The 68,069-nt window shown below is 48.7% G+C and overlaps 6 protein-coding genes across 10 annotated transcripts; 2 read left to right on the forward strand and 4 right to left on the reverse strand.

Annotated features, from left to right (window-relative positions):
- Positions 1-437: 437 nt before the first annotated feature.
- On the reverse strand, positions 438-771 carry LOC133103638 (large ribosomal subunit protein eL38). Its single transcript, XM_061209111.1, has one exon. It carries the CDS (start codon positions 705-707, stop codon positions 495-497), a length of 213 nt encoding a protein of 70 aa, XP_061065094.1. The 5' UTR covers positions 708-771; the 3' UTR covers positions 438-494.
- Positions 772-3,472: 2,701 nt separating this feature from the next.
- SGF29 (SAGA complex associated factor 29) lies at positions 3,473-31,169 on the forward strand. The gene is made up of 10 exons (XM_061209233.1): positions 3,473-3,658; positions 18,456-18,550; positions 22,674-22,749; positions 23,403-23,475; positions 28,001-28,065; positions 28,999-29,128; positions 29,200-29,346; positions 29,593-29,628; positions 29,741-29,903; positions 30,964-31,169. The coding sequence occupies exons 2-10, from the start codon at positions 18,476-18,478 to the stop codon at positions 31,078-31,080; spliced, it is 882 nt and encodes a 293-aa protein (XP_061065216.1). The 5' UTR covers positions 3,473-3,658; positions 18,456-18,475; the 3' UTR covers positions 31,081-31,169.
- A 151-nt stretch (positions 31,170-31,320) lies between these two features.
- Positions 31,321-35,130, reverse strand: LOC133103715 (sulfotransferase 1A1). Of its 4 annotated transcripts, none has more exons than XM_061209231.1 (9): positions 34,969-35,130; positions 34,507-34,626; positions 33,554-33,737; positions 33,322-33,447; positions 33,135-33,232; positions 32,500-32,626; positions 32,303-32,397; positions 31,627-31,807; positions 31,321-31,522 (listed from the first exon to the last, which is right to left on the reverse strand). In XM_061209231.1, exons 3-9 carry the CDS (start codon positions 33,699-33,701, stop codon positions 31,332-31,334), a joined length of 966 nt encoding a protein of 321 aa, XP_061065214.1. In that variant the 5' UTR covers positions 33,702-33,737; positions 34,507-34,626; positions 34,969-35,130; the 3' UTR covers positions 31,321-31,331. The 4 variants fall into 4 exon arrangements, with proteins under 4 accessions (XP_061065214.1, XP_061065212.1, XP_061065215.1 ...); XM_061209229.1 differs by having other exon boundaries at positions 34,507-34,649; XM_061209232.1 differs by having other exon boundaries at positions 31,321-31,492; positions 34,507-34,649; positions 34,969-35,088.
- BOLA2B (bolA family member 2B) lies at positions 34,363-39,450 on the forward strand. The gene is made up of 6 exons (XM_061209236.1): positions 34,363-34,569; positions 37,065-37,284; positions 37,529-37,776; positions 38,118-38,822; positions 38,914-39,011; positions 39,307-39,450. Exons 4-6 carry the CDS (start codon positions 38,760-38,762, stop codon positions 39,404-39,406), a joined length of 261 nt encoding a protein of 86 aa, XP_061065219.1. The 5' UTR covers positions 34,363-34,569; positions 37,065-37,284; positions 37,529-37,776; positions 38,118-38,759; the 3' UTR covers positions 39,407-39,450.
- SLX1A (SLX1 homolog A, structure-specific endonuclease subunit) lies at positions 35,651-38,600 on the reverse strand. 2 transcript variants are annotated; one of them, XM_061209234.1, is made up of 6 exons: positions 38,115-38,599; positions 37,523-37,574; positions 37,101-37,430; positions 36,111-36,238; positions 35,862-35,949; positions 35,651-35,780 (listed from the first exon to the last, which is right to left on the reverse strand). In XM_061209234.1, the coding sequence occupies exons 1-6, from the start codon at positions 38,300-38,302 to the stop codon at positions 35,751-35,753; spliced, it is 816 nt and encodes a 271-aa protein (XP_061065217.1). In that variant the 5' UTR covers positions 38,303-38,599; the 3' UTR covers positions 35,651-35,750. The 2 variants fall into 2 exon arrangements, with proteins under 2 accessions (XP_061065217.1, XP_061065218.1); XM_061209235.1 differs by lacking the exon at positions 37,101-37,430 and having other exon boundaries at positions 38,115-38,600.
- Positions 39,451-41,835: 2,385 nt separating the features above from the next.
- Positions 41,836-47,317, reverse strand: CORO1A (coronin 1A). The gene is made up of 11 exons (XM_061207760.1): positions 47,220-47,317; positions 45,432-45,630; positions 44,154-44,276; positions 43,934-44,063; positions 43,663-43,847; positions 43,396-43,515; positions 43,092-43,196; positions 42,833-42,978; positions 42,660-42,717; positions 42,351-42,566; positions 41,836-42,049 (listed from the first exon to the last, which is right to left on the reverse strand). Exons 2-11 carry the CDS (start codon positions 45,627-45,629, stop codon positions 41,945-41,947), a joined length of 1,386 nt encoding a protein of 461 aa, XP_061063743.1. The 5' UTR covers position 45,630; positions 47,220-47,317; the 3' UTR covers positions 41,836-41,944.
- Between the last annotated feature and the right edge of the window lie 20,752 nt (positions 47,318-68,069).

The raw sequence follows: 68,069 nt of genomic DNA on the forward strand, positions 1-68,069 counted from the left end.
GCGCAGGCTTAGTTGCCCCGAGGCATGTGGGATCTTAGTTCTCCGACCAGGGATCGAACCCACGTCCCCTTCATTGGAAGGCGGATTCTTTACAACTGGACCACCAGGGAGGTCCCTGGGTCATATTTTAGATTCCACATGTAAGTGATATTATATGGTATTTGTCTTTCTCTATCTGGCTTACTTCACTTAGTATAATATGGTAATCTGTAGGTCCATCCATGTTGCTGCAGACAGCATTATTTCATTCTTTTTTACAGCTGAGTAGTATTCCATTGTGAAGCATTCCATTGTGATTGATATATAGATATATATATATATATATATATATATATATATATCTCAATATCACATCTTCTTTATCCATTCATCTGTCGATGGGACACTTAGGTTGTTTCCATGTCTTAGCTATTGTGAATAGTGCTGTTATTTTTTTTTTTTTTTTTTTTGAGAATTTAAAAAATTTTAATACAGTTCAAATCAGTGTGCGTGATTCATTTCAGCTCCTTCACTGCCAAACCTGGGGGCAGGGACTGCTTCAGCTTCTCTGCCTTCTCTTTGTCTGTGATGACCAAGGTGTAAAGGTACCTGCTACATCGAACTTTAAACTTCACATTATCCTTATTTTTCTTGATCTTGACCGATTTGGCGTCCTTTCGTCTGGCTGTGAGCAGAAAGTCCTTGATTTCCTCAATTTTGCGAGGCATGGCGACGAGTGCGGAGAGCGCGGCCGGAACCGTGAGCAGCCTGAAGCGAGGAGAACGGAAAAGGAATAGTGCTGTTATGAACATAGGGGTGCATGTATCTTTTCAAATTAGAGTTTTGTCTGGATATATGCCCAGGAGTGGGATTGCTGGATCATATGGCAACTTTGCTTTTAGTTTTTTGAGGAACCTCCATACTGTTCTCCATAGTGGCTGTACCAATTTACATTCCCACCAACAGTGTAGGAGGGTTCCCTTTTCTCCACATCCTCTCCAGCACTTATTGTTTGTGGACTTTTTAATGCTGGCCATTCTGACTGGTGTGGTACCAGTGGTACCTCATTGTAGTTTTGATTTGCCTGAAATGTCTTTTTAGAGGAATAATCACGTCATAGTATAGACTTCCATTTAAGCTAAAATTTTTATATCAATCAGGTCGTGCCATAGAGCTCTTAAATGTGGAAGGGACGATAAGGGGTCCCTTTGTCAGTGGCGGGAGGGGGCAATGGGAGCAGCCTGACACTCTAGTGCAGTCAATAAAGGGGTCATTGTCTGTGAACTGACCTAAATCATCTACTTTTTAAAAAAAATTTATTTTTGGCTGTGTTGAGTCTTTGTTGCTGCGCGCGGGCTTTCTCTAGTTGTGGTGAGTGGGGGCTCTTCTTCGTTGCGGTGCGCAGGCTTCTCATTGCGGTGGCTTCTCTTGTTGTGGAGCACGGGCTCTAGGCACACGGGCTTCAGTAGTTGCAGCAGGTGGGCTCAGTAGTTGCAGTGCGTGGGCTCTAGGGCACGCATACTCAGCAGTTGGGGCACACGGGCTTAGTTGCTCTGTGGCATGTGGGATCTTCCCGGACCAGGGCTCAAACCCGTGTCCCCTGCATTGGCAGGCGGATTCTTAACCACTGCACCACCAGGGAATTCCAAAAGGAAATTTTTGAGTCAGTTTATTTCATCCCTTTCCTCCACTGGGTTCCATGCATACTATGCCACCTTCTGGTCATGATATGTTTTTTTTTGTCTGTGTCAAGGAAAACCACCATTAAATGTGAATACAGTAGTTACAATATCTCCCACCTGCCTGCCACATGAGGTCAGGTTGAAGAGAGAGCTTTTTGTTTTGCGTAAGTGGGTGATGGGTGAGCATGAACAGGGACAATCTGAGAAATTGGAGGCTGGCTTTACATAGAAGGTGCCTGAAGCAACCATGTAAAAAGCCAATCCTGAAGGGGGAGAAACCAAAGAGCAGAGAGGGATGTGAGCATGGCCCTCAGCAGTGGAACTCTGTGTCAAGAGAGGAATTCGTAAAGGGATTGTTAGGAAAGTATGGTATGTAACTCTCTCCACATGCCCTCAAGAGACCGAAAGTGAAGGTTGCTGTGACTTTTCAAGGCTCTTTGGAAAAGCATTTCAGATGTGATGCTCTGAAGTGATGAGACTTAACGGATAGATGAAGAAGGCCCAGATTTCTTTGCCATGCTGTAGCTTTCTCGCAGGAAGGAACTATGCTGCCCAGACAAAGGGAGTGTTCTGGTCAGTTCCACAGTGCTAACTTTCTCCTATATGAGAGTACCTGATACGTAGTAAGTGCCCAACAAATGTGAGCTGTTATTATTTTTATACTGCAGACACTTAGTGATGGATTGAATCTGGGCTGGAAGGGAAAACGTGATATCAAGGGTAACTCCCAGCTGCCGGCTTGGGCCATTGTTGCCAAGTGGAAGGTAAGAAAATGAAAACTGAGGACAGATGATTCTTTTGAGAAATCTGGATGTGGAGGGGAAGACAGAGCTACCTCTTACAATATGGGCAACACTCTAAAACACTTTTAAAAATTAATCAAGTGATACATGTTAAGTGATACATGTTTATTGTAGGAAACATAAGAAATTAAAGTCAAACAAACAAAGAGTTGTGAGCGCCAAATCTCCCCTGAGGAGACTCTGAAGTTGGTATTTGACATTCAGGAGAAATAGCTTCTGAGACTCCTACAAACACGAAAATGTGAAATCCTTGCTAGCATAAGCCTCATAAAATGCAGGATATAAAGCTGAGACTGGGTAGATGGTCATGCCATTTATTGAGAGACCACAGAAAGAAAAGCAAGCTTGCAGGAAGAAAATGATGCATTAAGTTTTGGGCTGAAACAGTTTGTGTTGATGTCTGAGATTCTTCTAATGAATAAAAATTATTGAAGGCCTATTATATACCAGGCACTATGCTAGGTAGCTGGAATACATAGGTGACTAAAACAGATGATTCTGACTTTACTGAGCTGGCAAGTGTATCAAATAATCGAAAAAATATATAATTATAAACTTTGGTAGGGGTTATGTAAGAAATTACAAGATGCTAGGATGTAGACCATTGTAGTTAAATACTTGCTCACCCAACTGTAGTACATTCCTGGGAAGATTCCCTAAAAGCATGATTTCTGGGTCTACAGATCTGCTTGTTTCTATTTGTTTTTAAAGAATTTAAAAATAAACTTTATTTTTTGGAGCAGTTTTAGGTTTCCAGCAAAATTGAGGCATAAAGTACAGAGAATTCTCATATGCCCACTGCTCCCACTTCAATCAACAATCTGCTCGTTTAAAAAAAGTATTATTGTTTTATAGAGGCTTTGGGGAATGGGAGAGGATACTGAAAACACACAAGGACCCTGGTTTGGTAAAATAAGGTTCAGTTGAGTCGGGAACAGTGTGTAAAGTGAAAACTACATTTCCCAAGGGGCAGCGCGGCATGTCACCGAGGAAGACGGCGCATGCGTAGAGGGGTCCGCCACGCTGCGCCCAAGCTCATAAAAGGCAAAAAGCGTGTGTGGTTTTCGCCCTGCCGCGAATCTTCGAACGCAAGCGCGTTGTTATCCGCAGACTTTGAAAAGCATTCGAGGGACCGCGCGCCTGCTCCCGCCGTCGCAGTTTCTAGCGCGACGTGCTTGTTCCACCCGTGGCTCGGTAGGTGGGTATGGGTCGCGGTCTGGGACACCCCCCCCCCTTCGCCCACCCCGCCCGGAGAATGGCGGGAGCGGAGGGCTGAGGGTCCCCATTCCCGGGCCTTGCTGCGGCGGCTCTTGAGGGGCGGTGCGCACGCGCCCTGGGCGGAGCGAGGCGGTGGCGCAGGGAGGGAGGGAGGGCTGGCGCAGACCTTCTGTAAGGTCTGCGCTTGCGCCCGCCCGCCCTGCGAGGGTGGGAAGCCGCCGCACGTGGTGCTTGGCGTGGTGGCCGGGAGAGGTGGGGTACCCAGCACAGGTGCGAGAAGACGAGGGCAGAGGATGGGCCCCGAACCTTGGCAGCTTCTGTTATTTGCTCAAGATGTGCCCATCTTAACCAAACAACCTCATTCTTCCTTCACATTCCTCCCGGTGGCTCATCTCTTTGCCCCTGTTGGCAGCCAAAATTTCAACCTGTATTCACCAGCACCTTTCCTCCTCCAAACCCACTCCATTCAGGCCTTGGCCCCCACCCCTCCACTGAAATAGCGCCTTGTCAAAGCCACCGATCATCTCTAGGTCGCCAAATTCAGTGTTAAGTTAGTTCTGAGATCCCTAGCAGTATTTGATGCAGTTAGTCACTGCCTTTAATGGAAACGCGTTTTTTGTTTGCCTGGTGGAACATTCTCGTCTTTAGCTTCACTCTCTCTGACTTCTCTCCTGATTCTTGCTCCTCTTCCTTACTTTTAATGGTTGTACTGCCCCAAAGCGTCATCCTAGATCTCTGCTCAGTGTTCATTTCCTGGGCTTTAAATATAAATACCGTTTACTGTGCTTAACTCTCAAATTTCTGTCTTCAAGTCATTGCTCTTCCTGAAATTTTGAGTTTTACTTTTCGCCTTGCTCAGTTTTCTCTTTCTTCCAGTTGCTTAGGCCAAGCACCTTGAGTTATTGTAGGTGTCTTTTGCTTCCTCTCTCTCCTCCTGCATCAGTCAGCACATATTTATCCTTGAGGCTTTGAAGTTTCACTCCTGGGTGTCCAATTGTAGGTATGTTTGGTATTTGGTCAGTCCTTTCTGCCTGAGAATTTCTGTTTTCATTTTTGGCGTTCTCATTATTTATTCAGATTTAGCCATTTATGTATTCTGATCCATCCCTTTTAGAGTGTTTATTTCACCTACAAATAAGTATACCAAACTGTTTAATATCTGTGTTCCTTTCTGGACTGTAAGTTTCCTAAGGTCAAGGCAGGGACTGTTTGTCTCATTCACTGCTGTATACCCCTCATGCCTGGCACAGCGTAGGTGCTTGATAAATGTTAATGAATGAATGAATGAATGAATTTACAAAGGGAAAGTACCTTTTTTCCATAGGTGGTAAGTAGACAATCCCTCTTAAGAGGGTATTGGTTACAACTAATTTGTTTTCTGGGGTCAGGGAGGAGAAGATATTGAACAGCCCAGCTTCAGAATTGTTGCAGTGTTTCTAAGAGGCTTCCAGGATTCAGTTCAGTTCTGCAGTCTATCTTGAGGACTTGGTAGGTGCCAGGCCCTGTGCTAGTTGCTGGGAATATAAAGATAAACAAAACTGCATCCCTCTCTTCTAAGAGGTGTGGCAGGAGAGACAAGTGAAACAATTAGTCTCGTGGTGTATGTGTGACAGGTGCCAGAACGGAAGTTGGTGTACCGTGTTTTGGAAGTTTCTGGAAGTTTTGGTTGCCCTTGGCATCAGGGCAGATGAGAGGGGCCTGGGACAGCCAGATCTCCCTGCCAGTTGTTTCTGGCTATAAGCAGCTTTGTCCTTCTATCCTAGTATGCCATACAAATATTGTGTTCTAGTGCCATGGTGTGAAAAAGGTTGGCAAATACTGCTGTAAAAGTGTTAATTTTGCTGCCATTTGATTTGGACCCTGAAAAACGAGTAAATTTGAGAGATCCAGAGGGGAGGAGGAGGAAGGATCAAAGGCATTTCAGGCAGGCATAACAGAAGCATAAAAGTCTGTGCTTGTTTGAGGCTGGGGCCCTGGGATTTTTCGGCGTGGGTATTGTAGGTCAGTTGAGAGGTGCCCTCCAGGATCTGAAGCAATGCCTTGGAAGTGTTTGGTAAACCAGAGTGTCCATTTTATAAATACCTGGCCCACCACGAGGCACCCTTTTCTCAGTGGGTAGGTCCAATTAGAGTCCATAGTTTTAGAGACCAATTTTCTGGAGCTAGAAGCAGGGATGTTAAGTCAAAGTCCTTTTTTTCTGATTTCTAAATTTATATACAAAGATTCTTACAAAGGTTTTAAAAATGAATCTCACTTGGAATTTTGATGAGTCATCTGCCTTGGAAAAAATACCCAATTTATGTCACTTTGGGATTTGTGGTCACTGTATCTGTGGAGAGGAAGGTAGAATGGTGAACACTGAACCAGTGGGAGTTGGATGTTGATACTAAGTTGTTTGAGCCCTTAAGGCTTAGGTTGCAGAGTCAGACAAATATGAATTTGAATCCCACCTCTGCCACTTATTATTTGCGTTTTCTTGGTAAAGTCATTTATTTCTCCAAGACTCAAGTTTCCTCAGTGCTATGAACAGTACTTTGCAGGATTGTTAAATAGGATAATCCACGCAAGAGTGCTTAGCACATGGTAGGTAATCAGGAATAGCTGTCATTGTTACCTTTATTTTCCTACCTCTTTTTTTTTCAGATGGCACAATGAATCACTGTCTTACTGGTGATACTTTCAGTGTAATCATAATAACCTAACAGTTGATTGGCAGTTTACAGTAGACAAATTGCTTCTACTTCCATGATCTCTTTTGCTATTGAATATGCTGAAGTTGTGACAAAACTTAGAATTGGGAGGAAGAGCATAGATTTTATAGTTTGCAGTCTTGCAATCCCAGCTCAACTACCTGTATTTCCTGAGTTACCAGCATAACTTAACCTGTCTGAACTTCAGTTTCCCCAGCTGTAAAGAAGGTGGGCTTGTAGCATTGATGTAGGTTTAAAGGAGAATCACCTGTGTAAGCTTCAGTACAGAAGCATGGTAGGTACTGGAGGGGGTAAGTGGAAATCATCGTCTTAATTTTTAAAAAAAAACTAATTGATTAATGTAGCTTCTTACTGATGGTGGCTAAATTGAGGGTATGGGATCTGAGTGTAGGGTCTTAGATGCTTTGCTTCCCTTTGACTCATAACAAAGCTTTTATTGTCTTGAGTCCTGTGGGATTCTTTTTAGAGTGGTTTAAGTATAGGATGTTTGCATTTGTTTGTATGAGGCCTTGGCTGCTAGTAGAGGATCAGAGAATAGTTTTAAGCTGGGTGTTTAGCAGCTGATATGTGCTTTCCACCTGAAGCCTTTGTCCCCAAGAATTACCTCTTTTTAGTCAAACTTCCCAGTTGCAGGTAACAAAAAGGTAACCCAAACTAGTCTAAGCAGAAAAGGAGTATCTATTGACTGTATCTGGAGTCCTGGGTGCAGCAGCTTCAGGCATGGCTGTATCCAGAAGCATAAATTATGTCACCAGTATTTTCTGTGTCTTCTCAGCTCTGCTTTCGTCCATGTTGATTTCTCCCTCAGGCAGGTAAAAACCTCCATCAGTTCCAGGCTTCCATGCTACTCTTTTTTTTAAACATCTTTATTGGAGTGTAATTGCTTTTTTTTTTTTTAAACATCTTTATTGGAGTATAATTGCTTTACAATGGTGTGTTAGTTTCTGCTGTATAACAAAGTGAATCAGCTATATGTGTACATATATCCCCATATCTCCTTCCTCTTGCGGCTCCCTCCCACCCTCCCTATCCCACCCCTCTAGGCGGTCACAAAGCACCGAGCTGATCTACTTGTGCTGTGCGGCTGCTTCCCACTAGCTAGCTATCTGTTTTACATTTGGTAGTGTATATATGTCCATGCCACTCTCTCACTTCGTCCCAGCTTCCCCTTCCCCCTCCCCATGTCCTTAAGTCCATTCTCTGCATCTGCGTCTTTATTCCTGTCCTGGCCCTAGGTTCTTCAGAACCATTTTTTTTTTAGATTCCATATATATGTGTTAGCATACGGTGTTTGTTTTTCTCTTTCTGACTTCACTCTGTATGACAGGCTCTAGGTCCATCCACCTCACTACAAATAACTCAATTTCGTTTCTTTTTATGGCTGGGTAATATTCCATTGTATATATGTGTCACATCTTCTTTATCCATTCATCTGTCGATGGACACTTAGGTTGCTTCCATGTCCTGGCTATTGTAAATAGAGCTGCAATGAACATTGTGGTACATGACTCTTTTTGAATTATGGTTTTTCTCAGGGTATATGCCCAGTAGTGGGATTGCTGGGTCATATTCCATGCTACTCTTAACCAACAGAAAGAGGTTATCTTTTTGCAGATAGCTCTAGCAAAAGATCTGAAATTGATTTTGACTAGATTTGGGTCACATATCTCTTCCTGAACCAGTCATGGTGGTCAGGGAGAATATAATATTTTCATGGGCCCAGGTGGTATACCCAGCCTTGGAGCCAAGGTGAGGGGTGGTTTCCCAAAGGGAAATTCAGAGTGCTATTACCAGACCTAAATATTTACTTAAGAAAAATGAATATGTGTCTTTAAAAAGAATCACAAATGACTGCTCATAGCAGTTTTATTCATAATGGCCAAAAGTGGAAATAGATGCTATTCGGAGAGAACAGGTTAAACAAACTAGTTTGTTCATACAATAGGTGCAACTCAGCAATAGAAAGAAACAAACTCCTGATACACACAGCAACACAGATGAATCTCAAAACACATTAAGTGAAAGAATCCAGACACTAAAGAATATGGATGGCATGATTATGTTTCTATGAAATTCTGGAATAGGCATAACTAGTCTGTAGTGGAAAATATCAGAACAGTGGTTCCCCTTGTGGGTAGAAATAGAAAGTGTGGCCATCTAAGTGGAAAAAAGAGGGTTCTAGGACCCAGAAGGTTTAGGGTACTGGGCCTTGCTTCAAAATTCATAAGAATTCTGACACTTATAGGAATTGCGTAACCTCTTCTTGGTTTGAGACTAATGCTGAGATCAACTGGGACCCTTGGACTCAGATAATGGGCAGCTTGGGCTGAACATTCAGTTTCCTCCCAGCTGGGAGCTGCCTGAACTTTCAGTTAGATGTGGTCCTGAGTCTGCATTCCGGCTTTGCACCACCAGGCTTAATGTCCTCAGAGTGGAGAGCCACAGAAACCTTGGCCTCTACTGAGAATGTGTTTTCTGGGGAAATTCAAGTTCACAGCTGACTGGATCCAGAGATAGCAGTAGTTTATTGGAAACTCATAAAATGAGTTGGTTTTCCCAGGCAGGGCGCACCCAGTAGGCAAAGCTTAAGCAAGAGAGGGCCCTTAAATGGTGGGGGCAGTGATTGCTTCCCCAGGCTTGGGATGCGTCAGTGTTTTCTGTTCCTTGTGCCTTTGACTGCTTTGCTCAACTTAACACAGTCCCTGTCTTTTTTCCTGGCTCCCCTGACCCACATCTACAGACAAGGAGGAGGCAGCTTGCATCTACTAAGTGCACGCTCTGTGCCAGGCACTGTCTGTCACCTTACTTGTGTGGTTAGTCCTCAAGTGGGTGCTCTGGTTTTTATAGAGACTCAGAAAGGTTAGAGAACTCTCCCAGGGTGAGAACTTTATAGCTGTTCTGTCCCCATTCCTGTCCTTGGAACACTTCTAAAATATGCCTGTCAGTTCATTACCCTGATGGCTGTATTGCAGGCAATCACGAGGGGAAACAACCAACACACTTACAACCATTCTGTACCTAGGCAGCCATTCTGTTTTTCACTTTCAGTGCAGTATTCAATAAATTACACGAGGGGACTTCCCTGGCGGTCCAGTAGTTAAGATTCCATGCTTCCAATGCAGGGGATGCGGGTTCAATCCCTGATTGGAGAACTAAGATCCCACATGCCGTGCAGTGTTGCAAAAAAAAAAAAAAATTAAATTAAAAATAAAAAATTTTTTTTAAAAATAAATAAATTACATGAGATAGTCACTTTATTGTAAATAGACTTTGGGTTAGACGGTTTTGCCCAACTGTAGGCTAATACTGTAAGTGTTCTGAGCACGTCTAAGGTAGGCGAAGCTAAGCTATGATGTTCAATAGGTTAGGTGTATTAAGTGCATTCTCAACTTATGATATTTTCAACTTATAGTGGGTTGATCGGAACATAACTCCACGGTAAGTCAAGGATCTGTATATTACATATACAGAAGGTATCATACAAAATGAAAATCATTGCAGGTTGCTGGGATTTGCTTTAAGATATTCTTTGATGTTGTTGACTTTTTTTTTTTATCACCTAAATTAGGAAAAAATGGAAATAGAGGTGTGACCAGAGTACTTTGGAGAGCCAGGGGAGTTTCTGACTGCCTCGCTGGTTAAGGAGTACCCCAGAGAAGAGAGGGCACTGGAGTAGGAAGAACTCGCTGCCATTTGTCAGTCAAGTCCCGGGGGAGGGGCATCAAGGTAGTGGAAACAGCTTGATGGTCCTTTCAGAGAGCTAAATAACGACTGCTTCCAGAGAGAGCAGTAGTTCATTGTATGATAAAATCATAAAATGAGGTTCTCCTAGGCAGGGCACTACCCAGTGGGCAAAGTGAGCCTCCAGAATCCTGGCACTCATCTCATTACTTCAGAATTATTGGGTTGGCCATAAAGTTCGTTAGGGTTTTTCCATAAGATCTTTTTGGCCAACGCAGTACTTCACACTGAACAGAAATGAGGTGAGAAGAGAGCATTTTAAAAGTCACAAGTCAGTGTTTTTATGTGAGGGCATCCCGACAGGTCTCTTGTCAAAAACAGGGCCCTCCTTTCCCACCTCTGCCTTCTGATTGCAGGATTAGGCCCTGCCTGGCTCGGTATTTGACCTACTCCTTCCCCCCCAGACCAAGTGGGTCAACTTTTTCTTTTCTTTTTTTTTTTTTTTTTTGGGTCAACTTTTTCACTTTGGTTGGCTGAAAGTTTCAACGTCAGTTTCTTTGTCTGACTCTGCATCTACTAATTGCAAAAGGTTTTATGAGATAACATACTTTTTCTTCTTGTATATACATGGGATCTCTGGAGAAGTACCCAAAAAACAGCAGGGGTTGCCTCAAGGGGTGGGAGATTTCATTGTGTTTCTTTTAATCGTTTGAATTTTTTTTACTGTGTGCATATATTATCTAGTAGTTAAAGGTTTTCTTTTTTTTTTTTTTCCCCTTAAGCGGAACAGACTTTGTGTCTAACCACAGTGAGACAAAGAGACAGATGATATCGCAGTAATGTGATGAGAGCCTAAACTAAGGCAGTGACAGGTGTGATGGAAGAGAAGGGTCTGGATTTCAGAGAAATTTCTGAGGCAAAATCAATAGAATTTGAATGGGGATTGATCAAGGGCATGGGGTTTGGAGATGAGCAAGGAGAAGACCCCAGGATTTCCAGCTTGGGAAGCTGGCTGGACACTGATGGGTACCACTAACCCACGTCTGGAAGGCACAGCCGTGCAGGGCAGGAAGTGTGAGGTGACTGAGGGGCACCATGGTTGGGACGTTCAGGCGGCAGCTGCAGGTCTGAGCTGGGAGCCTTGGAGAGAAGTCAGGGCTGATGATACTGATGTGGAAGTTTCAGAATATGGGTGCTTGAAGCTGGTGACAGTGCTGAGGGAGTGCTTAGAGAATGAGAAGAGGATCCAGGGTGACCTTCCACTGAGGTGGAGGAGGAGGGCAACAGAAAAATAGGGGAGACTGGAGGCCTGGAAACCCAGAGAACAGAGCTTTGAGGAGCAGCGTGTGGTCAGGTATTCAGTGCAGCAGAAAGTTCCAGGAGCTGGCAGGAGATCATAGGCACTGAGGGAGAGCCGGACTGCAATGGTTAAAGATTAAATGGGAGTAGAAGTGAGGATGGTGGGTACCGTGCCAGCCCTGTGCTAGGTACGGAGAGTAAAGTGATCCCCGCTCTCAGAGACTGGACACGCTAGGTGAGGGGACAAATACACACACACAGAGAATTGTAATACGATTTGATGGGCACAGTGGTAGAGAGATGCACAGGGTATAATGGGGACACAGAGACAGGTAACTTCACCCAGCTGAGGAGACTGGGGGTTTCTGTGATTAGAGGAGGGGGTGACTTGGTAGTAATGCAGGTCTTAGAGAACAGTTAAATCAGGCAGAGGATTAGGGGTAATCTGCCTGCAGGAAGAACATCCCAGATAGACGGAACAGCACAAACATAGGGCACAGGCGTGAGAAGTTCCATGGCGCCCAGTCAAAAGCGGAACAGGTCAGTATCGCTGGAATATAGGATGTGAGGCAGACAGGGCTGAGAGATGTTGGAGTGGGGGGAGACATGAGGATGGAAACCTCTTTGTGGAGACCTTGTGTCCTGTATTAAGGGCTTGACTTCTCCTGGGGGGGGGGACGTGGGAGGGGGTTGAAAGTTTTTGGTAGGGAAACGATATGGCCACACATGTCTTTTAGATGGATAGTCCTGGAGCTCTGCAGAGGGTGGATTTGAGGGAGACGAGAAAGCAGGGAGGAAGCCCAGCTAGGAGGCTGCTGTATAAGTTACGGTGAGACCGACCTGATACAGCCTGAACCAACGAGTGAAGGACTAGAAAGGAGTGGATGGAGTCCTGAAATACTGGGGCAGTAAATCAGCCAGAGTGGTGATTGGTTGGACATGAGGGTTGAGGGAGAAGGGGGAGTTGAAAATAACTCAGGTTCCAGCAGAAGTGGCTGAATGGGTTAGGAGAAGCATGCTACCACGTAGGGGTTTGGGGATGGGGTGAGTAGGGAGGGGATGAGCTTGCTTTTGCACATACTGATTTTTTTTTTTAACAGTTTTACTGAGATATAATTCATCTACCATAAACTCACCCATTTAAAATGTATAATTTATTGCATTTTTTAAAGTATATTCAGAGTTGTGCAACCATTATCATCATCTAATTTTAGAATATTTTCTGGGTACATTGATTTAAGAAAATTTTTTTTATTATGGAACATTTCTAACATACAAAAGTAGAATCACATAAGGAGTGTCTGTGCTGGGCAGAGTGATTTGGGGTCTCCTCTGGTGGAGATGTCTAGCCAACACGAATAGTTGTTACGGGAATTTCAAAATGGACCTAACTTCGGGGAGGGGGGTCAGGGCAGGAGAGAGGTGGTGTGTGAAGGAGTAAAACTATGAAGTTCCTGTCGATTTCCTGACACTATTTCCAGTGGGGTTATTGGTGAAAGGGGGTTGTTGATGACAGCAGAGATGACTGTTCTTGCCTGAGGAGCTTCCAGGCTGGTTGGGGAAGAAAAGATCTACCTACATCCACTGGCTGGAAAGCCAGTTTATAGGTCTAGGTAGGTTCCAGGAAAAGTCGAGAGAAAAGTTAGGTTTATTTAGGGATGGTCAGACAAGACCAGTTTTGATCTGGTTGTTGAAAAAAGTGTAATGTTTGTGTCCTTAGCAGAGAGGGAGAGGGTGTAGATGGCACACCCTTTCAGCCTCTTTGGAGGGTAGGGTGGAATGGGACAGGACATCTGCATTTGAGTGTGTGTAGGTAAGACAGACCAGAAGAAATGTCAGCAGATAATGACAGATGACACTGGATATGTCTCAGGGCTGGATCCCACCCCTCACCCTCTGGCCTCTTCAGATGCAGCCCCATTCTCTCGTCCTTGGACTTGTTCTCAGTGTGCTCCCACCCCTCAGCCAACATGCTCACATTTCCTCCACCTGTAAACCCTTCTCCGTCTGCTTGGCCTCCCCTTCAAGCCTCCACCCCTGTCTCTGTGTCACAGCCCTGCTAGCAGGAAATGTTATCTTTATTTGCTACCACACCCCTCCTGCATGGTGGTGGGTCTGAGGGCAGGAGCAAAGATATTGAGGAGGGAGAAGGTTTGAAGTGTCAGAATTATCAGGGAAGGTAACTGATTTACCTGGCAGCAGAGTGGGAGTGCTTGCTATCAATGCTTGTATAAAGTAAAACCCGCTGTCCGGTTGGGGGGGCTTCCCCCAGTTCTTTTTTTTTTTTTTAATTTACTTTTATTTATTTTTGGCTGCATTGGGTCTTCGTTGATGCACGCGGGCTTTTCTCTAGTTGCAACGAGTGGGGGCTACTCTTCATTGTGGTGCGCCGGCTTATTGCTGTGCCTTCTCTTGTTGTGGGGCACGGGCTCTAGGCGCGTGGGCTTCAGTAGTTGCGGCACGCGGGCTCAGTAGTTGTGGCTCGCGGGCTCTAGAGCACAGGCTCAGTAGTTGTGGTGCACGGGCTTAGTTGCTCTGTGGCATGTGGGATCTTCCCGGACCAGGGCTCGAACCCGTGTCCCCTGCATTGGCAGGCGGATTCTTAACCACTGCGCCACCACGGAAGCCCCATTCCCCCAGTCTTAATATGCACAGGTGTAGGCATGTAAAAGGCAGGTGGTTCTGACTAGGATTCTGCTTTATGTGGCAGGAGAGAACAACCCTTTTCCGTGCTGATCCGTTCCTTCCAGGGATCTTCCCACTGGACTCTTCTTTGGTCCACACCTTCACCTTGGTTGTGGTTCAGTGGGGCTCTTTCCCCCTTCCTCTTTGCTCACTCAGCAGATCATCCCTAGCGTCATCAATTCCCAACACTTTAGCAACGACCTTTATGCTGATCATTCTCAGATTTATCCACTTTGAATCTCTTAAACTCTAGATCCCTGATTTTGTGTGGTTCTAATTAATGCAACCAGACTTTTTTTTCTTAAGGGACATGTTCTTCTCTATATTAGAATACATTATATAAAGCTTGTGGTGGTAAAAATAGTGTTGCACGTGTGAGGAAAAAAGATATGTCACAAGCAGTCAAATGAAAATAAGTTGGACTTCATAAAAATTAAAAACATGTGCTTCAAAGGACACAATTCAGTAATCATTTTTTAAAAAGACAATTAAAAATGGCAAAGGACAGTTCTCCAGAGAAGATAAACAAAGGCCAGTAAACACATGAAGAGATGTTCAACATCATTAGCCATCAAGGAAATGCAAATCAAAACCACTGTACCATTTCACACCCACTAGGATGGCTATAATCAAAAAGACAAACAATATCACATGTTGGTGCACGAGCAGAGATATCGGAACCCTCATACGTTGCTGATGGGAATATAAAATGGTACACCTACTTTGGAAACAGTCTAGCTGTTCTCAAAAGGTTAAACATAGAGTTACCATATGATCCAGCAGTTGCACTCCTAGGTGTATACCCAGGAAATGAAAACATGTCCACAAGTATTCATAGCAGCAATGTTCATAACAGCCAAAAAGTGAACACAACCCAAATGTCTATCAGTTGATGAATGGATATACAAAATGTGGTATATGCAAACATGAAATATTATTCAACAATAAAAAGAAATGAAGTGCAGAATAGGCAAATCTATAGAGACAGAAAGTAGATTAGTGTTTGCCTGGGGCTCTAAGGGATGGAGATGTACATGTATTTAAAGCATACAGTTCAGTGGTTTTTAGTATATTCAGAGTTACACAGCCATCACCACAATCAATTTTAGAACATTTTCACCGCCTGGCCAAAAAGCCCGATTCTCATTAACAGTCACTCCCCTTCCTCCCTCAAACCCCCCCGCCCCCCACAACAGCTTTCTATGGACTTGCCTATTCTGGATATTTCATATAAATGGAATCATACAATATGAGGTTTGTTTTGTCTGGCTTCTTTCACTTAGCATAATGTTTTCAAGGTTCATCCATGTGTAGCATGTGTCAGTACTTCATTCCTTTTTAGCGTAATAATATAGTCTATTGTATGGATAATACCACACTTTACCCATCCATATGGTTTCTCCACATCCTCACCAACACTTGTTATTATGTCTCATTTTCATTATAGCCATCCTAGTGAGTGTGAAATGGTATCGCCTGTGGTTTTGATTTGCATTTCCTTGATGGCTAATGATATCAAGCATCTTTTCATGTGCTTGTTGGCAGTTTGTATATCTTCTGTGGAGAACTGTCTATTCAGATCATTTTTATATATGGTCTGAGGTAGGGCCCCAAATTCAGTCTTTTACATGTGGACATCCAGTTGTCCTTGCACCATTTATCAAAAAAGACTATTCTTTCCCCATTAAGTTGTCTTGGCAACCTTGTGGAAAATCAGTTGACCATGGATATAAGGGTTTGTTTATGGTCTGATTCTGTTCCATTCATCTTTATGTCTACCCTTATGCCAGTACCACAACATCTTGATTACAGCTTATAGTACGTTTTGTAATTGGCAAAACTTTTTCAAGATTATTTTGGCTATTCTGGATCCCTTGAATTTTCATATTAATTTTAGGATGAGCTTGTTAATTTCTGTAAAGAAGCCACCTGGGATTTTGATAGGGCTTTCATTGAAACTGTAGATCAATTTGGGGAGTAGTGCTATTTTAACAATATTAGGTGTGCTGATCCATGAACATGGGATGTCTATTTATGTAGATCTTCTTAATTTTTTTAAACAATGTTTTGTAGTTTTCAGTATAAGAATTGTATACTTCTCTTATTAAATTTATTCCTAAGTATTTTATTCTTTTCGATGCTATTGTAAATTGAATTGTTTTCTTAATTTCATTTTTGTGTTGTTCATTGCAACTGTATAGAAATGCAATTGATTTTTGCCTGTTGATCTTCTGTCCTTTAACCTTCTTTATTAGTTCTAATAGTTGTTTAGTGGGTTTCTCAGGATTTTGTGTATACAAGGTCATGTCATCTGCAGATGAAGATAGTTTTACTTCTTTCTTTCCAATCTTGATTCTTTTATTTCATTTTATTGCCCTAGTTTGAACCTCCAGAACAATGTTGGCTTGTTGCTGATCTTAGGGGGGAAAGCTTTCAGTCTTTCACCAATAAGTATGATGTTATCTGTGGGTTTTCATAGGTGCCCTTGATCAGGTTGAGGAAATTCCCCTCTATTCCTGGTTTGTATATTACTCTTTTAATAAACAAAAGCAGAGATTTTAAGAAGATATGCATATTTAAATACATAGAGTTCACAGTTCATTACCGGGGGGTGGGGGACATGCAGTGTGAATCTGATCTTTGTGGATATGGAGATGTACTAATTGAATGATCTTTATAAGAAGGTAGGGTATAAAGTAAAAATTTCAGCATCCTAAAAAAAAGTTCTTTTTTTCCAGTCTACTTTTATCTTTAGGCATATGTCCAGTTTTACCTAGTTACAGTAGCTTACTTTTTAAAAAAAAATTTTTATTGAAGTATAGTTGATTTACAATGTTGTGTTAATTACTGCTGTACAGCAAAGTGATTCGGTTACACATATATATATACATTCTTTTTTTTAATATTCATTTCCATTATGATTTATCATAGGATATTGAATATAGTTCCCTGTGCTATACAGCAGGACCTTGTTGTTTATTCATCCTGTATATAAAAGCTTACATCTGCTAACCCCAACCTCCCACTCCATCCCTCCCCCAACTCCCTCCCCCTTGGCAACCACCAGTCTGTTCTCTATGTCCATGAGTCTGTTTCTGTTTCATAGATAGGTTCCCTTGGTAACCACCAGTCTGTTCTCTATGCCCATGAGTCTGTTTCTGTTTCGTAGATAGGTCCCTTGGCAACCACCAGTCTGTTCTCTAGGTCCATGAGTCTGTTTCTGTTTCATAGATAGGTTCATTTGTGTCATATTTTAAATTCCACATATAAGTGATATCATATATTTGTCTTTCTCTTTCTGACTTACTTCACTTAGTAGAATAATCTCCAGTTGCATTCATGTTGCTGCAAATGGTATTATTTCGTTCTTTTTTATGGCTGAGTAGTATTCCATTGTATGTATGTACCACATCTTGTTTATCCATTCATCTGTCAGTGGACATTTAGGTTGTTTCCATGTGTTGGCTATACAATAGCTTACTTTTAAAATTACCTTTTATTGTCTCTTATTCTTTTTCTAATTACCTACTGTTGCATTTTATTTTCATCAGAATACATTCATCTTACCTTAAGTCAGATATTTTTAGTAGTTAATTTCTCTTCCTTCTACAGTAAAAAAAGTAACAATGCTTTATGACTTAGAAAGTGTCTTCATATAAAATCTTATTTGAATCCTCATTTTACACATTAAAAAAAAAAGGGAAACCAGAATGCTTGAATCATTTGTCAGGATAGTAGGAGCAGAGCTGGGGCTAGGGCATACTGCTTTTGAAGATACTTAATAAGTACACCTGACTTGGTTGAACATATCGAATACGAGCATCATTGGATTAGGGAGGAAATCCAAGACAACTTGCCACTGTATCAGTTTCCTAGGGCTGCCATAACAAACGACCATAAACTGGGTGACTTAAAAGAAATGTATTCTCACAGTTCTGAAGGCTAGAATTCCAAAATCAAGGGGTTGTATTAGTTCCAGAATCAAGGGTGGGTTCCTTCTTGGGTGCCCAGGAGGAGATCATGTTCCGTGCCTCTCTCCCAGCTTCTAGTGGTTGCCAGCAATCCTTGCTATTCCTTGGCTTGCAGCTGCATAACTGCACTCTCTCTCTGCGTCTGTCACATGGCTGTCTTCCCTCTGTGTGTGTCTCTCTCTCCACCTGGCATTCTCTGTATGTGTGTCTCTATTTCTTCTCTTATGAGGACACCAGTCATGTTGGATTAAGGCCCACCCTACTCCAGTGTGACTTCATCTTAACATATATCTTAATTACATCTGCAAAGACCCTGTTTCCAAGTAAGAGGTACCAGAGGTTAGGACTTCAGCATATCTTTCAGGAGAATGGTTTAACCCACAACAGCCACTAACAAGGCTCTCTTCTGCTCCCCCTCCACCCCAGGCGCCCCCGTATACCACACCATGGCCCTCGTGTCTGCTGATTCCCGCATTGCAGAACTGCTCACAGAGCTCCATCAGCTGATCAAGCAAACCCAGGTAAAAATCCACAGTCCTCCACTCCTAGAGGGGAACGTGGGCTGTGATGCTGAGCTGTGGAGGGGGCGGGGGTGGTTGTGTTCAAAGAGATTGGACATGCAGGAACCACAGTGATGTAATGAAGGTGGGAGGAGAAGGAGAACGTAGGGTATGACTCCCATTCCTGTTGGATTTTCTGTCATGTGCAGGGTTTCATGATTCGTTTGGTTTAGTAACAGCTATATTGAGAGGTATAATTCACATACCATACAATTCACCCATTTAAGGTGTACAATCCAATTTGAATCAATATTCAGAGTTGTGCAACCATCACCATGATCAATTTCAGAACATTCTCATCACCTGACAAAAATACCCTGTACCCAATAGCAGTCATTCTCCTTGTGCCTCCACCTCAGGTAAACAGAGACACTCTTATTGGGCAAGATATTCCAAGCGTGTTTAGAGGTTATCTACTAAGAGCTGGTCAAGGGCCAACCCTTTTTTGGAATGTGTAGTGTTTGAAAACCCAGGCCTGCTGAATTGATCTTTAACTGCACCTGCCACCCCCCTGGCCCTTGGCCTAGGCTCTGTTACAGCAAAACAGTCATTTGAGCATTTACCTTTAGTATAGCATTTATATAAAAGATAGAGCAATAGTATCAGGATAAATATGCCTAACATTTGCAGGAATCCTTATAGGGTAGGGATAGACTTAAAGAAACAACTGATCTGTCCTATGGAGCCATTACATACACTTTCATATTTTTGTACTAATTTGATTACCTGTTTTCCTCCTTCATCTACCACCATCTGTACCTTATGATAAATTTGTGTGAAACTGTTTAGCATAGAAATTAGCTGATGGTGAGTTAAATCCAGTTCTTCCTCAGGTCAGTCATATTCCATCAGCATTACATTCCCAGAAGACTTTGAATCAATCTCCCAATACATTTGGTCATCAATATCAGTATTATCCTATGACTGACTTACATAAGGTAGTTGAATCTTACCAACAGTGCCAGTGTGTTACACCATATTGAAGTATGGTCATGGTAAAATTCGGTTTCTTTATGGAACAAATCAGTAAGAATTACAGAGCTATTTGTTAGGTCTTTACAACAGAATTGGCCCTGCCCATTTACCAGACTTTATTACGGACAGGCTTTATTACAGTTGGCCATGATTCAGTTATTTCTGGGTTCCAAGTCAGCTGGGGATGAAGCCAATCACTCTGTCTCAGCTCAGGCTCGTACTGAGACTGGTTTCCATTGCATACTGTTGCACAGCAGAGTCCATCTCCCTCCTATGGGGAGGACACAGGTGGTGTTCAGAGTACAAGTCCTACCTCTGCTAACTGGACTTCAGGATATGTCTTATTTTGATCTATTCTTGGGTCAAGGGTAGTCATGGTGCATTGATGTAAATTGCACATGCCCCTTGAGGGCTTCCATAGGTTTAGAGTTCCACAAAATTCCCATAAGTGTGCCCCTTGGGGCTCAGCAGCTCGATGGAGGGCCGCTGCTCATGGCTACTTATTAAAGTATTATCCATTTTAAAATAGTCAAGAAACCCTGGTGGGTCAAGGTGCAAGCCCTTTCCCAACAACAGGTGGGTCCTAGAGCTATCCACATTACCTGTTGGGTTGGCCTGAACCACTTCACTAAAGCCTCATCATCTTTCCAGGCTGACTCCCATCCCTTACCTTCCTCCTAGGAGAGAACTCACTTCTGTTTGTTTATTCTAATCAACAATCTTTTCCCCGTTTGCTGCTTCTCATTGAAAATGAGTTCAGCTTGCCCCACAATGAACACAATAGTACCTATGTCCCCTAAAGCCTTTTTCTGTCTATGGGCCAATGTTGCTTACTCCACCATGCATTTTGTTGCCATTGTGTACTAATGGCCTGGGTACTGCAGTTAGGATACATATTTTGTACCCAAAAATGTTGGGTGCCCCATACTAGGGTTAGATGAGTGGTAGTTGCACCCAGATGTAATTTAGCCTAAGTATATCATATGGCCTCTTAGGCCTCTCAAAACCTTCCTCGTCTAGGGGAGCGGGGGATGGGGCTGTTCCCCAGGGGAGTTTGGACCCACCATGGGCCTACTGCTCTAATCCTGCCAGAAACCCACTTTTTCCCTATTGTTGTTACTTGCTTTTCATTCACAAAGACAAGGGTGATATGTATTTGTGCAAGCATGCTGTGGCATATCGTGTCCATTATAACCAGGGACCTTTCTGAGCATCCCATCATCCAGGCTTGTAGTTACACAATGATCAGTCTCCTGGGAGCCGCCATACAACCCAATGGGAGCAGTTCCCAGAGATTCCTTTCCAAATGGTATCCTTTGTAGTGGAATGTGACCTGAAAAATAAGAGTCAGAAGATTCTGGCACACATATTGCTAAGTGAAAACCCAGTCTGAAAGGTTTTCTATACTGTATGATTCCAACTATATGACAATATGGAAAAGGCAAATCTATAGAGAGAATAAAAAGATCAGTAATTGCTCAGGGCTTAGAGGGAGGGAGGGATGAATAGGGGGAGCACAGGGGATTTTTAAGGGAGGTGAAACTATTCTGTATGATACCATAATGGTGGATACATTACATTTTGCATTTGTCAAAACCCATAGAATGTAAAACACAAAAAGTGAATCTTAATGTAATCTATGGACTTTAGTTAATAATAATTATCAATATTGGTTCAGTAATTGTAACAAATGTTCCACACTAATGCAAGATGTTAATAATAGGTGAAGCCGTGCAGGGGAAAGCAGGTATATGGGAACTCTGTCTTCCTCCTGCGTGATTTTTCTGTAAACCTAAAACTGCTCTAAAAATAGTTTATTAATAAAATTTTGAAGATAAAGATATAAAGATACTGGCACATTACTAGAATTCCAGTCAGTCATCAACAGTTTGTTCAGTTTATCATCATACTGTATAACCAAAATGTCTCTCAGAGGGTTTTCAGGCTTCCATTTGACTTTGTCGGGTTCTAAAAGCAGAGGTGGTCTTGGCAAACACACGGCGTCACCCTTCAGGGCATCTGGTGTGACTGAGTTAAGAGTCAATGTTATTCTCTTGCTCTGAGTCTCTCTAAGGTATTAATGTAATACTGAATTTCCATCATTGCATAACCCATTTATTCATTCTTTTACCCTTGGCTACTCTTTCTCCTTCTCTCCATTTGTCATTGATTTTTACCCAGATTTTTCTACTCTTTGAAGGACGTTAGGCTCGGCCACCGTGCTGGTCCTGATTGCCAGCAACAACACTAGTCTAGCAAGTGCCTCACCTTCCCCCCACTCTCCCCCTATCCCCACCCCGGCCCCTGTCCATTCCCATTCATGTAAGGTAGGGTTACTTAGGTACGGAACTAGTGGGCTGTTTTCACCACTAGGCATTATAGCTGCGTTCACTGTTAACTCCATTTTGCCAGATGGGGTGAAAGTACCTACCCCCTCAGGCACTTAGAAATTCTGACATAAAGGTTAAAAGGTATAGTTACAATTTCTTCCTTAGGAATCAGCCCTGCTTCCGGCATCTTCATTTGCAGCTCTGGTCCCAGGACCACTGATGTGGGGAAGAATTGTATCAGCATCCTTACCTACCCCGCTTCCCCAGATGAATTGATCATAGATACATGTGTTAATTTCTAGACTCTCAATTCTGTTCCATTGACCTATATGGCAGTATCACACCATTTGACTACTGCAGCTTTGTAGGAAATTTTGAAATTGGGAAACGTGAGTCCTCCAATGTTTTGTTTGTTCTTTTTAAAGATTGTTTTGGCTATTCTGGGTCACTTGAATTTCCATATAAACTTGAGGATCAGCTTGTCAATTTCTGCAGGGAAGTCAGCTGGAATTTTGATGGGGATTGCATTGAATCTGTGGATCAGTTTATCTTTTTGATAAAGGAGAGTCATTAAATGTATAACTTGTAAGTTAACTTTAATGCCTTTTGTATTGCTTTTGCATTAGTCAGGCGGAAAAATCCTTTTAAACTTACGGATTTGGAAGTTGGATTTACAAAATGAGGGTCATATTTATGGGGCCTCTGGCCTGGGCTGCAGGGTAGTTGCCACAGCAGGATAAAGGGCCTCCCCTCATGTCCTGTTGACCTCGTCCTTGCAGGAAGAGCGTTCGAGGAGCGAACACAACTTAGTGAACATCCAGAAGACCCACGAGCGGATGCAGACAGAGAACAAGAGTGAGTAGCTGGGCTCGGGAGAGAAAGGAGTGGGCCAAGACTGGGAACATGGCGGTTATCGTTTTTGAAAGGGACTTTTGCATGTATTTGCCTAATCCAAAATGAACTGCTTGCTCCCTAGGCCTGAGGAACAGTTTTCCCTTAGGCTGGGTGACCTAAGATGACCCAGGAGACAGATGACAGACTGCCTAGCCACTAAGGAACCTTAAAATCCCCCAACTCTGAGGACTGGGAAGTCAGGAAATGACGCTGCATCTCGGGAACCCCCTTACAGCGCACAGGACCCCCCAGTTAGCCGGCATTTTCTAGAGCTTCCCTACTCGTGTGCCCTGCACATGCCCTGAGGTCAGGCTCCCGGGCTGGTGCTTTCCAACTCTGAGGAGCTTGGAGAATTGTTTTCTGTTTGCGTAAGTCACACTCTGGCAGAGGTTAGAGAGTCCTCTCCTAGATGTTGTGATGGCATCTGTACCATATGAAAATGTGAACATGGAGGTATGGGCCTCGGGGGGCACTTCTGAGCCAGTAAAGCTCATACCTCAGCCCACGGCCCCTCGGTGCCTCCCAGAGTCTGATTCCGGCGGACTGGAAGCAGTGCCACGTTGCTGCCGGCTGCCCCTCACCCATGCATCTTTCTCCCTTTGTTTATCCTGCAGTCTCTCCCTATTACCGGACAAAGCTGCGTGGCCTCTATACAACCGCCAAGGCCGATGCAGAGGCTGAGTGCAAGTGAGTACCGTTCCACTGCCCTGCCATCGCCTCCCCTCCTCATCCAGGTGCTGGGCTGTAGGAGCCTGTGGACCATAGCCCCAGCCTGCCTCTCCTCCCACGGATAAGCAGATTCTGACTCCCCAGCTTCTCCTTTAGGGCCCACTTTCCCTAGAGCCCACTCTGGCCTCTCTTCCCTGGCCCTGCTGTTTTATAGATGGCAGAAAGGTGTGGATCAAATCCCAGTGATGCCTTTTTCTAGTCACTTGACCTTGGGCAGTCATTTCAGCTGAGACTCAGTTGCTCCGTCATTAAAATAGGGATAATAACTACCTGTAGAATTGTCAACGTAAAATGGGATAATGCACATAAAGTGCCTAATGCCAGTATTTTCCAAACTCTTTTGACCATAACCCATGGTTATGCCTGGTGTTGGGCAGTCTCCATAGAGAGACACAAGGATAGTGAGGATCCTGCCTTCAAGGGCAAGCAGTCCAGAAAGGAGAGACACTCTAAAAAAAGTTACAGGACAGTGTAGTTGGTGGGCCGGCCGAGATGGTGTTCACTGTGCCTGGGGATCTGAGACCCTCTCAGGGAGGAGGAGAAACTTGAGCTGGGGATGGGTAGGCAGACAAGTCAGAGAGCCCAAGCGGAGGACAGAGTGTGCCAGGGCCATGGAGGAGCGCATTTGGGGAATGAGAACTAGTCCTTGCGTGGCTGGGGGAGGGGAGGGCAGGATGTGGAAGACCTCCAATACCTGGACGTTATCTTGGAGGCCATAGCGAGCCAAAGACGATGTAAGAGCAGGAGAGAAACCCCTGGCTGCTGCATGGAGAGTAGACTGGGTGAGATTCAAGGCTAGTTTGGAGACCAGGCAAGAGATAGTGACGGAGTTGAGCTGAGACAATGGCAGTGGGGTAGAGAAACAAGGGTGGGTTCTGAGATCAAACTGGAGGACGAGTTGGGAGAGAAGATTTCCAAGGTTTTTAGCTTGAACAAAGGGGTCTGATGGGGCTCCCTTTGCCAGGGTGGGAAGAGAACAAAAGGGTGGGGCCAACTGGCGGGGAGGGGATACGGTGAATTCTGGTTGGAGGTGTTGCTTGCTTGGCTTTCCAGCCCAGCCTTCCCCACCCCCATCTTCTCCCTGATTTGCAGATTCATCGGGTAGCCATAGTTGGGCCCTTTCCCATTAGTGGGCCTGGAGTTTGGCTTGTATAAGTCAGAGTGACTCAACGCTCATTTGAAAGTAAAAGGCAGACTTTCCCTTCCCAGGTTCACTGCCGGCAGAGTGAGGCGGCTGCTTCTGCAACCAGCTGGTGTGAGCTCTTCTCTGGCATTGACTTAACCAGAGTTTAACACTTAAAGCTTGTTTCATAAGTGCAGGTCCCTTGCAGTCCTGCTGTCATTTCACTTTTTCAGACTCTTAGACCTTCATACGTTCATTCACTAAACAACAAATAAGGTGTCCTCACCTCCAGATACCATGCTGGGAACAGGAGAGTAGGTGAGGCAGATAAGATGCCACCCCTACCCGCAGGGAGCTCCGCGTCTGGGTGGGGAAAACATGGTACTGTGTGTGCCTGTGGCACTGACCCAGGTGCTGCAGCACCTATCAGCTCATCTTCTAAATATTTGCATTAAACCTCTTGGGAAACTGAAGAGGCGCCAAGAGCCTGCTTCATGAGCTAGCCCAAGCCTGTGATGCTTTGCTGTTCCTTCTATCCAGTCCTGGCTGGTTTTCCTCCTCCTGCTTTTGCAGAAAACAGAAAGGAACCCATGTCTTCATTTAACAATCATCTCTTTTAGCAGCAGGAGTCAAAGGGAAACAGATCAAAGATGTCACTTTCTGTGTTCCAGTGGAGACGGGTAGCCATTCTGGGTGGGAACAAGATATTTTCTAACATTGGTTCAGAAGGCACTTCTCCAGGTGCGGCTCTGTGAGGGCACAGGAGAGAAGGCCCACAAGGAATTATTTTTCACCCTAATCAAATAATTACTGTGTATTGGTATGCAGCAGTATTGGATTACTTTAAAGAGCCCACACCATTTAGCCCCTTACGAATGGTTGGGGAGGGGTGCCGGGTTTGTGGGGGGAGGGAGGTTAGGGCTCAGGGTTCTTGGCTGAGGACCCTTCAAAGGAAGGTCAGCCAGCAAGAGGCGTTTCCTCTGCTGTCCCAGGTGAAGTGGGGCTCTTGGGATGGCACCATCCCTGAGGGTTGCTGATGGGCTGGCAGGCTGCCTGCCAGAAGGTAGGGACCCACGCTTTGCTGGGTGGTCATCCTGGTTGACCTGAAGCCTCTATGGTTCCGAGATGGAGAAGTTTCAGCTCCAGAAAACTGCTCTTTAAATAGTAAATGATCTTAAAACATTGTTTCCTCAGATCTCTGCAGTGGAACTTCAGTAACTTTAGGAAACGGAATATTACATTCCTCTCCTTAGAGATTCGCAATGCAAATTAAAGTACTGAAGTATTAAAGTACTGCAGTATTAAAGTATTGAAGTATTAGAGTATTGAAGGCTCTGCCAAGTTCTGCAACAGCAATTTCTTTAACTCAGTATTTCACAAACTTACTTGACAGTGGAATACATTTACACACTGGTTCTCAAGTCTGGCTGCGCCCAGAGGTTCTGCTTTAACTGGGGTGGAGTTCATGCATTGGTGTTAACTTTCTACATAATTTCAGACTTATAGAAATGTATTTTTACCACATTTGCTTTATCACTCTCTTTATATATATGTATTTAGAATCTTTTTTTTCTGAATCATTTATGTTGCAGACATGATGCATGATGCCTCTTGACCTCTAAATACATCAGTCAGCATTGCCTAAAAACAAGGACATTCTTAAACAACCACGGTACATTTCTCAAAATCAGGAAATAACAGATATAAAACTATTAACTGATCTACAGATCTTATTCAGATCTCATCACTGTCCAGTGATGACCTTTATAGCAAAAGAACAGAACATTTTTATAGTGCAGATCAGCACTGTGTTTAGTTTTCCTGTCTCTCTGGTCTTTCAATCTGGAACAGTTCCCAGGCTGTCTTTGCTTTTCCTGACCTTGACATTTTGAAGATTATAGGCCAGTGCAGAGTGTCCCTTAGTTGGGTTTGTCTGATGTTTCCTCATGATTAGATTCAGGTTTTACGCTTTTGGAAGTAATAGCATGGAAGTGATGTTGTCCTCCGTCACCATATTAGAAGGCAAAAGACTCCCACTGGTTAAGGTGGGCTCTTCCAGGTTTCTCCTGTGTCAAGTTATTGCTGTTTTCCATTGTGTGATTAATAAGTATCTTATGAGAGATACTTGGAGACTATGTACATATCCCGTTTCACATCAGACCCACTAGTTTTGGCATCTGTTGATGATTCTTACTTAAAGCAATTGGGATTCTTTTTAAAAAGCTCCCCAGGGCGTTCTGATGTCCAGCTAGGGTTGAGAACCACTCCATTAATATCTCACAGAATACAGCTTAGGACATACTACGTAAAAGGATGTCCTCCAAACAGGCCCGGCAGCAATGATCAGACTTTGCAAGTTCCCTTTGGCCTGCTGGCTTTTACTGCTCCTCTGCTTTCCTGGAAGCCTGATTGCCCCGTGTCCCAGTGCTCACTCACAAGCCCGAGGTGGCTCCGGCTGAGCCGTCCTGGCGTCCGACACCGGCCACACTGAGCTTCCGTGCTCCAAGCCTGTCGGCATGGCGTTCATCCCTCCCTGCTTTGGTTTGCCCAGTTCCCTCTGCCAAGGCTGCCCCTTGCCCGATCTTCTGGCCTTTCTTTGCCTGATGAGTCCACAAGAGTCACACTCTCTGGGACACCTCCTGTGACACTATTGTGCTGTGTTCTCATGGGTCTGAACCAAGGCCTTCAGAAACACGTGGGCATTTACTAAAGGTTTGCTAGAGGAATGTGCTGGAGAATAAATGACCTGAAGTGGCTTCTATGCTGCTTATTGCTGTTGAGATATTCTTTGGGGGAGGTTCCCGAAGGTCTAGGATAAAGAAGGCTTCTTCCCGCAAGGATTTGTGTGCACTTCTGCCAGGTTGCTTGGGTCCCAGCCACCCTGGAACCCCCGTAATCGAACTCCAGAGGTTTCCTGGGGCTGCAGTCTTTCAGGGATGAGTTCCCTCCACCCCCAGCCCTGCTCTGAGCCGAGACAACTCCCCACAGTCCTCTGGAGTGTCTCTTTTACAGGTGCCACTAGGGCAGACCCCAAGTTTTAACTTCTGTCCTCCGAATCGCAAGAGGTTGTTAGAGTCTGCTGGCACCCAGCAACACTTCTTCAGGATTTGTCAGATGCACTCTGGCAAGGCAGCTCTCTGCTTTGCTTACCTCTCCAGGACCCTCTTAGGTTTTTTGGCCTGCCACTTCCTCTTGTCTCATCAGTTCTTTTATGCTTTTAAGATTAAAAAACACGTGCTTAGGGTTTATAGTTTCCAGCATCAGGGTTGGTCTGAGCTAGCCAGCCTGCCGTAATGAGAAAAGGAAGTCTGCGCTTTGTGCTTCATCCAGACCTCTTCTTTCCCTTCTCCCTGCCCTCAGCATCCTCCGGAAAGCCCTAGATAAGATTGCGGAAATCAAGTCTCTGTTGGAAGAGAGGCGGATTGGTGAGTTAGAGACGACCAGGCCGGCATTCCTGGACCAGGCGGAGTGAGGGTTCCTGAGAGCAGCAGTCAGGTCTCCCTGTAGGGGAGCCTGTGACCTCAGTCCGGTGGGATTGTTCCGGGGGCTTCTGACAGAGAAGCGCCTGGGCAGCCTGGGGTTGGGAAGGGAATGGGGATCATCCCCAGAGCTCCCTACAGACCACGCTGATTCCCCTGCTCCCTCTACTGCCTGGGTCAGTCACCTCCCTCCTTCCTACTGCCACCCACTACCATTTCTTGCTGTGGGGAGAACCAGAGCTGCACCCTGGGTGTCTTGAAGCCAGCCTTCCACATGGAGTTTACCTACACGAGGCGCTGGCTTCCAGATCCCTCAGGCTGCTGTGGCTTTCCCACCTCTCTTGCCCCAGTGAACCCCCCCGTGTGCAACTCCTCACCCATCAAAAATGCTGTCACACTGCCAGCTGGGTTTGTGTGAAGTGGCTGGGTGTGTTGAACCACGCCTGAGGAGGTCAGGGGTCTGTCCACATTTGAGAGTTTTTTAAACTTTCTGTTGAATTACAACATATGTTCATAGAAAAGTACACGTAAGTGAACATACAGCTCACCGAAACTTTCACTAACGGAACAAAACGGATGTAACCAGCACCCAGATCAAGAAACAGAACGTGACCTGCACCCCAGAATCCCAGCTTTTGCCCTTTCTAGTTCCCTCTCCCTAGGGTATCCACCCTCCTGGTGTCTCACCATCTGGGCGGTCTGGGCGGTCTGACTGTGGGCATCTGGTGGAAGGGGCAGGATGGCACCTGGGCCCTTGGTGCTAACTTGGGCGGTGGGGCTGCAGGCTGAGCTCTGACAGCCCGATGCAGGCAGGCTAGGGTGGGCCTGAGGGCGGGCACCCTGTCCCTGGTGTCTCAAGGGCTCACTTCTTTCCCACAGCGGCCAAGATCGCGGGCCTGTACAATGACTCGGAGCCCCCTCGGAAGACCATGCGCAGGGGGGTGCTGATGACCCTGCTGCAGCAGTCAGCCATGACCCTGCCCCTGTGGATCGGGAAGCCCGGTGACAAGTGAGGGCGGGCCCAGGGCTGGGGGCGCTGGCAAGGAAGGGACTGGAAGTGACATTGTACTCCACCCTCAGGCCCCCGCCCCTCTGTGGGGCCATTCCAGCTTCTGGGGACTATGTGGCCAAACCTGGAGACAAGGTGGCTGCCCGGGTGAAGGCCGTGGATGGGGATGAGCAGTGGATCCTGGCCGAGGTGGTCAGTTATAGCCATGCCACCAACAAGTGAGTGGACACCCAGCCCTGTGGGCTGTTCTCCCGTCACCACACCCACTTGGGCTGCGACTCTCACCCATCTGCAAGATGGGAGAAAAGCAGCTTCCCCTGGGTGCCCCGGTGGGGATGGTGTGTGAAGCAGTGGGCTCCTGGGGCTACTTCCCTTCCCCGCCCTCCTCCCCCGCTTCCTCGGGGCTCCCTGACTTGGACTACGCACCTCCCTGCATCCACCGCTTTCCTTTTGTTTACCCGCAGGTATGAGGTAGATGACATTGACGAAGAAGGCAAAGAGTGAGTGTGCTCATGGGGGCGGGGGGCATGGAAGTCTGGGGGCAGCTAAGCTGCTGGGATGGGGCCCCCACCTGGCCATGGGTTGACCTTAGCTCCCCCTCGCCCCCGCCAGGAGACACACCCTGAGCCGCCGGCGGATCATCCCACTGCCCCAGTGGAAGGCCAACCCGGAGACGGACCCCGAAGCCTTATTCCAGAAGGAGCAGCTCGTGCTGGCCCTGTATCCCCAGACCACCTGCTTCTACCGTGCTCTGATCCACACGCCCCCGCAACGGGTAAGCCAGCCTCCACGGGAGAGACACTGGCCCGATACAAGGACCAGCTGGGTCATGGAACATCTTCTCACTTTCCGTCCCCTTTTCCTCATCTTACAGCCTCTCTGAGCTAGGAGGGTCCTGCAAGTTGGCCTTTGTCTTCTGCTTAGTCTGCCCTACAGCCCTGCCCTCTAGGGCAGCACCAGCCAACCCTCCTCTTTCCAAGCTTCAGAGCCTTAGCAAGCCCTGAGCGGAATGGACCCGAAGCATACTTTAGTCTAACCTCGCTTTTGCACTGAGATGGGAAGTTCAATGCCCAGGGCCTGTTTTGGAACCCTTGACTCCTGCACCACTGCCCTTTCCTTGGCTGAGCTGCTTTCTCTCGAGCTCCTGACATTGCTGACACCCTGGTCACCCATCACCTGATGGTAGTTTAAAGGCTGTTCTCCCCTCTTCCTCCAGGATACCTGCCTGCTGCCCTCTAGGCTGTCTTTTTTTTTTTTTTTTTTTTTGGCTGCGTTGAGTCTTCGTCGCTGCGCGTGGGCTTTCTCTATTTGCAGCGAGCGGGGGCTACTCTTCGTTGCAGTGCGTGGGCTTCTCATTGCGGTGGCTTCTCTTGTTGCGGAGCACGGGCTCTAGGCACACGGGCCTCAGTAGTTGTGGCGCACGGGCTTGTTTGCTCCGAGGCATGTGGGATCTTCTGGAACCAGGGATCGAACTCGTGTCCCCTGCACCGGCAGGCGGATTCCTAACCACTCTGCCACCAGAGAAGTCCCCCTCTAGGTTGTCCTTGATCCCTTTAACACAGGCTCCCTGGTACCAGACCCTCCAGTTACGGCCCATCCACGTAGGTGGCAAGTCTCCCTTCTCCCTGCTCTTCATCCCTTACCCTTGGCGCTTTGTTGCTGAGGAAAGAGCTCTGTCCTAACAGGGACTAGGTTCAAACATCTAGACTTCCTGAGTGACTACGAGGACAGGAGAGGCTGGGGGCCCACGAGCCAGAGGTTCCTGTCTATCTAGGTTTGGGGGGGCCTCGCCTGGAGGTCTCTGACCAGTCACTCCTGTCTGCCCCCTACTGCAGCCCCAGGATGACTATTCGGTTCTGTTTGAAGACACCTCGTATGCAGATGGTTACTCCCCTCCCCTCAATGTGGCCCAGCGGTACGTGGTGGCTTGTAAGGAGCCCAAGAAAAAGTGAAGCGGCCTAGCAGACTCGCAGTCTCCTGACACCCTCGAAGGGGGATGCAGCACAAGATTTTGTGATCAAATAAATATTCCCCCTCCTTGTCCATGTCTCGTGGGTTTTACTTTTCCAGACCCTTCTTTCCCTCCCCACTAGGGCGAGCTGGAGGCCACCAGGGAAGATGGCCTCATTTGGTCCCAATGGGCATTTACCCTTTTAGCTCAGGTTTGCCCTTTGCTTCCAGCAGAGGCTCTGTTTAACACACATCAGATTTTATTGTTGAGGCTTGTTTCACGCTCACCCTGATGAGCACCACTCAGCTCCCAGCGGAAGTGGAGGTTGCAGCCTGCCATCTTCGCGGCATAGTCGGCTTCAAAGCGCTCATTCTGGGCCACAGTGAAGGTGGATTTCCAGTCCCCAGTGAGGCCTGGGAGAGACGAAAGGAGGGAGGTCCCCGCTGCAGGGGAGGCCCTGAGTGGCTGAAGGGCGGCTCTAGCTGCTGCTCCCCCACTCTCTCCCCAGATGCCCGCGCCCGCTCCCGCTCCCTGGGGCGGCTCTCACCTTTCCTCATGAAGGCAGAGATGCTGTGGTCCATGACTTTGATGGGTATGGTGCTGTAGTTGGTCATGGGGTTCTTCTTCATCTCCTTGAAAGACGTGTGCTGGACGATGTGATCCACGGTCTCCTCTGGCAGGGAGCGCCCCACAAACTCCAGGATCTTCTGAATCTCCCTTTTGGGGTTCTGGAGCAGCAGAGGGTCTCCTCAGTGGAGGTTTGGATTGCTTGCTGAGCAAACAGAAGGGAGGCCCCTTTCTAACCCTGTGGGGATCTGGCCACTTCTGCTTAGAGACCTCAGACCCTGTTCCTTGACTCTCTGGTCCTCTTTCCCTAGGGCAGGTTTGATTCCCTTCTGCCTTGTGATCCTTTATTACAGATGTCTGGTTCCTGTTGGATGAGAGGAGGGACAGTCCTCTTTCATAACCGTGGCCCCAGGAGAAGCAACAGCAGTAACTAGCTGATGGATGAGTGCACGTGTTGCTGACTCGAGTGCTAGATGAGAGCTATACAGGGCGCTGCTGCAAGGGGGCACTGCTGCTCAGTCCTGCGGAGGGGATCCAGGGGGACTGGGCTGTGGGCTGTCATAGGGGAGGGGGGCTGAGAGGGCCTTGGCAGGTCGCTGTGAGGTTCCTGCCTCTCTGCGTGTGACATGGAGGGAGGCAGAAGCAGGTGGTCTCACCTGCTTTATGTCCTCATAGAAAAGGTAGAGAACAGGGTGGGTGTGACTCAGCTCCCACCACTCCTGCACGTGCTGGTACCAGGACCCGTAGGACACTGGGGAAAAGGGCAGGGGGCATGGACACAGGTTGGCATAAGTTGTAGCTGGTGCCCCTCAGCTCCACCCCACCCCTTTCCTTCCTCCAGAGTCAGCCCCACCTTCCCCAGCCATGAACTTCTCCAGGAAGCTGTCCCAGGTGCCAGGGTCAGGGTGCACCTTGGCCATGCGGTAGAAGTGGTAATAGGAGACGGCCACATCCTTTGCATTGCGGGCAACGTAGACCACCTGGAGGGGCAGATGACCCCCCCACCCCAGCACCATCACCACACAGCACACCGGGCACTAGGTGTCCCACCCTTCACAGCATCCTTGCCAGGGAGGTTCTCTCAGTTCGGCCGAGGGAGAAACAGGTCTAGAGGCTGACTCGCTTGCAGTCCCATGGTGTGGGCGAGACTGAGTTAGGGCTTGAACCCTGCTCTGATGCCGAACTCTGGGCTGGTCCCTGAAACCGTATTTTATACTAATCTAATCCCCTCAATGCCACTCTGCCTGAATTTGGAATAAGGCATGCTGGATTTCCACCAGCCCCCCTTCCATGGGCCTGTGAGCCCCAGACTGCACAGAGGAGTCTCCTTTTCACCAGATTATCTGACCCCACTAGAGCATCAGGCAGATGCCCCCCGCCTCCCTTAAGATGAGACCAGGCTGGAGGAAGTTAAGACCTTCCCAGAAGGTAGGGCCAAAGTTGGGATGGCCCCAGCAGCCTCCTTCCCTGGCTTCCTCTGCCATTCACCTTGACCTTCTGATCCAGCAGGGTTGGGGGAAGCAGAGCCAGGGGCAAGTGTGTCTTGATCAGCCGTGGGGCTGGTGTATCTTCCAGAAGCTCAGCACCTAAGCCGTAGGTAGGGAAAAGTCGGCTGAGCTGGAGCCCGAGTCCTACCTCCGTCCGCTCTGCTTGCCCCCAGCACCCTGCCACACACCTGCGGGAACCCCAGGGATCCTGAACTCAAGGAAGGGCACCCGGACGAAGATGGGGGCTCTTTGACACTTCTCCAGGTCGCCACCCTGGTAGATCAGGTCCAGGATCTCGCTTACCCAGGTGGTGCCTGGAGAGAAAGGGAAACGGGAGATGAGCAGGGCTGAGGGCACGCCCCTCCCGGCCCAAGGTGGGGACTGCAGCCCAGGAGAGGCATTGGTGCCCTCATCACCTACCAGATTTGGGGTAGGTGCTGATGAGCAGGTCATTGGGCCAGGCTTGGAAGCTCTGCAGTGGCCCCAGTCCCTCTGCAAAGTACTTGATGAGAGGGATCCCCTTCATGTACTCCAGTGGTGGGCGGGAGGTGTCCTGGACCAGCTCCATGCTGCCACGTCAGGGGCGAGAGTGTAGCTTCCTTCCCTTAACAATATCACAATGGTACCAGCTGTTGAATTCTTGCTTTAAAGTAAGGAAACTGAGGCTGAGGGAGCCACTTGCCCACGCTCACAGAGCTAGTGAGTGGTGGGGCTGGGATTCAAAGCCAGATCCAGTGCTCACGCAGTGGGTCACACCCAGGCTCATTTTTATTTGCCTGCAGAGCTTTTAAAATCCCAAACCAATTAAAACACTCTCTGGGGATGGGACCCAGATAGCAGTTTTTTGGAAGCTCTCCAGGGGATTCCATTGTGCACTTGAGAAAACCTACTCTAGGTCCTGCCTGTCTGAACTTCCTGCCAGCCCCCGGCTTGCTTTCTCTTCCTGCTTTGCCTCCGGGCCTAATCCTGGTGGGCTCCTCCCTGACGTCCCCTCCTTGAGCTCCCCTCCTGGCCCCTCACATATGGAAAACTCCCAAAGGCCAGTTGGGCCTGAGACCCCGCTTGCCCAGCTACCCTCCCCAGCTTGGAGAAAAACACAGCCAATTGAGCAACTGTTTGGGGAGCCAGAGTCTGGTATGTGAACGGACAAAACTGATGACTCACTGGAGGAGGGGGAGGAGAGGGAGCAGTGAAGTGGGAGGGGGAGGAGGAGGAGGGGGATTATTCAGGCCAGGCTGTAGATTGAGATGGGCAATCCATGGGGAAAGGGCAGGATGTGAGAAGCTGGACCAGAAAGATCAAGCGACAGGATAAGAGCCAGCAGCGCAAGCTGAGGGAGATCCAGCCCAGCCGGCCCACAACCTCGCTCTCACCTGACTTCTCTGGATCTTGGCCTTGTGACGTCTGCGTGCTGTGGCTTAGAACGGTGTGGTATGGTGAGTGCAGAACTGCTCTCTGAGCTGAAGATCTTGTAGGTCCAAAGTGGGAGGGATCTGGAGCCAGCACTGGGACTTGGCTGTCGTCCAGTAAGGAAAGGGTGAAGTTCGGGATGGGAGGGCCCATCTGTGCTACCCTGCTCAGTGCCCAGCTGAAATCAAGCTTAGACTGGCCTGAAAACCTAAGATGTGGGTTTAGTGTGTAGAAAATAGAAGACTGAAACTAGACACAAGGGTGCAATAGTTTTCTTTTTTGTTTTTTGGTGTTTTGAGCTGTAATCCTGGCTCCTGACCTGCCCTCTAAACTCCACCCCTGAAAAGGGGGCCAAAAGACAGCTTTACCTAATGGACCCAGTCTAGAAAGGGCAGAGGAGTGGAGGGGAAACGTGGGACACTCACCCTCCTGCTGGCTCCCGACCAGTCTTGAAGAGGCCAAGGGTTCAGGTGGAAGGCAGCCCACAGGCCCCCAGCAGCCCAAACATTGTTCCAGGAACTTCTGGCTCTGACCACGAGGCCAGTCCAGAGGGATGTGCGTGGGCCGGGTCATGGGGTTTGGGGCAGAGCCGAGCAGGGCCGGCTCTTTTTGAGGCAGCAAAGGATAGGAAAGAGCCAGAATGCTTAAGTCGAATAACCCTGGGAGTGAGCCCCAGCTCCATGGCTCCCGTGGGAAGGCGGCTCCCGTGGGACAGCACGGAGCCTCACTCATGGTTGGTAAAACAACAGCCCCCAGAAGGTGTTTTTCTTTCTGTGGGTTTGAACAAGGCTCTGCAGACAGAGATGAGAAGGAGTTGGGGCTTAGAGAGCCACAGGACCCCATGGGGGGACAGCATCCCCCCTCTCCTCCTCGGCCTTTGTCCTTACTATCTGGATTAAAGTCCAGCGTCAAGCTGGGCACTGGAGGTGGGTGGGCTCTGTGTGCAGGGTGTGAGTCTCCCAAGCCCTCAAAGGACCATGTGACTTCAGAGGCTGGTCCGTGCTGGGGCCTGTGGCCATTCCCCACTCTGTCCTCCTCAGGCCCCAGTGACTGGCAGGGCCTCTGCCTCCTACCCGACTCTCCCACCCCCCAGCAAACACCAGAAGGTACCTTAACTCAGATTTTTTATTGTACTCAAGTAAAAACTGCCCAGACCCACAGGGTGTGGCACAGAAAAGGAGTGGGCAGAGGTTGGGGACGCTGAGGATCAGATCTCCAGCATGTCGGTCCAGTGTTCCTGTGGAGACAAGAGGGTTGGTGAAAGGCAGCCCAGGAGATGGGGTGGGGTAGTGAGGCTGGGGCCCAAGCCACCTCTCACCTCTTCTAATTCCGAGTCCTCCTCTTCCTCCTCGGTGCCCATCCGGCACAGCCAGATCAGGTCTCCCCACAGCAGTGAGTTCTTACAGCTACCAGGGGTGCGGTTGGTAGGAGATAGAGTCAGGATCACAAGCCTCCTCCAGGCCAGGACCTGGGTGCTAAGATGAGGACTACCCCGGGCCTGGACTTGGACAACCGGCCACCGTCTTCCCAGAGCTAAACCAGGCTGGAGTAGGGGTGCTGGACTCACCCAGGGCATTGGCCCTCTAGGGGCAGAAGCTGCCCTGGCTCCTCCCGCAGGAACTCCTCTGCCAGGCAGATCACATGGGCCCTCAGGGAGCAGCCAGGGTGGGGGCAACACAGGGGGTCTTCTTCATCCTGTCAGAGGTGGCAGGCAGGCAAGAGAGAAAATGGGGAGTAATGACGTAGCTAGCGATGGTGAGGAATTTCTATGGACCACACACTGTTCCAAGACTTTACATAAAACCACCTTGTGAGACATGCGCTACTGATACCATTATTTGTATTTTATAGATGAAGAAACTGAGGCACGGAGACGTTAAAATACTGGCCCACAGGGACTAAGCTGGCCAGTTTTCTCTGAGTGTTAGCAGCGATTATATAACACCGTGGCAGGGCAGCCAGACCTAGAGTTCCTTAAAGGCTGAGCAATCTCAGGCAGGTCACTTAATCTCTGAATGGCAAGAACTCAACTTACATTTACTGAGGGCTCAGTAGAAGCCAGACTCATCATCTCAATTAATTTATTAAATATTTATTGGCCACCTGCTCTGCACTAGACCCTGTTCTACAGTAGTGAAAAGGAACTAAATGCCCCAGCAGAGTTTAGAATTGGGGGGGGCGGGTAGAAACTGATAATAAGGTAAATAAAATATACAGTATGTCAGACAATGGTAAGTGTTAAAGGAAACCAGGGAAGTGTACAAGAGTGGCAATTTCAGATGGAAAGCCAAGGAAGACCTCACGGAGGAAAGGTGGCATTTTATCAAGACGTAAAGTCTAGGGAAGAACCTTCCAGTCAAAGGGAAAGGGCAAAGGCCCTGAAAGGAGGATACTGGCGTTGAGGAATGGCCGCAAGCACTATGATCCCCATTTTAGAGATGGGGGCAGACTGGCCAAAGGGTGTCAATGGGCTGCCCAGTCCCTCAAGAAACAGCTTGATCTTGAGTCCTCTGAACCCTAGACCGCCCTGACCGGGAGACCAGGTGGACAGTCTTACCTGGAGCACGCGCGCGCACAGGGTGCAGCGGGTCTCGGCGTCGTGCTCCAGCTCGGACTCGGTGTCAGCCGCGCGGCGCCTTGGGGCCGAGGCCCGGGGCGGCGGAGGCCCGAAGGCCAGCGGCACGTGAGGCGGCGGCGGCGGGCAGAGATCCTGGCGGAAGTCGGCGCGCAGCCAGCGCAAGGTGAGCGGGAGGCGCGCCCAGGGCGGCGCGCTCAGCATGTGCGCCAGCACGCGCAGGTGGAAGGCGAAGGCGGCCTCACCGCGCAGGCGCGGACCCACGTGCGCCAAGCGGCGCGAGGCCTGCGGGTGCTGCCAGGCCCACTCGAACTGCAGGCGGGGAGTACTGAGCTTTAGGGCTGCCCGGGGAAGGCCCTAAGCCCTATCCCCCGTCCTCCCGGCACCCCCATCTCTTTTCTTACCCGAAGGGCGGCCACTGCGGAGGGGAAGCCGTGTACGATGAGCACCATCTCCCTGGGGAAGAGAATGAGGGGCGCGGCCTGTGAGCCCCTCGCCCCTCCCCGTGTCAAACCGAATCCCCTCGCCATGATGCGCCTCCGGTCCTACCTGAGAGGGGAGTCACACCCGGCTTCAAGCCTAGCCCACGAGGCTCTGCCCCTTCATGGGGGTATGTCCCCTCGCACCTGCTAACCTCAGGCCCCGCCTCCAGTCACAGGTATTTAACAGCCCTCCTCAGTTCCTCTCCCTTCCAGGCTTTCTCTATTCCAACCCAGCCTTGTTCACCAAGCCCCCTGTCGGTGGACCAAACCTAGATCATCAGTCCCCTTCCCACCCAACCCCCTCCTCTGAGACCCACAGCCCAGACTCACAGGGCTCCGCCTCCCCACTACCCCTTCTCCCCCGCGATAGTCCCGCCCTCGTCACTAGGACCCCGCCCGCAGCCCTGTTTTTCAGCCCCCACGCCGGCCCCGCCCCTCTCAGCGGGCCTCCCCTCCGCCGGCTCCGGCCTTCTCTTAGAAGCCCTCCTCCTGACAGCGACCTGCCGTCTCTTACCAGGGCCCGCGTCCACTGGTCCGCCAGGCCCCGCCTTTTTTGCGGCCCCCGTTGTGCTGCTGCACCCGACGAGCAGGGTTGACCGTGAACCCCACGTAGACGCGGCCCCGGTGCCGAGGGTTCAGGCAGTAGAGCAGGTAGACGCCGAAGAAGCGCCCGGGCCTCGCCGCGCCCCCTGTGGGGCCCATCGGAACTTGGGGGTTGATTGCTCTGGCCTGTGACCCCGGGGAGAGCTGGGTTGCCAGGGCCGCAAGATGCTTGTCTCGGAAAAAGCGCTTGGGGGCAATCCCGAGGTACCCTAGAGGCCACAGCAATGCAGGCTCGTGCACCCTCTCCTAGCTGGAGCTAGGGTGTCCAAACCGGGGCACAGAACCCGGGCTGCTGTGCAGGCGGCGGGTACCGATTAGCGTCCGCAGGGGCCTTATGCAGACTCTGATTGGCTGACTGATGGTAGGTGCAGAAACCGGAGACTGTTGGAAAACTGGGCTTGCAAGAGGGCGGAAGTACTGTGTTTACTGACGCCTTAGTAAGGGCGGAAGTAGAGGCCTCAACGGAAGTGGCGCTAGTAAGGGCGGAAGCAGTGTGGCAGGGGTCCGAGCCGGGGTTCTGTCCCCGCTGGGCTGTCGCCCCCGTTGGGCTGCCACAATGGAACTCAGCGCGGAGTACCTCCGGGAGAAGCTGCAGCGGGACCTGGAGGCGGAACACGTGGTGAGTTGAGCGGCCTGGACACTCGCCCAGCGAGGGAAACAGGGCTCCTGAGGGGCGGGCTTGGTACCATCCACCTCATTCTGCCCCATAGGAAGTGGAGGACACGACTCCCAATCGTTGCGCGTCCAGCTTCCGAGTCCTCGTGGTGTCGGCCAAGTTCGAGGGGAAGCCGCTGCTTCAGAGACACCGGTGAGACCCCAGGAACGCCTCACTCAGCGCGGCCCCAGCTCCAGGACCACATCCCCGGCCGCTCCCCGAAACCTAACTCACCCCCACCAATGCGGCCCAGCACCGCAGACCACGACCCCAGCGATCCCGCCTTCATGGCCTCTGCTTCAAATATTGAGACTTTAGCCCTCTCTCTTGTTGCCAGGTTCCGGGGACTACGACCTGGGGGACACCTCCAGTCTCCCGGCTCACCCTAGCTTCGGGGTCTGCGACCCAGGCCCCAGCCTGCCGTTTTCTAACCCCATCTCTCTCTCAGGCTTGTGAACACTTGCCTAGCAGAAGAGCTCCTGCACATCCATGCCTTTGAGCAGAAAACCCTGACTCCAGAGCAGTGGACCCGTGAGCAGCAGAAATAAGGAACCCGGACCTGCACATCTATTAAATTATGAGTCAGGCCCAGCTTCTGTGTCAGTGTGTGTTGTGTGTAGGAGGGTGGGAGGTGTGCAGAGGCCGAGTCTAGGGCCTGGCTTCTCCCTGCCCTCCACTCTCCATTGTTTTACTTTGGGCAAGTCCCTCTCCACACAGAGGCCTTTGTGTCCCCACTTATAAAGTGAAAGTTCAGTTCTTTTATTTATTTATTTATTTATTTATTTATTTTTGGCTGTGTTGGGTCTTCATTTCTTTGCGAGGGCTTTCTTCAGTTGCGGCAAGCGGGGGCCACTCTTCATCGCGGTGCGCGGGCCTCTCACTGTCGCGGCCTCTCTTGTTGTGGAGCACAGGCTCCAGACGCGCAGGCTCAGTAGTTGTGGCTCACGGGCCTAGTTGCTCCGCGGCATGTGGGATCTTCCCAGACCAGGGCTCAAACCCGCGTCCCCTGCATTGGCAGGCAGACTCTCAACCACTGTGCCACCAGGGAAGCCAGAAAGTTCAGTTCTTAAAGTCCCTTCCAGGGTGGGCCTCACAGGTCTTCTTTGTAATCCTTGGTGGACCCCCTAGGGGTACGGCCACTACCCACCCGACCCACGCATTCATTGACCATTGCTGGGGGTTCCTGCTCTGTCCTCCTTCAAGATGCATAGATGAGAAGTGCTCAGGGTTTCAGGGCCCTGGGCAATTTAACAAACCTCTCCCTCTCCCTAATATCATCCCAATGTCAGAGGCATTATAGAAGATTTCACACTTCCCCTGTTGGTTCCCCAAGCCCTTCACAGCCTCAGGGACCTGGTACCCCAGCAGGGGCTTCCCAACACCTGGAATGCTAGTGTTTTCTGGCCCCTGGAGAAGGTCCAGTGACCCTTTGGCCCTGGGCTTGATGTGGCCACAGCTGCCCCTGGAGAGCTGGTGAGGTTTTTCAGGAATGGAGGGGTGGGATGGGCATAGGGATGGGGTTACAGCAGGAAAGTAAGGCCAACCAGAGCCACAGAATTGGGGCATGTGATGCCCTAGAGTCGACACAGGTGCCAGGGTTGGTTAGGCCTTGCATAGATGAGGGCCCTGAGACCCAGAAGGAATAGAAAGTGTGCTAATTGGGGCCAGAGCTCTTTGGGGGTGAGAAATTGCAGATTTCAACCATCCCACCCATCCTGCTCTCCTGTTTTCAAGGCCAGTTTCTTGGCCCCTAAATTACTGCCACCCCCCACCCCCATCTCCCTCTCTTGTTTCTCTCAGAGGAAGCTGGAAATCATGGTGAGTAGGGGCTAACCCTTCTGAGTTCCAGGGATCCTTCCCTGAACTTTTGTCCGTTTCCCTGGGCCAGGAGAACTAGTGACTACCCACAAGTCTGCTTCACCAGGAGGGCCCATCATCCCTTTGTGTGGGAGGCTGAGGCCCAGGCTTCAGATGGTCTCCTTCTCTCTGTACCACACCCCTGACTGGATCCACCCCCTGGGTTCACAGAGCTGTGGTGGAATCCCTCCCCATTCTATAGATGAGCAACTGAGGCCTGGAGAGAAGTGACTTGCCCAGGGTCACATGGCTTGCATAGAGATTGAGACCCAAATGGGCAGACATGGACATTTGTACGGCATGCCAAAGGGGAATGGGGGTTCAAAGGGGACATTTAGTCCTTGCTGTGGTCCCTATGTGGATGAACAAAGCCCTGCTGTGGCCGGGACACCCATCCCCAATAGTCCTGTGTCCCAGCTCAGGGGGGATCACCTGCTAAGTTGGCCATCGGAAACCCATTTCCAAGTCCCCCCTTGATAGGGCTTGACAGATTGAGGCCAGACCCAGGTGGAAGCCACAGACAGGGCTCAAGAGGCAGCCACGCCGTGCAGGGAAGGCTCTGAACTAGAAGGGGAGACTTGCATCTTGACTCGGGATCTGTCCTTCAGCAAGCCCCGCTCCTGCTCTCAGCCTCAGTTTCCTCACTTGTAAACTAGGGTCAGGGCCTATTGCTTTGATTCTAAGCTTTCTTCTTACAAAAGGACCCCTTATTTTGATCCTTTGGGCTTACAGTTTGAAAGATGTCATGCAAGTGCTGGTTGCTTCATTTTCCCCACAAGCAAGCAGCAGTGTCAGGACAGCTGCATGCAAGCTGATGTTGGGGTTGACCAGCAAAGGCAGATTTGGGGTAAACGTGGGAATGAACGAGGCTCCAGGCTAGAGCCCTGAGCAGCTCCGACCTACCAGCTGGAAAACAGAGCAGGCTTCCAACCCACAGCAGCACAGGATGGCTCCCACCCGCAAAGGCCTGTTCCTGTCTGTGGTCTAGGGCATTCTGAGGCATCTCCCCAGCCCGCCCCTGCTATGGGTCAAGCTCATCAAGGCTATGGAGGGGGAAGCTCAAGCGCAGGTCAGTTCAGGAGACCCAGCATCTGGTGACCAGTCACTGGAGTCTGAGAGGTACCAGAAAATAAAGCCATTTTATTAGTATTTTCTTATCTGCCATTGTGGCCTGAGGAGTGGGAGTGGAAGGGAGGGAGGCGATGCCGTTGGCCTCAGCCGGTGGTCCTCTACTTGGCCTGGACTGTCTCCTCCAGCCTATCCAGGCGCTTCTGTAGCTCCTGCACCGTGGCCTGGAGCTTCCTCATCTCTTCCTCCAACCGGGATACGGCATCCTGGGGGATCCAGGGCTACATCAGGCCCAGCTCCTCCCTGGCCACTAGGCATCCTCCCAAGAGCCCCAGGGCTTGGGCCCTTCTGTCTCTCAGCCAGAGAGCTGCAGGCCTATAAGCCTGAAACCTGTTTTCTGAGGCCTCAGGATTATCCACTCCCAGCCGCCAAAGGATCCCCAACATTGTGAGTTTGGGCTGCCCCAAATGCCAGCCTCTTTCCACTGGGTCAATGACCACATCAGTAGCAGCCCCTGCCCTACCCCATCTTCCTGTCCTGATTCCCGGGCTCCCATCTGCCTCTCACCGAACTGGGAGCGCCACTGGCCTCAGGTGCCATCCTCTTGCGCCCAGTGTCCAGGCCCCGGTTGATCCTCAGCTCCCGGCTCTTTGAGGGCACGTAGCCATCCTTGAGGGAAATGAGGAGGGGCCCGGCATCCCGACCCCCTAGCCACTCCTCAGCTGTGAGGGCAGCGTCAGGCCCTGCAGTGGGCGGGTACAGGTCCTCCTGGAACAGGTCCGACTGTGGGGCAAGGCCAAGGCTGGTTAAGAAAGTGCTTGGGCCACACCACCACCCGCCATTCCGAGAGCCCGGGGAGGGACGCTGGAGCATCACCTTTCTAGGCACCGTCATGGCGATGGGCTCACACCTCCGCTCATGCAGCTTGTAGAATCTGTGGAAACAGGAAGGCGATCAGCACCCACAGCATGGCTGGGCTGGGGCTGAAGCTCGGCATGTGGTTGGCACTGCCCAAGGAGCATACTCAGGTCAGGGACAGGGGCAGTTACCTGGCAATCTCACACTTGTTCACCTCCAGACCACGTTTGGGCATGTAGCCCATGCCACGCTGGGACTCCTTGGAACTGAACATGGAGAGATAGTGCAGGAATGGGGCCTCGGAAGTGATCTCGAAGTACCGGATAGAGCTGTCACCCTGCAGGTGGTGGATGCAAGGGAGAATCAACATAGGCAGATGCCTCCAGCCGTGGTCCCTTCCCAGTCTCCCTGCCCACCTCGCTCCCCCGACCCCCTGCCCAACTGGGCCACCTTGCCACAGAGGTAGACAATGTTGGTGTCGGGGTCAAAGAAGGGCAGCAGGACACCGCTGCTCGTGTCCAGTTCCTGCAGGGACAGCGGCTCCTCCAGGTGCTTCTGTAGAGACGGGCAGGGGGTTATAATGAGCTGGGCCATGTCAGGCCCAGGTGTGGTCCAGTGATGCAGGAGTGGGGTGGGGGGCTCATAGACCAACCAGCGGAAAACCCCATCTCACGGTGGGTAAACTGAGGCCATGGCCTTCCAGCCAGACACTTGGCAGGGCTGGGACGAAGCCTGTTCCCCGCCAGGCACTCACCGTGTCCCACAGCGCCACCTGCCGCTCACTCATGCGGCTGAAACCTGTGGTCAGGATCTTTCCATCTGACACAAACACGGCACGCACAGGCCGGGTGCCCTCGTGGGGACGGTCCTTCTCCTGGAAGGAAAGGGAGGGGACTGGTCAGGCATCCGCACGCATCCCCTAAGGGCCAGGTCCCAGCTGGGAGAGGGTAGCATCTAGGGGCCTGGTTGGTGGTGGGTAGGAGGGGCAAAGCTCTCAGGGTCAAGGGTCAAGGCAACTCACAGCTACAATGGTGCCTTTGCGGGGCTCAATGATGCGGAATCGCTTGTCGCGGCAGGAGGTACAGATGAGGGCGCCATCTCGGCTCCAGTCCACGCTGTAGATTGTGTCCGGGTGCACATCCGAGCCCAGCGTCAGCACCGCCGCCCCCGTGCCCACGTCCCACACCAGGATCACATTGTCGCAACCTGGGCGATGCCCCCAGTGTCAGAAGCCATGAGCCTCCCACCCTCGCTGTCAGGGGACCAGCCCTCCCTGCTTCTCCCCCGGGCACCTGCACTGAGCAGCACATTCTGGGCCGTGGGGTGCCAGGCCACAATGCCCACGCGCTTGGTGTGGCCCTCCAGGGTGACGACAGGCTCCCGCAGGGGCAGCATCAGGCCCCCATCAGGGATCTCCCACACCTGCAGAGAAGCGGCGAGTGAGTCTTGGGGGCTCCAAATGTCAGCTCCAGTGCTGGAGCCCCCTCCTGGCCCGTGTGTCCCCACACTCACCATGACTGTGCAGTCCTCGGAGCCACTGGCGATGACATTATCATTGTGCGGGCACCAGGCGATGTCCAGCACCGGGGCCGTGTGGCCACAGACCGTGGGCGCGTTCTTGTCCACACGTCCAGTCTAGAGGCACAGCAGGGCCTCTGAGGGAGGTGCTTTTGCCCTCCAAACCCAATCCAACCTCCCCACTCCCCTCCACGAGGCACGGAGAGAAAAGCTGTGAGGTCCCTGGGAGGCAGAGCGGGGCCTGGGGTGGGAGGGTTTGGGCCTCTGCCCCAGCCCCAGAGTTGTCTGGGCAACTCAGTAGCGCAGGATGGGCACACGGGGCTGGTCCTGCCTTGCTGTCAGAGCCTTGCCAAGTTCCTGCCATCTCTAGCTCAGTTTCTCATCCATGCCCCGCGGCCCGGTACTCCCACCCCAGCTTCCCCAGGTGAGGCTCCCATGGGAAGACAGGCCAGGGCCCTGGGCATGGGACAGGCTGGCGGGGGGTAGTTATACTGGGGCTGGAGTTCCCCAGGGAAGTGTGAATGATGGGGCTGTAGGGATGGGTCCTTCCAAAAGGACAGGGATGGGGAAGTCTGTCATAACCGGCCCCCCGGCAGGAGCAGAGGTTTGGAAATGGGCTCTTCCGGGGACAGCTGCTGCAGCAGGGCTTCCTGTGTGAAAAGCGGGCCCAGCTCTCACCCCGACAACCACTTCCTCTTCTCTTGTTTCCATCGGCCCTTTTAAGGTAACAACTGAGGGCCTGTCTCCCCTTCCTGTCTCACCACCCAAGAGCACAGGAGTGTGCTGGGGGTGGGGTCAGCAGACAACAGGGCCGGGGAGGCGAGATCTGACGGAGGCCGGGTTGGGGGAGCGGAGAGGGTCTCTTACATCACCCCTGCCTGTGAGCTGGGAGCCAGAGCTTGCTGGGTTCCCAAGGGCTCAGAAAGGTCCCTCCAAACCCTAAGAGCACTGCTGGGCCTGCCCAGACTCCATCCCAGCCCTCTTCGTGCTCCCGAGGAGAGAAAGGTCCAGGCTGAGAATTGGGAGGCCTGGCCCCGGGTCTGCAGGACTCACTGTATGTCCCTTCCCGTGTCATCTCCCCCCTGAGCTTTAGCTTCCATCCAACCACTGCATGTAGGAGCTGAAGGAAGCATAAGGTTCATCTGGCCCAGCTCAATTTTACAGACGAGCACACTGTGGCCTGGGAAGGCTTGGGGATAGTCAATCACCTCATCAGGACCCCCAGAGGGCCACTAGATGACCAGAGGCCCCCCCAGGGCTCCAGGAGCTCACCTTGCCCAGGGGCAGCACCAGGAAGGCCCCTCCCCCGCTGGCCTCACAGATCAGGGCCACGAACTTGGGGTTGACAGAGCAGAAGCCACTGTCCCAGGTGTTCTGTGAGACGCGCACGTCCTCATAGCACTGGTCAGCCTTGGCCGGCTGTCCAAACACGTGGCGGAACTTGCTGGAACGGACCACCTGCCGGCTCATCCTGGAAGGCACACAGGTGGAGGACTTTTCTCCCTTCAGGTCAACTCTGACCTTACAGTGGCCCCCATCTCCCCCAGGACAGCCCTCAGCCTGGCAGTCATGGTCTCAGCTAACTTCCCCAGCATGTCTCCCCGGCCCCTTGCCGCTCTCCTCTGTAACTGACATCCTGCTACGCTCACACTCGCCTTGCCCACACCTCCTCACCCCTGGCTAACCTGCAAGGCCCAGCTTCTCAACCCGCCCCAGGCCTGGCTTCTGTACCCTCAGCCTCCCCAGCAGAGCCTGATGTGGGGTAGCACCTAGTGCCGATTTGACCACAGAATGGCTGACGGGCACAGAGCCCTTCTTCTCTGACGGGTCACACTCCCGGGGCCTCAGTGCAACAGCTTGGAGGGAGGGTTCTCTCAGCCTCAGTGTCCAGACCTCACACCCTCACACCCACATGAGAAGCTGCCTAAAGGCAGGGGCCCTCCCCGCCTCCAGGCCCAGGGTTGGACATGCTGAGGGAAGAGGCGTGTGGGTTTGCCTGGGAGGCATGTCCGCAGTGGCAGGAGGGCTTCCCCAGCAGGTCTCTGGGCACTAGAAACAAGCGGATGGCTCGGGTCCCAGCATCTCCTCCTCCATGCACCTCTGCTTCTCGCCTCTGCTTAAGCAGGTGCCCTTTAGTGCCTTCTCCACCCCCAGTGGGACTATCCACACGAAGGGAGAGGCCGGCGCTCACTTCTCGGAGGTCCAGCTAGGATGGTTTTCCCCCAGGGCTGGGTGACAGCGAAGCCAAGGGGCCTGCCTCTGGCTCCCCAGGCTCCAGGCCCCCATCCTGGCGGCCAGCAGCATCACCTTCCAGCTCACCGTGGGGGCCCCTCCAGGGCCTCTCCTCCACGGCCCCAGCTTCGCCCTTTTGCCCCCACTTCAGGCCTAGCCCTTCTCACCGGGGGCTCCAGCCAGCCTCGCCCATCCCGTGACTCTCCGGGAGGCTCCGGGGTCCACCCGCCAGGAAAGCAGGTGAGGAGCTTGCGTGAGGAGAAGCAGTCTGGGGGCAGGGGACCCATCCCAGGTGGGGAGCCTGGGTCTGGGGAGAGGGGAGCCGCAAATCGGAGATTGGGAGACAGGAAGCCATCGTCCCACCCCACCTCCTTCCCCACCGCAGGTACCAGGCCCGGAAACCACGGAAAGGGGAACTTGGTCTTTTCTTGTTTTGCTCTCAACCCCTTCCTGTCTCCAAGCTCAGGGCAGCTGCTGGGCTCACCCCACCCTGCCCCCCACTGCCACCCCAAAGACTCCCATTCTGGGGAGAGTCCGGTCGGCGCGTGTCCTGACCCCCGGGCTCCCCCACCTCCATCTTGGCTGCGGTGGTCCCTCACCCTCGCCCGCTCCCGGAGCTCTCAGACACGCAGACGGACCCTCCTCCGCGCACCCACACCCCAGGCGAGTCCCGCCACGCGGGGCGTGAACGGGCTCTGTCCCCGCCTCAGAGCCAGCTCGCTCTGCCAGTCTGTCGGCCGCCGCGGAGGGCTTCTGCCAGGCTCCCGCCTGCCCCACAGGTGGCCCAGGGCAGCGATGCCGAGTCCCGTCCCCGGGCTCCAGCCTTACCTGCTGCTGAGAGATGAGTGACCCCCCCAAACGGAGGAGGGAGAGGAGGAGGAGGAGGAGGAAGGAGCTGGAGGAGCCTGCGACTGCCGGCTGAGGATGCTCTTGTCAAGACAATGAATGAGAAGCGGCGGCGCCCGCCTCCTTAGGGGTGGCAGCGCCCCTTTGGGCGGAGCTCTTAAAGGGGAGAGCCCTTCCCTCCGCAGAGGCGCCGCCTCGCCCCACCAGCCCGCAGCCTCCACTCCCCTCCCCTCCCCTCCCCTCCCTCCGCGGAGAAGCTCAGCGCCTTAGCTGCCAATTCCAAACCAAAACAGATGCTGCTGGCCAGTCGCTGACAATCTGATCTGCACTTTTTAATGTCAAAATGCAAAAAATACCCGTTCCTTCTTCCCTCCTTCAGCCCACCCCCAGCCTACTCGCCATCCTTCGCCTGGCATTCATAAAAGGGCCCATCAGTCCCCCCAAGCGGTCCTTGGTACAGCCCCCCCGCCCAGCTAAGGCTATGCTGCCATCTCTTCCCCCACCGACGACGCTCAGGGAACAGGAAGGCGGGGGGGACAAGGAGGAGGGAGAACCCTGCACCCACCTGCACCGAGGAAGCCTGGGGCCTCTCCAGGCTCCTACATTTACAAGCAGGTGGCCTTGGGAGAGTCACTTAACCTCTCTGGGTCTGTCCTCACCTAGGAGCACCTCTGCCTGCCTCACAGGGGCGAATGAAATAATTTGGTGTTATGGAGAGCCTCTTTGTGCAGGGGCTACGGAAGTGAAAAGGTCAGAGTCGAGTTCCTGCCCCAAAGAGCTCTCAGCCTACTGAAAGGAGAGGCATAAATAACAGCTCCAAGAGCTAAGTAGAGGCCGAAGCCCAGACTTCAGACTCAAGAGGAAGGAGTTCGTTCCCATCCTTGGGGTCAGAGTCTCGGAGGCAGCAACGCGGAAAGGCCCGCTCTAGAATCAGACTGCTTTATGAGTTTGACTCCCGGCCGTCACACCTACGGAGTGACGTTGGGCAGGTTCCTTAACCTCTATCAGCCTCAGTTTCTCTTTCTGTAACAGCGTCATACCTACCTCCTGACTTTATTGGAACAGAAAGCCTTCTGCACCTCATCCAAAGTGTAGCAGGTGCTTAATAAATGTTACCTCTCACCACTGTTACTGTTTAGAGTATTGGGACTGAACCTGAAAGGTTGAGAAGGAGCCAACAGGCGTGACCAGAGGAGGTCTTGTCAGCAGAGGGGCAGCCTGAGCAAAGTCCCAACGATGTGATCCTTCAGCCCCTGGTTCAAATCCTGCCTCCACCACAGCTTGGCTGCGTGATCTTGGGCAAGAGGTCTAAACCTCAGTTTCTTCATCTGTAAATGGAGGCTAAATATGATATGTCCTGTCCAGCTCACAGTTATGAGGCTTGAGTGGTTATAAAAGTGTCCTACACACTTTTATTCCATTCAAGCATTCAACTGTAAGAACCTCTGTGTTGTATTTCACCTGAGAGCCTGCTACTGGACTGGACTGGACGGGGATGGGCAGGGATTGTGTTGTATAGTCTGCAGCGGAAGTGAGGAGAATAACGGCTGGGATTTACTGAGCACCTACTGTGCGCTGGGCGCTGCTCTAACACTATAAATACGCTGCACTCACTTAATCCTCACAACATACCCAGGGGGCAGGTACCACCTCCAATGTAAAGAGAGGAAACTGAGGCACCCATGACCTTCAGTCCTGGGGCACCTCATTTCCAGGCAGAGGACAAGCACGTTGTGAGGGGCCTGAAAACCATGCCCCCTGAGGCAGAGCCTGACAGGCATGGAGAGGGAAAGGTGGGGATGCGCAGAGGCTACTTTCTCATTCCAGCTGGTCTGCTGTGGGGCGGGGGACACAGACGCGAGACTGGTAGTGGAGGTTGCGAGGCGGCAGCTGTCCCAGCAAAACAGGAGTGAGCGTTAGTTCAGTAGTGGGTGCTGAAGGGCCCTGCCATGCGGCTCTTCATGTGATTAAGATGAGGCTGATCCTTCCTGTGAGGGGTGTTGGGAGGGTGTTCCTGCCAGGTGCCACTGGACCAGCATCTTACCATCCCCTCTTTACTGGAGGCTGCATCTGGGTTTTCCTTGAAGAAACCAGCCTTTATGCACTGGCAATCCTTGAGGTTTGAGAGGGTGTCGAGGGTAGGCACACGGTCCACATTTCCCCAGTCAAAGCTACCTTTTTTGATTGGTTCAGGGGTGGACACTTAAATCAAATCTATGCATGCAGAAGCAGATTCACTGGAGCTGCTAGGAAAAAGAGCCCTCTTTCCACTGGGGGTTAGTAAGCTAAAAGGCTGTAAGCCCAGGACTACTAGTGACCATCTTGACACCATGAAGGAAAAGCCAGCCAGAATGAGCCCACACAGAGGATTGCAGACACAAGATATGAAGACAGACATATTCTTGACATCATTTGAGTATCTGGATCAAGCTGTGCCTGAGTCCCTTAACCTTTCATAAGTTCCTTTTTCCACATAAGCCAGTACGTTTGGGTTGGATTTCTGGCATTTACAGCTGAAAGGGTTCTGACTGGTACACCCACCATGGAGGAAGACAGGACCGGAGGCCCTTCCAAGGTGCCAGATACACACAGTAAAGAGGGACTGAAACGCTGAGCACGGGATAAAGTTCAAACTCCTTAGCAAGGCCCACAAGCCCTCCTCTGGTCTGTCCTGCCCTAAAGGTCTGTAGAGCATGATGGAGTCAGCCCCAGAGAACCTTTCCTTCATGGTTCTCCTGCTGCCCCAGCGCAGTGATGTTTCCTCACCTGTAAAGGTACACAGCACTGCTCACTTACATTAGAGTGTGTACCCGTCACCCAGCTTCAACAAGTACCAACACATGGCCAATACTCGTTCATTCCTTCTTCCACATTATTTTCTTGGCATCTATTAAAAGAAATCCAAGACATCATAGCATTTCAACTTAAGTACTTCTGCATTTATTTCCAACAGATGAAGACTTTTAAACTCTTAGAGTTTTTAATAAAATTGCATTAACTTTATAGATTAATTTGAGAAGGATATTAAGACTTCCATCCATGAATATAGTGTATTTCTCCATATATTTATGTCTTCTTTTATGTCCCTTAATATGATTTTATAATTTTCTCTATAAAGGTCTAGTATATCATTAAATTTCTCCCCCCAATAGGTGTATTATAGTTTTGTGGCTATTTTGAATGGATTCTTCTCATTCTAGTTGTAACCTTATTTTATTTTATTTCCTTTCAAAAATCAACTTTATTTACATACAATAAAATACATCTTTATTCCCATACAATATAACACACTCAGTTTAAGTGCATGGTTCAATTAGTTTTGACAAATGTATATACCCATGTAATTACCACCATAATCAAGATAGAAAATATTTCCATCACTCCTAAAAGTTCACACGCTTCTACAATCAATTTCCACCCTCAGACCTCGGCAACCACTGATCTGCTTTCTGTCAGTATAGATTAGTTTTGCCTGTTCTAGAATGTTCCATACAAATGAAATCATACAGTATGCGTCTGGCTTTTTTCATTCAGCATAATGTTTTGAAATTAATCCATGCTATTGTATGTCAGATAAAGATTTTTATTTTACCCAAGCACAATACCACTATGTAATACATAATTATACCTAAAATGTTTAGCAATAATTTCTTTTTTTTTTTAATTTTTAAAATTTATTTATTTATTTTTTTGGCTGCGTTGTGTCTTTGTTGTTGCACATGGGCCTCCTCTAGTTGCGGCGAGCTGGGGCTACTCTTCATTGCGGTGCGCAGGCTTCTCACAGCGGTGGCTTCTCTTGTTGCGGAGCACGGGATCCAGGCGTGCGGGCTTCAGTAGTTGTGGCGCACGGGCCCAGTTGCTCCGCAGTATGTGGGATCTTCCCCGACCAGGGCTCAAACCCGTGTCCCCTGCATTGGCAGGCGGATTCCTAACCACTGCGCCACCAGGGAAGCTCTCTTATTTTTTAAAAAATATTTATTTATTTATTTTACTTTTGGCTGCGTCGGGTCTTAGTTGCAGCACGCGGGATCTTCCTTGCGGCATGCGGGATCTTTCGTTGCGGTGCGCGGGCTTCTCTCTAGTTGTGGTGTGCATGCTCAGTATTTGCGGTGTGTGGGCTTAGTTACCCTGCGGCATGTGGGATCTAGTTGCCCAACTAGGTAACGAACCCGTGTCCCCTGCACTGGAAGGCGGATTCTTAACCACTGGACCACCAGGGAAGTCCCTAGCAATAATTTCTTCACATCATCTAATTCCCAATTTATGTTCAAATCTCCATGATTACCTAAAAAAAGAAAAGAAAAAGAAAAAAAGAACCCAGAAGTGACTCTTAACATCACCAAAAGTAGGACACCCAGATATTACGTGCCTCCCATAAAATGATATAATAAGTATGTAGCATCACCTTTGCAGTATTCTTGCCAAAATCATCACCATCATCATCATCATCATCACCAGCCAGAATCTAATGGAGCCTCTAGATCTAGCTATTAGTTTATAGGAAATAAAAAGGATAGAAGAACAGGTTAAATAACACCAGGAGGAAGCAATTACCTTAATCTATAATGTAGAAAATTTTATAGGATAAATGATCTGGTTTCAACAAATAAATGGCATTAAAAGGAGGGGAAATATATTAAAAGAGTCTTAAGAAACATATCAACCAACTGTAACATGTGAACTTTCTTTGGATCCTGATTCAAACAAATCAACTGTAAAAGGAGATTTTTTTTTTTTTTTTAAGCATGAGTTTTAAAGCAGGGAGACCCTGGTTTGTTTGTTTATTTATTTATTTATTTTTGTCTGCATTGGGTCTTCGTTGCTGCGCGCGGGCTTTCTCTAGTTGCAGCGAGCGGGAGCTACTCTTTGTCGCGGTGCTCAGGCTTCTCATTGTGGTGGCTTCTCTTGTTGCAGAGCACGGGCTCTAGGTGCACAGGCTTCAGTAGTTGTGGCACGTGGGCTCAGTAGTTGTGGCTTGCCAGCTCTAGAGCTCAGGCTCAGTAGTTGTGGCACATGGGCTTAGTTGCTCTGTGGCACGGGGGATCTTCCCGGACCAGGGCTCAAACCCATGTCCCCTGCATTGGCAGGAGGATTCTTAACCACTGCACCACCAGGGAAGTCCCTAAAAGTAGATTTTTAAAAATTAGGTTCTGTCACTTACAACCAAGGGTCCTGACTGCTCCAAGCAGCACTAGGTCCTTGGTGCTGCACCAACATTCCATCACTGAAGAGTCTCAAGAGCTCTGTGAGGTGTTTTATTGTCCCTCTTTTACAGATGACCAAAATGAGGCTCACAGGCAGCAAATGACCTACCCACAGTCACACAAACTGGGATCCAAACACAAGTCTGCCTGACCCTTGAAACCCATGAGTCCATTCAAGGTGTCCAGTTGTTTTGCCGAAAGCCTGCTTTCAGTTTTAAGGTTCGTTGGGTTTGTTGACAAAATAACCACTCGTTTCACACAAATAAACAGCTTTAATCAATTCTTTAATGAAAGGTGATTTAACTTAATTTTAATATACAATCTTTAGAAGGAAAGGAACAAGAATATTAGAGAAACATAACAGGGTATATACATCACCGAATTGGGCCGACACCTACTTCCAGATCCAAATAACAGCTGGGAAGTCCCAAGTGACAGCAATCTGGAGCCCTAGTTGGGAAGGGTCCTGGGCGGTTCGTACACCCCACGGGTGAGACTTCAGATTGGAGTTCTGGGGGCTTCCGTTTATAATTCCAGGCCGCAAACTGATATGATCACAAGATTTTCCAGACCCTGGGGGACTGGCCAGGTCCCCAGGGCTCAAGAAATTCCAAGACCCACTCCCTTTCTTATTGTAAGCGCTGCTTGACTTGCTAGCAGCAATTGTTGCGTGTGCGAGCAGGCCCGCAGTCCAGGCAGGGTCACAGGTCGGGCAGAGGCCTGCTTCTGCCTCTGAAGCCTGAACAAGACTACTTTATTAATTTTCCCAACACCAGTCGACCTCTCGAAGCAGAGGAGGGCACAAAAGCCAAGAGCAGTGGGATGTGGAGGGCGAACCGGGATTGAAGCATGGTCGTAGATGGTGGTGGAATGGGTGAATGAAATTACACTTATACTGGGTCTTGAATAAGAGTTTGCCAAGCAGAGAAGATAAGAGAGAGGAAGAAAAGCAAGGAAGGGACAATGACATTTTAAGGGGATGGTGAGCTCTTCACCATGGCTGGAGCTCAGGTGCTTGGGATGAAGGGGAAAGTGGTGAAGCTGGGAAAATCCCCAGGAGGCAGCTCATGAGGGACCTCAAGCTGTGTCTTCTCAAGGAGTTTGCTCCTTATGCAAGTCTCTAAGTAAAGAAGTGACAGGGTCTCATTTGCAAGAAGTTACTCGGACAGCCTGGACCCTGCCCCTGTGGCCCCCAGGCCTTCTCACAGTGTGGTCCTCCATCCACCTTCAGGCTCCGCCCTGACCCACATTCAGGAACCATCCCGGCCTTAAGCGGGAGGCACATAAGCATGCCTTGTCCACAGGCTCAGGTCTAAGCCAACCTTGCCGGCCACTTCTCGCCAGCCACCTACTCAGGCTGCCTTCCTCACCTTTATGAGATGATCACTGCTCCTATTTTATGGAGAAAAGAGGCAAGAATTCTTTCAACCCCTTTACTCCCAACAGCAACAACATCTCCAGCTCCTAGAAACAACCATAGACTGTCGTTACAGAGGAGGTGTCCTCGTGGGGCCCAAGGCTGATGCCTCCGTCTTGGGACACATTCTTTCCCACTTCCTCAGTGACCTCACTGCGTCGTTTAACCCCTTTCTCCTGCACTGCCAAGTTCTCCTCTCCACAGACCCTCTCTCTTCAGTATCTAAAAACAAGCTGAGGTCCCCTGTGTCTTTGGGGGAGCCTCTCTCAACTTGGCAACCTCAAACCACTTCCCTATCTCTGTCTTACCGTTCACAATCAAGTTTCTTGAAAGAGTTGTTTACACTTATTGTCTTCACTTCCTCATTTCCTACTTAGTCTCATGAGTCTGGCTTCTGTTCCCACCTTTCCGCACAGACATGCCCTTGCCTCAGCCACCAGTGATCTCCTGATCATTACATCAAATGAGCACGTTCTGGTGATCATCTGATGCTACCTACCACTCCCTCCCTCTAGAATCTTTCCTTTCTTTTGTGTCTGGGCCCCACCATCTCCTGGTTCCCTTCTTTGCTCTGCAGTTTTCTCTCAGTCCCCTGCAGGGTGTCTCTCCCTTTGCTTAATACACTGTCTGTAGGATGCTCCCCAGGACACCACCTCTTCCAATGCACCCAATCTCCCCACACCATCTCTTCCACATCCGCAAGTTCAAACTTTGACAGTCCCCAGTCTGTCTCTGTGGCTCAGTCCTACTGCCTGTGCTCCCTAGTTCTGACTACCAACTCCATGGCTCGACCGGCATGTCCCATTAGGACCTCAGGGAGAGCCTCACAAGAGGAGAAAGTCTTGACCTTGAATCTCTCCCTTTCTCTCCATGCCCACCACCACCGCCTGAGCTGTGTTGCTTGGACCATTGTGCTAGCTCCCTGACCGATTGCTTTCTTCTGATTCATCTTCTACCAGGGACTGGTTTCATGGAAGACAATTTTTCCACGGACCGGGGCAGGAGGGGATGGTTTGGGGATGATTCAAGCACATTACATTTATTGTGCACTTTATTTCTATTATTTTAATTATTGTAATACATAATAAAATAATTATACAACTCACCATAATGCTGACAGGAGGCGGAGCTTAGGCGGTAATGTGAGCGATGGGGAGCGGCTGTAAATACAGATGAAGCTTCACTCGCTCACCCTCCGCTCACCTCCTGCTGTGCAGCCCGGTTCCTAACAGGCCATGGACCGGTACCAGTCCGTGGCCCAGGGGTTGGGGACCCCTGTTCTACAGCATCACTAGAGTCACCTCCCCAGTCATACTATGCCTACCTTACAAAACTCTACCAGCTCCTGAACATTTCTGGGAAAACACTGAAACTCCCTCAGCATGGCATCAAAAGCCCTTCATGATCTTCCCCCATCCACCCTTCTGGCCTTGCTGTTCATCATCACCCAAGCTCAACATGCTGCCTCATTCCTCTGGTCCAGAGGCTGAGCCCTCAGATGTCTACAAGGAAAGGAGAGGACGTGGGTGTTCCAGTTACCTGTACGGAGTAAACCATTCCAAAACTTTGCGACTTAAAATGACAACTGCTTTATTAGCTCTCATTATTCTAGGGTTTGGAAAGGGAGTGTCCCGAGAGAATGCTCCAAGAGGATAGGCCTGTGATTTGCATAGGGTTACTTCCACCACATTCTATTAGTTAAGCAGTTACAGGACCAGCCCAGATCCCAGGAGAGGGAAAATTTACTCCTCCTTTTGATGCAGAGAGTTACAAAGAATTTGCAGCCATCTTTAAGCCACCACGGGTAACACGAATCGCTGATGCAGGCCAGGTGAGTTCTAATAGGGACCGGAGGGACTGCAGCTGCTCTAGCCCTTTGTCACTGGGCAAGAATGAGGGCACTGTGTAGCTAAACTTTCTGGTGCTTCTGGTTTTTCAAGACAAGTTAGAAATATGGATTTTTGAATGAAAGCTCCAGATCTTTATATATCGGCAACCAATTCAAAAATTTCTAAAAATGTTAGATGAGCAAAATTAAATATATCTTTGGGGCTTCCCTGGTGGCACAGTGGTTAAGAATCCGCCTGCCAATGCAGGGGACACGGGTTCGAGCCCTGGTTTGGGAAGATCCCACATGCCGCGGAGCAACTAAGCCCGTGCACCACAACTGCTGAAGCCTGTGCACCTAGAGCCCGTGCTCCGCAGCAAGAGAAGCCACCCAATGAGAAACCCGCGCACTGCAACGAAGAGTAGCCCCCGCTCGCCGCAACTAGAGGAGGCCCCCGCGCAGCAACCAAGACCCAACGCAGCCAAAAAAAAATATATATATATATATATATATATATATATATATACATATCTTTCGTTTGGATGTGGTTTTTCTGGCCAACAATATTTCTGGACTCTATTCTTTGCCTTTGGCGCAGGCCTGCAATGTCTTAGTCCTTGTTTGCTACCAAATTCTTATGTACCTTACTTATCCTTTAAGACTCAGGTCAGAATTTCCTTCTCTGTGAAGCCTTCCCTCATACCTCCCTCCCTGACACAGCCACTCCTCAAATGGTTTCTTTTCTCCCCTGTACTAGTGGCTCCTGATGCATCCCTCTCTCACAGTAATTAGTACATTGGATAGTAATTGTTTACAGGTCCAGCTCTTCCACCAGACTGCCAGGCACAGGGCCCAACACGTGGTTGGCATTCGATAAACAACACTTCTTTCTTTCCCAATGCTGCTAATCAACCAGCAACTCTTTTTTTTTTTTTTAACATCTTTATTGGAGTATAATTGCTTTACAATGGTGTGTTAGTTTCTGCTTTACAACAAAGTGAATCAGCTATACATATACATATATCCCCATATCTCCTCCCTCTTGCGTCTCCCTCCCACCCTCCCTCAACCAGCAACTCTTTTTTTTTTTTAAAGATTTTGTCCAAGTTTTAGAGATTTATGCTTTGATCTACATTTAGTTAATTCTTATTTATTTATTTATTTATTTATTTTGGGCTGTGTTGAGTCTTCGTTTCTGTGCAAGGGCTTTCTCCAGTTGTGGCAAGCGGGGGCCACTCTTCATCACGGTGCGCGGGCCTCTCACTGTCGCGGCCTCCCTTGTTGCGGAGCACAGGTTCCAGATGCGCAGGCTCAGTAGTCGTGACTCACGGGCCTAGTTGCTCCGCGGCATGTGGGATCCTCCCAGACTGGGGCTCGATCCCGTGTCCCCTGCATTGGCAGGCAGACTCTCAACCACTGCGCCACCAGGGAAGCCCAACCAGCAACTCTTTTCCACTCTGCTGACACCAGTTTCTTTCCTGACTGATCCATCCTCTGTCCCAACTGCTATTACAGTAAGTCCCCTACATATGAACCTTCAAGTTGTGAATTTTCAAAGATTCAAACATGTGTTCGCATGTCCAATCACATAAGTTAGTTCACGTGAAGTTGCAGCTTGCCCTCTGTCTCCTATTGCTGACAATCCTTCAGCTCTATCATCTCCCACCTCCTCTCCCTCCTCTAGTCAGTAACTCTTCTTGCCTGTTCACTCGATGCCAGCCCCTGTATGCCAGCTGTTGTACTGTACTACTGTACTTTTCAAGGTACTGTATTGTAATATTAAAAATGTTTTATTTTTTGTTTGTTTTTTGTGTATTGTTTGTGTTAAAAGTATTATAAAACTATTACAGTATAGTACCATATAGCCGATTGTGTTAGTTGGGTACCTAAGGCTAACTTTGTTGGACTTACGAACACACTCTCGGAACAGAACTCGTTCCTATGTAGGGGACTTACTGTACTCTAGTTCAACCCCTCCTCACTTCTGCCCAGAATGATTCCAAGAGCCTCTAACAAGTCTCTCCAACTCCATCTCCTCTGTTGCCCCAATCCCTGCCCCTCAGCCAGACTCCTTCTCCCTAATGCACAGATCTGACCATGTCAACCCCCTACTCAAATGTTTTAAGATTCCTCCTTTGTTCCTCCGAATAAAATTCAAACTCTGTGGACAGGGTTAGTGGGTGGACCTTTTGTGCCTCTTCAGCCTAGCTGGTTCAGGGGCAGAAGCAGGGCCATTTAATGTCTGCCTTGGGTCTTTTTCTGGAACTGCTGGTTGCCATTTCTGTCTCCATGTGGGGAAAGCCTTCCTGAGAATGAAGCTGACAGGCAAAAACCAAGTGGGAATGAGGAGTTGGGGAGAGAGAGACAGAGACAGAGAGACACACAGAGGGGGAGAGAGAAGAGGAGAGGTTGATTTGATGACCTTGTTGAGCCCCTCGATCTAGTTTCGCATGATGCCAGGTTCATCCCAGGCTTTCCCAGTTCTCAGAGTCAAGGTGAGATCAACAGCCTGCTGGCTAGACTTGGGGGCCTGGTTTGACTGATCTGAAAAGCAGAATTGATACACACATAAAACAAAGACATTCATCAAAGAAGGCCCACATTGATTCATTTCAACCATGCTGCATTTTCAGAGAACCACACCCACCACTGATCCACTTCCATTTTGGAATTGACAAACCAAGCTCATCACACGTGACCTCTAAGGAGAATTTTATCCCAAAGCCTCATCAACCCTAGGTAGGGTCTCTCCACGTGACACAAATTTCTCCTATAGCCTCCCTTGGGAGCTCTGCAATAGAATCTTGGGACATTAATACTAGAAGGGATCTTAGTCCAGCTGCCTCTTTTTACGGGTAATGAAACCAAGACCCAGAGACCACAGTTAATTAGACAGAGTCACGGAGTCTGAGCTGTGGGTGTGGATTCCCACACTTGGTACAATGTTACCAAGTTTGAGACAAGATCCTCCTCTCTTTTTCACACCCAGCTGCAGCTTAGACACAAAACAGACACCCAGTCTTCAGGCTTTTTCAAAGACCCATAAGGTGTCCTGCTTCCTTGCTTATGGTAAATAAAAACAAACAGGGAAAGAAAAGCGGGTGCACTAGCTATTGAGTAAACTATTTTTTTCACTTAATATGCGGCTATTTCTGAACCCATTTCCTTTTGTCATGTCCAGATTTTACTCTCATATTTATACAGCATCAGAGCATCTATTTCAAACTGTAAGCAAGGAATTTGTCTTTATTAGCCAGGTCTCTTTGGGTTACAAGTTACAGAAACCCAGCTTAAATCAATATAAGCCAAAAAAAAAGGAATTTAGGGGTTCACACAACTGATAAGTCCGGAGACTGAATCCAGTTGCTCAAATGATGCTATCAAGATCATCAGGATTCTCTTTCTTCTTTCTTATGTGTTTAATTCTTGGGCAGGTTCTCTCCATTGATAGCAAAGACGACCACCAGAGCTCCAGGTTTATAACTTAACAGATGGGCAACCCTGGAAAAAGAGAGATTCTCTTTCCCAGCAAAAGTCATGAACAGACTCTCATGGGACCAACCTGGGTCACTTACCCATCCTTGAACCAACCCCTGTGGCCAGAGGAATGGAATAGACTGAGTGGCCAAGTCTCAGTCAATTGCCTACTTCTCAAGTTGGGACAGTGGAGTCAACAGTGTTCAAAGCACTGGGACTGAGAATAGGGGCTTAGACCAATCATTTAAAATAGAATGAATATTGGGAGGCAAGTATGACCACTACAGTTCCCCTAGTAAAATCAGGGCAGAAGAAAGACTAGCACTTAGCAGGCAAAAATACAGACTAAACTGCATGACTTAGGCAGCTTTTATTACTGAATCACCTATGTTTCTGATGATATAGGAGTCTTACGGTACATGTATATCAGGGTAATAAGATTTCTAATGATAGTTACCAAGGTTGTTTTTATGTTCTTCTCTGAGTTGCAGAAAAGCATGTGAGCTGTTTTCCATTGCTAGAAGGCAATATATATGCTAATTGCCGTATTTCAAAGCTGGAAGGAACCATTTTATTGGAAGAAACTAAGGACCTGTGGAATTCCCTACTGGTCCAGTGGTTAAGACTCCGCGCTGCCACTGCAGGGGGCACAGTTTGATCCCTGGTCAGGGAAATAAGACCGCAAGTGGCACAGAGTGGCACCCAGTAATGTAGCGGCAGAGTCCAGTATCCAAGTTAATGGTTTTTCTCACCACATTCCAGCTGTTTCTGATGGTGAAGGAGATATCTGTTGTTTTTGCCTGATTGTCATCTATTCTCTATTCTATAATAGGAACTAGAATTTCCTTTGGAAGTCTGTAGTGATGATATGATCGTTGCCTACCTAACCTCCATTTCATTCCAATGACTAGTCTAACTCAATCAGGGAAATCCTATTCCTGTGCCAGTAACTGGTTCAGAGATGGACCTTTGCCTCAAACTGGCCAATGAGACCAGAAGAAGTCATTAGCAGGTGCTTCATGTAAAGATTTCCTTGCTCATAAAAAAAGATACACTGGTGATCACTTCCTTCCAAAACTTGTGATTATCTAACTCTTTTATTATAGGCACCCTCCTGGATGCAAAATGGAATCTCTTTGTTCTTTTTATTTGCATTTCCCTAGTGACTAATGATTTTATCTTTCCACATGCTCATTGGCCATTTGTATATTTTCTTTGGAGGAATGTCTATTCAGATCCTTTGCCTACTTTCAGTTGGGTTGTCTTTTTAATACTGAATTATAGGGCTTCCCTGGTGGTGCAGTGGTTGAGAATCCGCCTGCCAATGCAGGGGACATGGATTCGATCCCTGGTCCGGGAAGATCCCACATGCTGTAGAGCAGCTAAGCCCATGCGCCACAACTACTGAGCCTGTGCTCTACAGCCCGTGAGCCACAACTACTGAGCCTGCGTGCTGCAACTACTGAAGCCCACGGGCCTAGAGCCTGTGCTCCACAAAGGGAGAAGCCACCGCAATGAGAAGCCCGTGCACTACAATGAAGAGTAGCCCCTGCTCGCCGCAACTAGAGAAAGCCTGCGTGCAGCAATGAAGATCTAACACAGCCAAAAATAAATAAATTAAATAAATAAATAAATAATACTGAATTGTATTTTATATATATAGTTCTTTATATATTTTGGATATAATTCCTATATAAGATGTACAATTTGCAAATATTTTATTCTGTGAATTGTTTCTCACTTTCTTTTTTTTTTTTTTAAGATTTTAATTAATTAATTTATTTATTTTTGGCTGTGTTGGGTCTTCGTTTCTGTGCGAGGGCTTTCTCCAGTTGCAGCGAGCGGGGGCCACTCTTCATCGCGATGCACGGGCCTCTCACTGTCGCGGCCTCTCTTGTTGCGGAGCACAGGCTCCAGACGCGCAGGCTCAGTAGTTGTGGCTCACAGGCCCAGTTGCTCCGCGGCATATGGGATCTTCCCAAACCAGGGCGCGAACCCGCGTCCCCTGCATTGGCAGGCAGACTCTCAACCACTGCGCCACCAGGAAAGCCCTGTTTTTCACTTTCTTGATGGTAGTTTTTGTCTTTCTAGGACTTTGTCCATTCCATCTAAGCTATCTAATTTATTGGCATATAATTGTTCATAGTATTCCTTTGTAATCCTTTTTATTTATGTAGTTGGTAGTAATGTCCCCCAAGGTATCTAATGAGAAATTGGCTTCAATTAAATGGAGGCTGAAATAAATCATTTGAACCTAAAATAACTTTTGAGGGGGTCAGATACTATGTTTTAAATCTCTTTCATTTTGCTGACAAGAAAAGCTACCTGCAAAAGTGGAATCCAGAAATTAACTAATCAGGTTAGGCAAAAACTTTACATGTGGCCTGTCCAGAAAAGGCAAATCCATAGAACAAAAATTGGATTAATGGTTGCCAGGGACATGGGGTCTGGGCAGGGGATGGAGAGTAACTCCTAATGAGTATAGATTTTTTTTTTTTCTTGGAGATGAAAATGTTCTGGAATTAGTGGTGATTGAAGCACAACTTTGTGAATATACTAAGGACTAAAACCACTGAATTGCATACTCTAAAAAGGTAAACTTTATATAATATATAGTATATTTCAATAATGCTGTTTTTTAAAAAAGATTATATGTGGCCTTACTCTAATTTTCCTAACGTTAAGGAATTAAATGCTGTATTTTTCTACCATTCAATGAAAAGAGATAAGGGCTTTTTGCTGGGCAAAAAAATAACTTATTTTATTGCCCTTCTAATATATAAACCTTTTTTTAAACAAGAATTGTGAAATATATTTTAATAATTATGAGAAATTATTAATCACAGTTAGTGTAGGAGTTTAATGATATTTCATTAATTTTACTCCTTCATCATTTCAGATGATCCTGATTTACCATGACGTTTGTGAGATTTCCCATTCAAAATTTCTTTTGTTCCTTCAAACTGTAAAAAGCTGATACAGCTTTTAGTTTTTGAGATAGTCAACACAATTTTCTATCTTCCTTCTGCAGAAGTTAAAAAAACAAGTTTAATTAAAACAACAAAAGGGGCTTCCCTGGTGGCGCAGTGGTTGAGAATCTGCCTGCCAATGCAGGAGACACGGGTTCGAGCCCTGGTCTGGGAGGATCCCACATGCCGCGGAGCAACTGGGCCCGTGAGCCACAATTACTGAGCCTGCGCATCTGGAGCCTGTGCCCCGCAACAAGAGAGGCTGCGACAGTGAGAGGCCCGCGCACTGCGATGAAGAGTGGCCCCCGCTTGCCACAACTAGAGAAAGCCCTCGCACAGAAACGAAGACCCAACACAGCCAAAAATAAATAAATAAATAAATAAATTTTAAAAAATAAAAACATAATGGGGTAGAGAAAATGTGTAACTCTTTAAAAAAAAAAACAGTACCTATGACATTTTCTAGACCTAAACATATCTTAGAACTTTGTTAATATTTCACAACTACTGCATGGCACTATTTTGTATGGGCCTTGCCAACATTCCTAAAACTGGTTTTCTCCTGAAGTTTCTATCTCAAAGACTCAACTAAGAAAACAGAGTGTGTTCCCTGAGTCTGGCCTCGACCATCTGAGGACCTGGATGTGGACTAACGCCAGCTCACCTCCCCCTCAGGGTCAGGACGGTGACAAGGAGTCTGAGAAGTGGGGCCTTGGCGTCTATCTGAGTCTGAAGGGTCTATCACAAAACAATCAGATGGTACCCCTGCTCCTTGGCATTTGAAGCACCTCTTTTAATGTTCAGCCACAGAATAGTAAAGAATTACATATTTAATGTTTTCATAATTAAGTATTTTAATCTCAGTAGTAATACATGCTAATTGTATATTAAATTCCAAAAGATACATAAAGAAAAAGTCATTTCAACACTAACCCTCCATTCCCATTGCCCTCAGGTAAACTATGTCAACAATTTGATGTGTTTTCCTGCACACCTGGCAAAGAATATGCTAAGTGTGGCTATTTCCCAGAGAGCCAAGGAAAGTCTTGGATAACATAAGCATGCAAAGGAGCCTAGAAAAGAGAATAAAAAGGAACAGTCAGTGGACTACAAGCGGGCCTGAGAAATCTTTTGGGGGTGATGAAAACGTTCTAATGCCAGTTTGTGGTAATGAAGCTGCACAACTCCATAAATTTACTAAAAGTCATTAAATTGTGCACATAAAATGGGTGAACGTAAATTATACCTCAATAAAGCTGGGATTTTGTTTTTGTTTTTGTTTTGGCTGCTGTTTTGTTGTTGTCTTGTTTTTTAAATAGCCAGGAAGATAGGAAGAAAACCAGGGGCTAGTTTTCTCTGTGAGCAGAGGTCTGTGCCCTTTAGAACCTACCTAGACACCAATGGCAGGCAGAATAACGCCCCTGCAAGGATGTCCACACCTAATCCCTGGAACCTGTGATATGTTCCCTGACGTAGATAAAAGGACTTTGCAGGTGTGATTAAGTTTACAGACCTTAAAATAGGGAGAGTAACCTGGATTATTCAGGCGAGCCCAATCGAATCACCTGATTCCTTAAAAGTGGTGAACTTTCTCCAGCTGGAAGCAATAGAGATGCTGCAGGAGAAGGCGGAGATTCGCCAGCCACTGCTTGCTCTGGGATGACCGGGCTCTGCGCACGCACTAGTGAGGCCCCTAGGAGGCCAGGGCGGCCCCCAGGTGAAGCAGCAAGGAAGTGGGGACCCCAGTCCCACCTACAACCACAAGCAACTAGATTCCGCAACAGCCTGAATAAGTGGATTCTTCCCAGCGCCTCCTCGCCGGCATCCAGCCAGCCAGCACCTTGACTTCAGCCCATTGATCCCAGAGCAGAGAAACCAGTTGGGCCGACCTGGACTTCTGCACTACAGAACTGTGAGGCTGGAGATGTGGGTTGTCTTAAGTTTCTAAGTTTGTGGTCATTTGTTAGGGTAGCAATAGAAAACTAATGCAATACCGAAATTATAAATCAGATGTCAGACACCACTTCAAACATTTTAATGACTTTTTGTTGCCTAAAACCAAATAGTCTAGACTCCTTAATGCAGAACATGTGGCCCTCCATGACCTGACCTTCACCCCACCCTGACTCACTCATTAGCTGGAGGCTATTCTCCCACCTGCACACACCCTGCTACCTCTCACCTCCCTTCCTCTCCGTAGTATGACCTTCTCATTCCCTTGGACTAAACCTAGGCATCACCTATTCCAGGAAGACTCTCTGATCTGTGTTCCATAGCACTAGCTGAATGGTTCCTTCATTATAATACAATATAATAATAATGACATACTTACAAAGTATTACAATGAACCATTTATGTGCATGGATCCCCGCTTAGGCTGTAACTTCATCCAGGGCACGATCAAATCTTATTCATCTTTGCTTCCCGGGTGCCCTCTATGGTGGATGCTCCATAAATATTATTTACATGTCCATTTTTTTACAATATTTATTTGGCTGTGCTGGGTCTTACTTGCGGCACGTGGGATCTTCGTTGCCGCATGCGGGATCTTCAGTTGGGGCATGCGGGATCTTCAGTTGGGGCATGCGGGATCTAGTTTCCCGACCAGGGATTGAACCTGGGCCCCCTGCTTTGGGAGCACAGAGTCTTAACCACTGGACCACCAGGAAAGTCCCTACATGTTCCATTTGGAAGAAAAAACTTTGGTAACTAATAAAGAAGTTCATTAATCTACAAGGAGGTTAGATCATGAGGGCTGTTCCCATGTTCATTCATTTGTAAGGAAGTAAGCGGGAGTTCGGCTGTGTTCCCTAGTTTATTTCCATGAAACAGGACTGTGTATCAGTCCTCAAACTTTAGAACAAGCTCCTTGATCCTCCTCGCAGCTAATGTTTTATAGATACTATTGTTGACATCCGTGGCAGAAGGAAACCTCCTTCCTTGATATTTCGGTGTTAGTGGGAAATCCTCGCAGCTACACATGTCCACATTTGCCACCTGGTTACTCGCTTGGATGTTGGCTATGTCAGAAGGGCCTTGACATATGAAACTACCAGAGTCAGGTGACTAAAGTTTCCGACCAGTACCTTCACTAACCTTTGCCTGTAAGTTTTCCTAATGAATATCAGGATTATATTCACTAGGATTTCCTAGTGAATATCCTAGTGAATAGATCTTAGAGGCATTTGCCGATCACTTTTCCTCTTCTCTTAATGATAAATGTCAATGACACATTTTTGCACTTTGCATATTTGGATCTTTGTTCTTCAGAATGGATTTCTCTTGGGGAAAAATTCATCCCATGTATGCAAGACCATTCACCATTTTTTTATGACCTATTTATTGCTACTACCACATTTTCTAACTAGGATTTTTTTTTAATGTCACTGCCATTTTGTCTTTTTAAAAAATTAACTTATTTATTTTGGCTGCATTGGGTCTTTGTTGCTGCGTACAAGCTTTCTCTAGTTGCGGCGAGCGGGGGCTACTCTTCGTTGCTGTGTGCGGGCTTCTCATTGCGGTGGCTTCTCTTGTTGCGGAGCACGGGCTCTAGGCATGCGGGCTTCAGTAGTTGTGGCACACAGGCTCAGTAGTTGTGGCTCACGGGCTCTAGAGCGCAGGCTTAGTAATTTAGGCACACAGGCTTAGTTGCTCCGAGGCATGTGGGATCTTCCCGGACCAGGGCTGGAACCCGTGTCCCCTGCATTGGCAGGTGGATTCTTAACCACTGCGCCACCAGGGCAGCCCTCTAACTAGGATATTAAACACTGATGAGGCATAGCAGGGTTAACAATGTTTGTAAAACACCTCAAAACCAAGCACAAACCCAGGAAACACACCAAAGATTAAGAGCTAATGCTGATGCTTAGTAATGCTAAAACGATTGCACACAACCACTAATTCCATCTGTTGGTTCAAGCAGAGTTGGCACATGCTTTTTCTTGGGTACAGCTTGGCTTTTCCTATAAAGGTGTACGAGTTGAATAAGTAGAGAAAATTGTGTCTTTGGACTTGAAATTAAAATTATGTTGTAATATTATAGCACACATATTTAGAGGCAAATGCTCAAAATGTTCACCATTAATTTCCAAAGATTGTTGAGAATGGTGACCCCTGGACTGACAAGTATTTAGTTTTCTATACTTTCTCTCACTGGTCCCCTCCTTTCATAAATGAGTACCTGATACGTTCTGCCTCAAATCTATCACATAACCTAAAAGTGGCTGCATGTGTTGGTAAATGAGTTTCATATTCATGTCTCCAGCATTGCTGAGGCCTTGAAACATCTTCCTTTTCCTTAAAATCCACTTAGGATGCTCAAACGTCAGGTATAATCCTGACATCCTGAACCTTTACTTTTTCACCCATGCTGCAACTGGTATAATCAAATGACATCACTAACACCAACCTGGGAAACAGTACAAATTATCACATTTTATCTATATTTGTAAATGTCTTCATCAACACTGAGATGTGTAAATGTTTTTTTTGCAACCCTCTGAAGCTGAGTAACGTGATAAAATGCTCTCTTCTAGCAGAAAATCCAACCTTCTGATCCTAGGCCTCAGAGTTTCTTTGTAATCTGCCCCTCATATTCCTCTCCACACAACTTATTCTTGACCTCTTCACTTCAGGCAAATTCATCTGGTATTTATCATCACTCCCTTTTACCTACCCAAACCCAGCCCATTTCCCTGAAGTTCCATTTTTTTCCATGAAGTTATTTTTTTTCTGAATTTCTAAATAATTTATTAGAATCAAAACAATTCAGTCATAAACAAACTGGATGTCTGCATCTTAAACTTCAAGAAAAGGTTTACTTTTTTTTTGGCTACACTGCACAGCTTGTGGGATCTTAGTTCCCTGACCAGGGATTGAACCCAGGCCACAGCAGTGAAAGCGCGGAGTCCTAACCACTGGACTGCCAGGGAATTCCCTTACTTTTTTTTCTTTCAGAGACATCAGTGGTTTAATGGATGGGGGAATCTTACACGTCGGAAACAAGGTGGAGTGACACCCCACCATGTACGGCAGATAGCGGGCATGACATGGAGGCAGTCTTCCCTCGAAAAGGTTTACTTTTAAAAATTGGAGGGCTTCCCTGGTGGCGCAGTGGTTGAGAATCTGCCTGCCAATGCAGGGGACACGGGTTCGAGCCCTGGTCTGGGAAGATCCCACATGCCGCGCAGCAACTAGGCCCGTGAGCCACAACTACTGAGCCTGCGCGTCTGGAGCCTGTGCTCCGCAGCAAGAGAGGCCACGATAGTGAGAGGCCCGCGCACCGCGATGAAGAGTGGCCCCCGCTTGCCGCAACTAGAGAAAGCCCTCGTACAGAAACGAAGACCCAACACAGCCAATAAATAAATAAATAAAAATTGGAGCACTGCGGGGCTTCCCTGGTGGCGCAGTGGTTAAGAATCCATCTGCCAATGCAGGGGACACAGGTTCGAGCCCTGGTCCAGGAAGATCCCACATGCTGTAGAGCAACCAAGCCCATGCACCACAACTACTGAGCCCACGCACCACAGCTACTGAGCCCACGCACCACAACTACTGAGCCCACACGCCACAACTACTGATACCCGCGTGCCTAGAGCCCGTGCTCCACAACGAGAAGCCCCCGCAGTGAGAAGCCCGCGCATCGCAACAAAGAGTAGCCCCCACTCGCCACAACTAGAGAAAGCCCGTGCACAGCAGCAAAGACACAACACAGCCAAAAAAAAAAAAAAAAAAAAAAAATGGAGCACTTCAGGTTAAAGATGGTAGATTAAACACATGTATTTACCCCCTTCCTGCCAGAACTATAATAAAATGACAGTAAGAAGATTTTTCTAATGCCACAAAATCACAAGAACAATGAGAATGGGAGAAGACCATAGAAACACAAATTTTATTGTTTTTTTTTTTTTGAAATGTAGTTGATTTACAATGTTGTGT

Source organism: Eubalaena glacialis, chromosome 13 (assembly GCF_028564815.1).
Source record: "Eubalaena glacialis isolate mEubGla1 chromosome 13, mEubGla1.1.hap2.+ XY, whole genome shotgun sequence".
In the NCBI taxonomy this organism is placed as follows: Eukaryota; Metazoa; Chordata; class Mammalia; order Artiodactyla; family Balaenidae; genus Eubalaena; species Eubalaena glacialis.

Bases quoted from the DNA above. Each gene is read 5' to 3' on its own strand.
- LOC133103638 (XM_061209111.1), bottom strand. From the start codon at position 707: ATGCCTCGCAAAATTGAGGAAATCAAGGACTTTCTGCTCACAGCCAGA.
- SGF29 (XM_061209233.1), top strand. From the start codon at position 18,476: ATGGCCCTCGTGTCTGCTGATTCCCGCATTGCAGAACTGCTCACAGAG. The intron at 18,551-22,673 runs GTAAAAATCCAC...TCGTCCTTGCAG, and splicing joins AGCTGATCAAGCAAACCCAG to GAAGAGCGTTCGAGGAGCGA. The intron at 29,347-29,592 runs GTGAGTGGACAC...GTTTACCCGCAG, and splicing joins TATAGCCATGCCACCAACAA to GTATGAGGTAGATGACATTG.
- LOC133103715 (XM_061209231.1), bottom strand. From the start codon at position 33,701: ATGGAGCTGGTCCAGGACACCTCCCGCCCACCACTGGAGTACATGAAG. The intron at 32,627-33,134 runs GTGAATGGCAGA...CTGCCCCTCCAG, and splicing joins TGCTGGATCAGAAGGTCAAG to GTGGTCTACGTTGCCCGCAA. The intron at 32,398-32,499 runs GTGGGGCTGACT...CCTTTTCCCCAG, and splicing joins GAAGTTCATGGCTGGGGAAG to TGTCCTACGGGTCCTGGTAC.
- SLX1A (XM_061209234.1), bottom strand. From the start codon at position 38,302: ATGGGCCCCACAGGGGGCGCGGCGAGGCCCGGGCGCTTCTTCGGCGTC. The intron at 37,575-38,114 runs GTAAGAGACGGC...TCTCTTCCCCAG, and splicing joins ACCAGTGGACGCGGGCCCTG to GGAGATGGTGCTCATCGTAC. The intron at 35,950-36,110 runs GTGAGTCCAGCA...CACCCCTGGTAG, and splicing joins CTAGAGGGCCAATGCCCTGG to CTGTAAGAACTCACTGCTGT.
- BOLA2B (XM_061209236.1), top strand. From the start codon at position 38,760: ATGGAACTCAGCGCGGAGTACCTCCGGGAGAAGCTGCAGCGGGACCTG. The intron at 38,823-38,913 runs GTGAGTTGAGCG...TCTGCCCCATAG, and splicing joins ACCTGGAGGCGGAACACGTG to GAAGTGGAGGACACGACTCC. The intron at 39,012-39,306 runs GTGAGACCCCAG...TCTCTCTCTCAG, and splicing joins CCGCTGCTTCAGAGACACCG to GCTTGTGAACACTTGCCTAG.
- CORO1A (XM_061207760.1), bottom strand. From the start codon at position 45,629: ATGAGCCGGCAGGTGGTCCGTTCCAGCAAGTTCCGCCACGTGTTTGGA. The intron at 42,718-42,832 runs GTAACTGCCCCT...CTGTTTCCACAG, and splicing joins AACAAGTGTGAGATTGCCAG to ATTCTACAAGCTGCATGAGC. The intron at 42,050-42,350 runs GTGAGAGGCAGA...TGGATCCCCCAG, and splicing joins CCAGTGGCGCTCCCAGTTCG to GATGCCGTATCCCGGTTGGA.